General features: G+C 43.7%; 1 protein-coding gene across 1 annotated transcript; it reads left to right on the forward strand.

Moving 5' to 3' along the window:
- Window positions 1–15464: 15464 nt before the first annotated feature.
- LOC309556577 (uncharacterized protein) lies at window positions 15465–58950 on the forward strand (the record flags this gene model as incomplete). Its single annotated transcript, XM_082259020.1, has 3 exons — window positions 15465–15493; window positions 57809–57925; window positions 58071–58950. The coding sequence occupies 3 exons, from the start codon at window positions 15465–15467 to the stop codon at window positions 58948–58950; spliced, it is 1026 nt and encodes a 341-aa protein (XP_082115146.1).
- Window positions 58951–72089: the final 13139 nt, after the last annotated feature.

A 72089-nucleotide genomic window follows, 5' to 3' on the forward strand; every position in this document is an offset into this window, starting at 1 on the left:
AGACCCCCCAGACACAAAATCACACAAAAAAAGTTCTTAAAAATTGTCATTTTTGATAAAAAAGCCAATTATTGAAAAAATTAAAAGAAAAAAAAAAAGAGAGATTTTTTGATTTTTTTGGATTTCGTATCTGGGGGGTCTAAAAGGTGTACCTGTGAAGTTTCAGCTCTGTAGCATGTCCAGAACCATAAAAAAAAGATTGTTTGTATTAGAACACTTTCTTTCAGCACAGGAGTATGGCTTCGCTGCTGTAACACCTTGCCGGGTTTTTTTTTTGTGTTCTTTGCAGTCAGGAAAAACATCTGAACTTGTGTATAGTGGTACTGTGCACAAGTTCAGATGTTTTGCCTGCCTCCAAAACCCCCCAAAAAATGCCAGCAAAAACACACCTGGGCATTTTTTTTTTTTTGACGCTAGCGTTTTTTTGGCATTTTTTTGTGTTCTTTTGAGGCAGGCAAAACATCTGAACTTGTGTGTAGTGGTGTATATACACACATACATATATTTATATACACACCTAGACATATATAGGTGTGATAGTAGCAGAAATATATGCTTGCGCTAATGAAATCATTTACACTAATATATTTCTGCTACTATCACACCTATATATGTCTAGGTGTGTATAAACATATAAGTATGTGTGTATATATACCACTATAGACAAGTTCAGATGTTTTGCCTGCCTCAAAAGAACCCAAAAAATGCCAAAAAAAACGCTAGCGTCAAAAAAAAATGCCCAGGTGTGTTTTTGCTGGCATTTTTTGGGGGGTTTTGGAGGCAGGCAAAACATCTGAACTTGTGCACAGTACCACTATACACAAGTTCAGATGTTTTTCCTGACTGCAAAGAACCCAAAAAAATGCCAAAAAAAAACGCTAGCGTCAAAAAAAATGCCCAGGTGTGTTTTTGCTGGCATTTTTTGGGGGGTTTTGGAGGCAGGCAAAACATCTGAACTTGTGCACAGTACCACTATACACAAGTTCAGATGTTTTTCCTGACTGCAAAGAACCCCAAAAAATGCCTGCTATTAAACCGGCAAGGTGTTACAGCAGCGAAGCCATACTCCTGTGCTGAAAGTTTTCTAATACAAACAATCCTTTTTTTTTCTGGTTCTGGACATGCTACAGAGCTGAAACTTCACAGGTACACCTTTTAGACCCACCAGACACAAAATCACACAAAAAAAGTTCTTAAAAATTGTCATTTTTGATAAAAAAAAGCCAATTATTGAAAAAATTAAAAAAAAAAAAAAAAAATAGATTTTTTGATTTGGATTTCGTATCTGGGGGGTGTAAAAAGTGTACATGTGAAGTTTCAGCTCTGTAGCATGTCCAGAACCATAAAAAAAAAAGATCGTTTGTATTAGAACACTTTCTTTCAGCACAGGAGGTTGGCTTCGCTGCTGTAACACCTTGCCGGTTTAAAAGCAGGCATTTTTTTGGGTTCTTTGCAGTCAGGAAAAACATCTGAACTTGTGTATAGTGGTACTGTGCACAAGTTCAGATGTTTTGCCTGCCTCCAAAACCCCCCAAAAAATGCCAGCAAAAACACACCTGGGCATTTTTTTTTTGACGCTAGCATTTTTTTTTGGCATTTTTTTTGGGTTCTTTTGAGGCAGGCAAAACATCTAAACTTGTGTATAGTGGTATATATACACACATACATATATTTATATACACACCTAGACATATATAGGTGTGATAGTAGCAGAAATATATTCCTGTAAATTATTTCATTAGCGCAAGCATATATTTCTGCTACTATCACACCTATATATGGCTAGGGGTGTATATACAGACATATATGTGTATATATACCCCCTATACACATGTTCAGATGTCATGTCTGACATCAAACATGTCCTCAAAAAAGCACTGACGGTGGCAGCCCCTGTAGCATAAAAAATGCTTGGCTGGTGAGAAGCCATATGGGTGTGCCGAAGCTATTCAGAGAAATGATCATTTCTCTATAGCGGTCACCCTGCTATGGAAGGGTTTGGTCACCCTGCCATAGCAGTCACTGTCAGTTAACCCTACACTACATTACGGTCACCCTGACACTTCACACTTTCCCTACAGAAACTAAATTTTTGAAGCTAACTTAAGTGTAAAAGAGCACTCTAACTACACTAGATATCCCTTTCCTCACACTAAAAATAGCTAAATGACACTTTTAAAGTAAAATTAACAGAACTGCTTCCACTCTCTTCCATGTCCAGTATAACAATGCTAGGAATATGGCGGGGGCGATCTTATATACTGGGGGGCTTATTCACTAATGATTGGTCTAGGGACCCCCTAGTCACTCCAATCACATTCCTAGCATTCTCCTGCCCCCTCAATTGGATTTGCTAATGGTTCTGGTCCAATCACGGGCTTTTAAAGCCCATTTCCTGAAGCATTGCATTTTGGTCGGTTCTGGTTGCCGAATTCCGAACTTTTTGGGCAAAAAAGTTCTAAATTCGGCCGAACCTCGAACACCCAATGTTCGGGCCGAACCGATGGTCGACCCGAACCGTTCGATCATCCCTAGTGTCCACATACAGTCAGGTCCATAAATATTGGGACATCGACACAATTCTAATCTTTTGGGCTCTATACACCACCACAATGGATTTGAAATGAAACAAACAAGATGTGCTTTAACTGCAAACTTTCAGCTTTAATTTGAGGGTATTTACATCCAAATCAGGTGAACGGTGTAGGAATTACAACAGTTTGTATATGTGCCTCCCACTTTTTAAGGGACCAAAAGTAATGGGACAATTTGCTGCTCAGCTGTTCCATGGCCAGGTGTGTGTTATTCCCTCATTATCCCATTTACAAGGAGCAGATAAAAGGTCCAGAGTTAATTTAAAGTGTGCTATTTGCATTTGGAATCTGTTGCTGTCAACTCTCAATATGAGATCCAAAGAGCTGTCACTATCAGTGAAGCAAGCTATCATTAGGCTGAAAAACAAAACAAACCCATCAGAGAGATAGCAAAAACATTAGGTGTGGCCAAATCAACTGTTTGGAACATCCTTAAAAAGAAAGAACGCACCAGTGAGCTCAGCAACACCAAAAGACCCGGAAGACCACGGAAAACAACTGTGGTGGATGACCGAAGAATTTTTTCCCTTGTGAAGAAAACTCCCTTCACAACAGTTGGCCAGATCAAGAACACTCTCCAGGAGGTAGGTGTATGTGTGTCAAAGTCACCAATCAAGAGAAGACTTCACCAGAGTGAATACAGAGGGTTCACCACAAGATGTAAACCATTGGTGAGCCTCAAAAACAGGAAGGCCAGATTTGAGTTTGCCAAACAACATCTAAAAAAGCCTTCACAGTTCTGGAACAACATCCTATGGACAGATGAGACCAAGATCAACTTGTACCAGAGAATGGGAAGAGAAGAGTATGGCGAAGGAAAGGAACTGCTTATGATCCAAAGCATACCACCTCATCAGTGAAGCATGGTGGTGGTAGTGTCATGGCATGCGCATGTATGGCTGCCAATGGAACTGGTTCTCTTGTATGTATTGATGATGTGACTGCTGACAAAAGCAGCAGGATGAATTCTGAAGTGTTTCGGGCAATATTATCTGCTCATATTCAGCCAAATGCTTCAGAACTCATTGGACGGCGCTTCACAGTACAGGTGGACAATGACCCAAAGCATACTGCGAAAGCAACCAAAGAGTTTTTTAAGAGAAAGAAGTGGAATGTTATGCAATGGCCAAGTCAATCACCTGACCTGAATAATACTGAACATGCATTTCACTTGATAAAGACAAAACTGAAGGGAAAATGCCCCAAGAACAAGCAGGAACTGAAGACAGTTGCAGTAGAGGCCTGGCAGAGCATCACCAGGGATGAAACCCAGCGTCTGGTGATGTCTATGCGTTCCAGACTTCAGGCTGTAATTGACTGCAAAGGATTTGCAACCAAGTATTAACCACATCCATACCGGCGCATAGTAATATGACGCCGGCAGGATGGCTTTACCGTTCCGGGCGGCCGTCATATGACGTCCGCCCGCTCTAGCTGCTACTGCACGCCCCCGGGGGCGCGCATCCCAGCGATCAGGGATGAGGCTCGTCCCTCGGACATAGCCCATCCCTGATCAAGGTAAACAGCCAATAGAAATTGGCTGTTTACCATGTGATCGGCTGTGTCAATCACAGCCGATCACATGAGCGGCGCCAGCATGAGCCGCTTGTTCTCTCTGCAATGCGCACCCCCGGGGGCGCGCAGAGCAGCGATCGGGGACGAGGCTCGTCCCTCGGACAGAGTCGATCCCCGATCTAGGTAAAGAGCCAATGAAATTGGCTCTTTACCACGTGACCGGCTGTGTCCAATCACAGCCGGTCACAAATGTCAACAGAGAACACGGTAACTAGCTGTCACCGGGTTCTCCTCCTCACACACTGATCCTGTGTGAGGAAGAGAGTGTGGTAACAGCTAATTACCAACTACAGTGCACCCTAAACACACTGATTGCCCCCCCCCAATAAAGAGCACCTGTCACTAGCCCATCAAAGTACCCGAGTACCTGTCACCAGCCCATCAGGTACTCTGATGACAGGTACTCGGGTACTCTGATGGGCTGATGACAGGTATTCAGGTACTCTGATGACAGGTACTCGGGTACTCTGATGACGGGTACTCTGATGACAGGTACTCTGATGACAGGTACTCGGGTACTCTGATAACAGGTACTCGGGTACTCTGATGACGGGTACTCGGGTACTCTGATGACGGGTACTCGGGTACTCTGATGACGGGTACTCGGGTACTCTGATGACAGGTACTCGGGTACTCTGATGACGGGTACTCGGGTACTCTGATGACGGGTACTCGGGTACTCTGATGACGGGTACTCGGGTACTCTGATGACAGGTACTCGGGTACTCTGATGACGGATACTCGGGTACTCTGATGACGGATACTCGGGTACTCTGATGACAGGTACTCGGGTACTCTGATGACGGGTACTCTGATGACGGGTACTCGGGTACTCTGATGACAGGTACTCGGGTACTCTGATGACGGATACTCGGGTACTCTGATGACAGGTACTCGGGTACTTTGAGTACCTGTCAACGGAGTACCCGTCATCAGAGTACCTGAGTACCTGTCACCTACCCATCAGAGTACCCGAGTACCTGTCACCTACCCATCAGAGTACCCGAGTACCTTCCACCTGCTCATCAGAGTACCTGACGCCTGAAGTACCCGAGTACTTGCCGCCTGCTCATCAGTACCCATCACTACTCATCAGTACTCATCAGTACCTATCACGTATCAGTACTGATCATCAGTACTCATCAGTACAGTATCACCTATCAGTATCAGTACTACTCATCAGTACCTATCACCTGCCTGTCACCTGCCCATCAGAGTACCCGAGTACCTGTCACTTGCCTATCGGAGTACCCGAGTACCTGCCACCTGCTCATCAGTACCAGAGTACCTGTCACCTTCCTGTCACCTGCCCAACAAAGTACCCGAGTACCTGTCACCCTTCATACAGCCACCATGTCCAAGTCCAAAAAGGTTTATATACGTCCTCCGTTTAAACCTAAATACCGGTGTTATGGAAGCAGATAGCTGCCATAACCCTGGTATTTTTTTAAACGGTGGACGGTTGGCTTTCCGATAAGGGTGGTCCCATCGGCGGATTCGCCGTGGGATCACCCTTCCGGGATGGGGGAAGAGGTGCCCCCCCTCCCGCCGCGTCCGGTCCTTTTCCCCGATTACCGGACCCGCCGGCAGCGGGGAAAACGATCCGGTCCCGGATCCTCACAGACAGGATGTTGAGTGAGGGCAAGCTTGTCCTCACTTGACTCTATGGTCTTGGAGGACCGGAGCTACGGAAAATGTTGTTGCCTAGCAACCGGTTTAAAGGTCCTTTTTTTTTTTTCATTTTATATAATAATTTTTTTTTTTTTTTCTATCTTTTAGTGTACTTGTGAGATCTGAGGACTTTTTGACCCCAGATCTCACAAAAAAGAGGTCCTGTCGTGCCTTTTTCTATTACAAGTAATGTTTACATTTCTTGTAATAGAAATAAAAATGATCAATTTTTATTTTTTTTTGTTAAACGGTGTAAAAATAAAAAATAATAAATAAAATAAATAGTAAAAAAAAAAAAAAAAATTAAAGCGCCCTGTCCCCGTTAGCTCGCGCGCAGAACCGACGCATACGGAAACCCCGCCCACATATGTAAACGGTGTTCAAACCACACATGTGAGGTATCGCCGCGATCGTTAGAGCAAGGGGAATAATTTGAGCCCTAGACCTCCTCTGTAACTCAAAGATGGCAACCTGTAGAAATTTTTAAATTGTCGCCTATGGGGATTTTTAAGTACCAAAGTTTGTCGCCATTCCGTGAGCATGCGCAATTTTGAAACATGACATGTTGGGTATCTATTTACTCGGCGTAACATTATCTTTCACATTATGGAAAAAAATTGGGCTAACTTTACTGGTTTCTTATTTTTTAATTAAAAAAAGTAAATTTTTTCCAAAAAAATTGCGTTTGGAAGACCGCTGCGCAAATACGGTGTGATAAAAAATATTGAAATAATCTCCATTTTAATCTCTAGGGTCTCTGCTATAAAAATATATATAATGTTTGGGGGTTCTAAGCAGTTTTCTAGCAAAACAACTGATTTTAGCTTGTAAACACCAAATGTCAAAAATAGGCCTAGGCAAGTGGCTAGGATGCATGATGATGCTCCTTGGATGTTGGGCCCCTCTATATGGCTAGGCTGTGAAAAAGTCTCACACATGTGGTATTGCCATACTCAGGAGGAGTGGCAGAATGTATTTTGGGGTGTCATTTTTGCTGTGTACATGCTATGTGTTAGGAATATCCTATAAATTGACAACTTTGTGTAAAAAAAAAAAGTTTTTATTTTTTTCCCACATTTTCCAAAAACTTGTGGAAAAAAATGATATGTTCAAAGGACCCATAATGCCTCATAGAATATACGTTGGAGTGTTTGCTTTCCAAAATGGGGTCATTTTGTGGACTTTTCCATTGTATTGGTGCTCTAGGGCCTTGAAACGTGTGATAGGTAGTAAGAAAGTTTTATGTGTATTTATGCTCCTAAAATGCCTTATGGTGCTACTTGGACGTGGAGTCTCTTTTTGTGGCCAGGCTGTGTAACAGTCTCAGTGTATATGCTATGTGTTAGAAATAGCTTATAAATTGACAACGTTTTAGGAAAAAAAAGAAAGAAAAAAATTTTTCTTCATTTTCCCAAGAATTGTGGGAAAAAATTATAACTTCAAAAAACTCACCATGCCTCTTACTAAATACCTTGGACTGTCTACTTTACAAAAAGGGGTAATTTGGGGGGTATTTGTACTATCCTGACATTTCAGGGCCTCAAGAAAGGAGATAGGCCATCAGTACATGTGGTGTGATCAATTTTCAGTAATTGGTACCATAGCTTCTAGACTCAATAACTTTCACACAGACTAAATAATATACACTAATTTGGGTTAATTTTACCAGAGATATGTAGCAGTATAAATTTTGGCCTAAATGTATGAAGAAAAATTATTTTTTTGCAAAATTGTATAATAGAAACAAAAAAAAGTGTTTTTTTTTTTCAAAATTTTTGCTCTTTTTTTGCTTATATCACGAAGAAAAAAAAACCCAGTTGTGATCAAATACCACCAAAAGAAAGCTCTATTTGTGTGAAAAAAATGATAAAAATTTTGTTTGGTTACAGTGTAGCATGACTGAGCAATTGTCATTCAAAGTGTGAGAGTGCTGAAAGCTGAAAATTGGTCTGGGAAGGAAGGGGGTCTAACTGCTCTGTATGGAAGTGGTTAAAAAGTGAAAGTTTGATTTATGATTGTTAATCTGTCCCATTACTTTTGTTCCCTTAAAAAGTGGGAGGCACATATACAAACTGTTGTAATTCCTACACCTTTCACCTGATTTGGATGTAAATATCCTCAAATTAAAGCTGAAAGTCTGCAGTTAAAGCACATCTTGTTTGTTTCCTTTCAAATTCATTGTGGTGGTGTATAGAGCCAAAAAGATTAGAATTGTGTCGATGTCCCAATATTTTTGGACCTGACTTTACATTTGCCCATATGGTAGGTGTTATGGTATCCTTAACCTTTTGGCCATGTAGTGTATTGTATATAATGTACATGCTTTTTTTTTCTAAATTAGAGAATTCTTTTGTTTTCATTTGTTTTGAAATGTTCTTTGCTTCCAGATCATCATATCTCCCACACAATCTCTAAACTGCTGCCATGAATATGTATCTTACACTACAAAGAAGTGATTGTGTTTGATGCAGCAGCTGTCCTACATTACAGGGATTTAACACCTGTAGGTGTATATGTAACTTGCATTCTCTCTACAAATGCAAACAGCGCTGTCATTTGTTTCCTCATTTTCTCATTTGACTCTGCGTCAACATTTGGCATCCAATGGGTCCTGTAGTTTAGAACTTCCATAGCAACCCAGAATTATCATTGAAACAATGAAAACCATGGACTCATTGAAGCAGATAACTGAAAGGACCTGATCGCAGTGCCACTCACTTGTCAGTCCCAACTTGTAGCCCCTCTCCCTCCTTCCTCAATGCTTCTGATACTTTGCTGCAGGCAGTGCTGGCAGGAAATGAGCTCAGTAACTGACAGGTACAGAGGATGGGGAGATAAGCTCTACCCTTGTTTCCATTTACCTATGACATTTTAAGGGTATTTCAGAAAGATGATACTAAGCAGTGCCTCCAATACCAAATAATCCCTGCCTTAGAGGGTGACTGTACCCAGAGAGGAGGGGGAAGAGGGTTCATTCAGCTGTGTGTATGTAAACTACTATTGGAATTCTTAGGTCTACAGCCACAGCAATATTTCATATTTCTCAAGACAAAAATTAAAAAAAAAAAATGTTTTTACTTTTAACCACTTCAATACCGGGCACTTTCACCCCCTTCCTGCCCAGGCCAATTTTCAGCTTTTAGCGCTGTTGCATTTTGAATGACAATTGCGCGGTCATGCAACACTGTACCTAAACCAAATTTATGTCCTTTTTTTCCCACAAATAGAGCTTTCTTTTGGTGGTATTTGATACCCGCAAGGTTTTTTCTTTTTTGCTACACAAAAAACGAAAAGTTTGAAGAAAAAAAAAAAAAAGATTTTTTGTTTATGTTATAAAATTTTGTAAATAGATACGTTTTTTCCTGCACTGATGAGGCCGCACTGACAGGCACTGATGAGGAGGCACTGATGATGAGGCACTAATATGCAGCACTGATGGGCACTGATAGGCGGCACTCATATGCAGCACTGATAGGTAGCACTGATGGGTGGCACTGATAGGTGGCACTGATAGGCAGGACTGATAGGCGGCACTGATAGGCACTGATTGGCTGCATTGATGAGCACTGATTGGTGGCACTGATGGGCAATAATGGGCACTGGTGGGTGGCACTGATAGATAGCAATGACTGGCACTGGTGGGTGGCACTGATAGATGGCAATCATGGGCAGCTCTGATGAGGAGGGCACTGAGAGGGTCCCTGAGCCCTGATTGGCATCCCTGGTGGCCATGGGTGGGCCTCCCTGGTGGCCATGGGTGAGCAATCCCTGGAGGCTCTAGTGGCACCCCCCCCCCCCAAGGGTCTGCACTAGTAATCAATGCTCTGATTACCAGCACAGACCCCCTGCCGATCGGCTCTCCTCTACTCGTGCCTGTCAGGCACGAACTAAGGAAAGCCGATCAACGGCACCTCCTATTTACTATGTGACCAGCTGTGATTGGACACAGCTGGTCACATGGTAAAGAGCCTATGTCATTAGGCTCTTTACTGGGATCGGAGATGCGGTGAGTCAGAGTGACACACCGCACCACCGATCGCCGCTCTGCGCGCCCCCCGAATTATGGCCGAAAAGCCTTACATCCAACCTTGAAACAAGGCTAAGCAACTCAGCTATGCATGGAAACATAGGAACTGGGGTGCAGGTGGCAGCAGGCAGATGGCAGAAAAATAGCAGCAGGTGCTCTAGACTGATGTGAGTTTGAAATATTTGGCTGTAGCAGGAGGTAGTTTATTGGTGAAGGGTTGGAGAGCGGTACAAATAATGAGTGTCTGCAAGCAACAGTGAAGCATGGCTGGGGTTCCTTGGAAGTTTGAGGCTGCATCTCTGGAAATGGAGTTGGAGATTTGGTCAGAATTGAGAAATACAGGCAGATACTTATCCATCATGCCATAGCACCAGAAAGGTGTGTGGTTGGCCCCAAATTGATTCTGCAGCAGAACAAAGAACCCAGACATACAGCCAATGTCATTAAGATTTATGTTTGTTTTTTTTTAATCCAAAAAGTTTTTTATTGAAAAAATAGGAACATACAAGAAAATCAACCATAAGAAATAGTATAAAGGTCATACAGTACAGCATACAGGGAGCACATTTATGCAATCGGGTATTCATGAGGCCACCAAGGTGCTAAAGTAACTCAACAGAACCCGTATAGCCGCTGCATACTTAATCACCAGCTAATATGTACCTATATGAATAGGGTTCACCAGAGGGTCACCTGAACACCAACCAATATCCTTATAGCATCACCCTTAATAATAAACATGGATATATACAGGTCCTCACTTAGGAAACCAAGGTGGCAAAAAAAAAAAACCCCAGTTGTTAATAGAAGCAAGTATTGCGACAAAGAACAGAGAAAGAAAAAGAAAATCAGCAAGAAAAGAAGCAAAAAGAAGAGGGAAGAAAAAAAGGTAGGTGAAAGACCCCTAGGGACCCAAAGTGACTAACTTGGGAAACTATGCATGCATGATCCTATGCATAAGCAATTGAGCCGGTGCCAGGCCAGGGCAATCCAGCCAGTCCTGCCAGATTGCGTAAAACTTCTATGACGATACGCCAATTGCTCCCGCAATAGAATTGTATTAACCCGTGTCACCCATTGTGCAGAGGTAGGAACCGTAGGGCTCATCCAGTGGCTGGCGATCAATTTCCTAGCTAGATACAGCAGCCGCTGTATCATGGTATATGTGCCTGGCGTGAACGGTTCCGGGTCCAACACGCCCAAAAGGCATACCAGCGGGTCAACAGGTATAGTAGCATGAGCAACTTGCGAAACACATCGCATTACCTATGTCCAGTACCTAACTAACTTCGGGCATCGCCACATCATATGGATAAATTCACCTCTGTGGTGGTTGCACTTTGGACATAAAGGTGTATCCCTCCTGCCCCGTTTGTATCCCTTCTGCCCCGTTTATGCAATAGCAGTGGGGTACGATACGTCCTATGAAGAATAAAAAGCTGGGAAAGTGTATGCGAGGCCATTAAGGACATTGAGGGAAGCACTTCCAAGGCTTGGTCCCATTGATCCCCATCCAAGACGCCCAAATCCATCTCCCAGGCTGTTCTACACTTCAAGGAGGCCGGATCCTGTATACATGAGAAAAGCCATTGATATCTGAGGGAAATCAATCCCCTCTTTTCCTGGGCCCTAATCACAGAGTCCATAACCGACTGGTCTGCCCTTTGTAATGGGGACAAGCGATGCTGTGCTTGAAGCGCGTGGCGCAATTGAAGATAGCGAAAAAAGTGCTGGCGGGGAAGCTGAAAGTCCGCACTCAATCGTTCGTAGGATTTGAGGACATTGCCTTCAAACAATTGCGCAACAAAAAGTATACTCCTATCCCTCCATCCTAATGAAGTACATCCTGGGCTGCGGAACTGCCAGGCCTCCCCTGTCCTTAGGAAATTGAAGGGTAGCCATTTTAATTCTGGGCTGCTGTCTCCTCCAGACAAGTTCACGAAACTGAGACTCCACCAGCTTGAACCAACGCTGTGAAATCCACACAGGCGAGTTGTGAAAAATGTACAACAGTTGACGGGCCCATATCATTTTAATCAAGTTCACCCTGCCCAAAACGGAGAGGGGGATCTTGCACCAGCATTGACCCTTGGCTCGCTGTTTGTCCAGAAGAGGGAGCAGATTCATACGCAGATAATGTGAGAGGGTCAGGGGACACCATGACCCCCAAATATCTAAACATCTAAACGTGTCAGCTATACGGAGGCGCCCCAGTGCCGGCAGACATGGGTTGGAAATAGGATCCAAGGGCATTAAAATAGACTTGTCCCAATTGATGGAAAAACCCGAGAACGACCCGAAATCGTTAATTAGTAGCATTAGCGTACTGAGAGAATCCGCCGTATCTCCCAAAAATAACAGTGTATCGTCTGCATATAATGATACCTTTTCCTGCACTACCCCTCTACGGAATACCACCACCCCTGGGCTACCCCTGATAAGTGCTGCCAACGGCTCAATTGCCAGGGCCAACAGTAGGGGAGACAGGGGGCACCCCTGTCTGGTGCCACGGTATAAGGGGAACGGGGGAGACAGCTCCCCATTCACCCGAATCCAAGAGCGCGGTGCTGAGTATAAAGCCTTAATCCAGCCAATAAAGTCCTCACCCTATCCAAAGTACGACAGTACTTCCCAAAGATAGGGCCACTCAACACTATTAAATGCTTTGGCTGCGTCCAACGATAAAACCACCCTCTCACCGGGTTGTCAACAGGGATTTGCAAATTAAGGTATAGCCAGCTAATGTTAATGGCAGTAGATCGACCTGGGATAAACCCTGATTGATCCGGGTGGATAATGTTAGCAATGACTTTGGACAGCCAGTTCGTGAGGATTCGAGCAAGAAGCTTGATATCGGTAGTCAATAAAGAAATTGGTCGGTAAGAGTCAGGCTTGGGCAATACTATAACAATGGCTTTCCTCATGGAGTCCGGTAAAATACCAGTGTGCATAATATCTTGCGAAGTGGAGAGGAGTACTGGTAATATCACCTTACCATATTTTGTGTACACTTCTGCCGGTAGACCATCCGGCCCCTGGGCCTTATTAGTAGGTGCCTGCCCTAATGCTTCGGTAAGTTCATCCATCGTGAGGGGGCATTAAGGGACACTCTATCTTGAGCACTGAGCTGGGGCAAAGAGCAACCGTCCAGTAGGGTGGACATGGCAGATGTCTCCCTTCTAAATTTAGACTGATACAGTTCCGCATAAAAGTGTCTAAAAACCTCAACCACCTGCACCGTAGAAGTTACAACCTCCCCTAAGTGAGTAGTAATCGCAACCACAGATCCAGGATCCTGTTGTGATTTTGCTACCATAGCTAACATGTGACCCGTATTTTCACCCTCCTCAAAATATGTTTCTGTAAAAAATATATCTTTTTCTCAGACATTACCACAGATTTATACAGAGCTGGTGCTTCCAGCCATGCTTTTTGTGTAGTGGGAGAAGGAGCATCTATCAGGGCCGTTTCCCTACGCTGCAGCTCATCCCGCACAGTATATTCCCACTCTGCAGATCTGTGCTTAACACCAGTTATCCCCCGAATAATAAGACCCCATAAAAATGCCTTCAAAGTCTCCCACACCATAGAAACAGAGGCCGTGCCCCGATTAATACGAGCATAGTCCTCTAAGGCTTCCAAAATAGGGTCTGGGTCAGGAAATAGCATCAGCCAAAATGGATTCACCCGCCACCGAATCCCTCACCTAGAGTGGAGAATGGTCGGACACCGGGTGGGGCTCATACGCTGAATCCGACACTTGTAGTTGCATATGGTCATTCCCCAAAGCCAGATCTATACGTGACAAACCACCATGAGTGGCCGAAAAACAGGAGTAACACTTAACGCCCATGTGGCTGTCCCTCCAAACATCCCAGAGGCCCATCTCCAGCAAAAGCTTAGCAAATGCCATCGGGCGGGAAACAGGGGGAGGCTTCTGATATGCGGGGTTAAATTTATCCAGGGACTGGTCTAAATAATTGTTATAATCCCCCATGGCCAGCACGGGGGTGTTGTAGTGAGGCGCCATGAATTGCGCCAAAAGCCGGAGGACCTCATGTGAGAAGGGTGGAGGAACATACACAGAAGCCAGGATGCATAGAAAATCATTAATTTTACACAGTAGAAATACAAATCTCCCACAATCATCCAACCATTGCTGCAGGCACACAAGACACCAGCACACTCACGCCCCTAGAATAAGAGGAGTGGACAGAATGATGTTGCACCGGATAGGCTCGGGAACGGAACAGCCGCGTGGTAGAGTGCAGCAAATGAGTTTCCTGCAGACAAACCACAGTAGGTTTCAACCTCCTAAAATAATGGAAGATAGCCATTCGCTTAACGTTATCAGCTAGCCCCCGGACATTCCAGGTCAAAATCATGACATTAGATTGTGTGGACGCCATGGAACATCAAGACTCATGTACAGCAGTAAACCCCCATGTGGCCTCCCAACAGTCCACCCCCCAAAGAATTGGAAGTACCGCATTGCCAGGGCATATAGTAATGTATCCAGTAGAGGAGGTTGCGGCAGAAGAAGTCCATGTAGGGCATGCAGGCTGATCACTGTGATAAATAGCCAGTCCGGGGAGAGTCTCACCTGTAGAAAAGTAAAGAAGAAAGCAAGCAAAAGGTGCAGTTGCAACCGGGCCAACAGGGCCCAACTAAATAAGGCGTTCTGTCTCACAGAACAATATAGCCTCACAGGACTTCAGGGTATGGGTAGAATATGCATTTGGATCGCATTCAGAAATGTTGGGGGGAATCACAACAGTCACACCCAGCTGGGCGGCAAAAACAATTGTAGTACCCGCTAGGGGCAAAACTCCGGTAGATGAACAAACGCTCTAGGACGTTCCCTCCTCGCTCCTTCCAAAAGAGGGAAATCTCAGCAGTCAAAGGATGACAAAGTACCCAGTTTCGCAGGGTACAGCATAAAATATTGCACATTGAGCTTGCGCAACCGTTTCTTGATATCCAAAAATTTAGCACGTCTTTGTTGCACCTCTGCAGAAAAATCTGGGTACAGGGAAACTCTGGTATTATCAACCGAAAGGTCCGCTGTGGTTCTGGTCTTGTTCAGGATCACATCCTGGTCATGGTGCAGTCCCGGAGCTTTTGCATGTCCTGGCGGATCAGGGACAGCTCCACCTTCATGCCTTTAACCTCCCCTGCCAGCTCTGCAATATTAGCATTTCCCGTGGTGACCGCCAAAAAAAATTCCCGCAGTGTGGGCTCAGAGGGATGCGGGGCAGGACGCATGGAAGACAGGGCAGAGTCACTGGAGCAGGCCTGAGCCCCATCCATCAGCTCCGAGGGGCTCCCATCTCCCTCCATTTCCCCCAGGGTCATATCCTCTTCTTCCCCATCTGCTGGGGGCTGGTGAGGGGGTGGCTCTTTACCTGGAGGCCTGGAGAACAGGCGCTGCGCAGCTCCTTTCTGCTTTTCCTTAGTCGAGCGGGGCCGCGGCGCCGCCATCTTCCGGGAGCTCATACCTCGTCTGGACATCACCCTGGGCACCAATATCCCTTCAGCAGGTAATTATACGTGTGCAGGAGTGTGACCAGAGGCTCACAGGTGAGAATTAGAGCAGAATGGCTGAGATGATCAGGAGATTAGACAGGTATCCAACGGAACTACTGCAGGACACGTCCGCTCACATCACACGCCGGCCACGCCCCCCATTAAGATTTATCTTAGGTGTAAAAGAAGAATCTCTTGAGAGTGATGGTTTGGCCCCCACAGAGACCTGATCTTACCCTCATGGAGTCTGTGTGGGGTGAAGAGACAGAAGAATTTGAGGCAGCCATCATCCACAGAAGATCTGTGATTAGTTCTCCAAGATGTTTAGAACAACTTACCTGCCGAGTACTTTCAAAAACTGTGTGCAAGTGTACCTAGAATTGATGCTGCTTTGAAGGCAAAGGGTGGTCACATCAAACATTGATTTGATTTGAATTTGTCGTATGTTTATTTACTTTCCATTTTGTTAAAAAATAAACTATTAACACTTCTATTTCTGGCCCCAAAAATTGGCTCACAGGCGGTCACCTGATAGCAAAGAACTTGGTTTTCTGTGGCTGGAGGTACATTAGGCATTCACAGGATACAGAAGTAAGTGTCGGCCAGTACAGGCCCCAAAAATTAGCTCACAGGCGGTCACCTGTCAGCAAAGAACTTGTTTTTTTTGTGGCTGGAGGTACATTAGGCATTCACAGGATACAGAAGTAACTGTCGGCCAGTACAGGCCCCAAAAATTAGCTCACAGGCGGTCACCTGACAGCAAAGAACTTGGCTTTCTGTGGATGGAGGTACATTAGGCATTCACAGGATACAGAAGTAGGTGTCGGCCAGTACAGGCCCCAAAAATTAGCTCACAGGCATGCACCTGACAGCAAAGAACTTAGTTTTCTGTTGCTGGAGGTACATTAGGCATTCATAGGATACAGAAGTAAGTGTCGGCCAGTACAGGCCCCAAAAATTAGCTCACAGGCGGTCACCTGACGGCAAAGAACTTGGTTTTCTGTGGCTGGAGGTACACTAGAATTCAAATCTGTAAAGAAAAGCGCACGCAACCTCGGGCAATAACGCTTTAATAAAGGACAATAACACAGTACATTGGAATTGCACTCACACTTTTCCTTTAAGACAATCGCTTTACAGCATTCCAAAAGGAGCTACTCGCTCCTCCCGTCCCTCCAGATGGTGACTCTGCGGTCTCCTCATTCGCGGCTGCCGCCGCTGTATCCCCGCTCTCCTTCACTTCCTGTGTTGCCTGGTCACCGGATGCCGGTTCTAGTGCGCCTGCACACTATACCGACGTGATCTACGGCGCCTCAGGAGAGCCTCAGCCAAAGCCGGAGCCACAAGTTGTACGGAGCTGCGAGGTGGGGGATTCAAGACACGGGTGCACTGCCTCTGCTGTTGCTACGGACAACGCGTTTCGGAGGCGGAGCCTCCTTCCTCAGGTCCCACCTTGCTTCCTGCTAACGCCCCTCCCTATATACCCGGGATACCATCGGCCCTAATTATTTGATTGTATATTCTTAAAGGGGCCAGTAACCAATAATCCTTATCCACCTTGGCTGGGACGGGAGAAGCAAGGGGCTATCCACTTTTAAAAACATATATTAAAAATACAGTTTAAGATACAATTTAAAATACAATTTAAAACAGTACAATACCAGCGCAGATATTAACCAGAGCTATTATAGATACATGTTTGGATATCACATTCCCTACATAGCAATGGTTGTCTCCTGCTAAAAATACATAAATGTATCCTAAAAGTATATATGTATATAAGACTCTAAGCTACATCAGCATTTCCTAATATCAATAGTCGACAGATCATATTAATTCCACATTATCTCTCATCCATCTACCAGAATAATTTCATAAGTCAGAATAATACACATAATAAATATATAATTAAAAATACTAGTCTCATTAAAATTCAATAAGATAAGATTCAATTCCATATGGCACATATGCAAATATCGATTAGTATATGAGGATACTACTCCATATAGGCCAACCAAATATACTATACGGCAGTTGTTTATATTTCTCATATATATATATATATATATACACACACATGAGAAATACATATACATACCCATCGGTGGTGACACCCTGAGTATCCCCAAATATATATCTGTACATATTGTAAGGGATTAGCTCGGTGGCGGGTGTGGATGACCCCTTGGGGGTGCGTTTTCCCAGAGAGGTAGCCGACAAGTGCTTGCAAACAAACAGTGTGGTTTATTAAATGGTGTTTTCTTCACCAGGCTGTATGCAGCAAAACATCCAAAATAAAATAAAACAGAAAATAAATCCTTGCCTCTGTGGGCGGCTACCTTCTCACAACTGGAACCTGCCTAAGTGTCTGTCTCCAACCTACCGTCGGGCAGACTTCCTTGTCCTCCAGCGGACACTCAATAGTCCTTTTATAATAGCTTCACAGGGCAACACAGTCCTTTGTTTCTTTCACATCAACAGTTCGTCTTCTCACCTTTGAGACGTATTCACCCTTGGTTACCGTCCCGGGCACACATCACTCCGGGGGGGTCTTCTCCCAGGCCCACACATCCTGTCGGGAGGCACACGCTGACTGTCCTCCTGCTCCCAGCCCACATGGCTTCAGGACACAGCTTCTGGAGGCAGCAAACAATAGGAATTTCTCTGAACAAATTATAGAGCCTTAACTCCCTCATTCTGAACAGGTGAAGGCCTTTCAACTTCCTGCTGGCTAGCTCTGTAGCCAACACCCTAAATTAATTAATGGACTTTCTAAATCAGGTAGAAATGTATCTCCTTCCTGTGACTACATTCCCAGATTTAGCTGACTTCCTGTTACATACCCCCCCCTCTTGTTTCAACCCTAGGGTTGGGACACAGATTTCCAGGCACGCATGTGTCAAGCACTGCTGACTCACTGATAAGCCTCCTATTATCCTCAAGCTTCCGGATGAAACTGTTTTGTCATCTTCATTGACGGATTTCTCATAAATGCCACACAGTTTGTCTCTCATCTCATATACACATTCTTCAACTGCATTTTTGGCATCATTTCGCTCCTTCTCGTTTCTGTCATCTTCATTGACAGCTTTCTCATAAATGTCAGACAGCTTGTCCCTCATAACCGTCTGTCCAATCCACCATGGAGGACCGTGATCCATAGGCAACTCAATTGGGCTAGTCTTAAGGCCCGTACACACGTACCGATCGTCGGCATACAAACGTCGGTGGACGAAGGATCTGCCGATTGTACGCGTGTTAGTATGGTGCCTCCGACAGATGTCTGCGCACAATCCGCGGACAAAAGTCTTTCGTGCAAACATGAAAATATTTGTATGCCGACACCAGAACGGACGATTTTTCGCCTGTCAGTACACAATTCGGCCGACAGACCGCAGATTTGCAAGACTGGGCATGCTCAGAAAATAGAAAACACAGGGAAAGTTAACCATTACATGACATCACTTCTGCAGTCGGCGGACAAAATTCTTGTGCTGTCCTTGTGCTGTCTTTGCACTTTTCAGCAGACACCGACATCCCGGGGAGAAAAGAGGAACATTTGTAAGCCGACCATCGGTACGTGTGTACGGGGCTTTAATGTCTTCAACATTCTTAAGACGCCTCTCTCTGCAATCCATAAATGTTTTCCACAAAACTTTGAGAACCTTTGCTTCACTAAGCTTTGTTCCAAGTAGGGACTCTTGACATCCCTCTGTGACTTGAGTTGCCTCTCCATACAGCTGTACACAATCATTGACTTTTTGTTGTAAAAGGGAATGATCTTCCTTCTTGAGCTTTGCTTGCTCTAAGATGCTGTGCAGAGGATTTTCCAATTGAGACAACAGGCTGTCACACATTTCTTCAAAGTGACCCCTGTTCCTTTTCCCAGAGATATCAATATCATTCAAACATTTCATATTCATAGGCAGATCTGAAGCATTTGCACTCATCAACTTCTTAAACTTTTCGCCCTCCTGAGCGAGTCGCAGTAAAGGCCTACTACTTGATTTGATATTCAGTTTATATTTCTTGCCAAACTCTTCACAGAAGTAGCCAACCAGAACATCATCAACTTTCCTTCCACCAACATAGGGGTCAAAGGCAACAACACAGTTGAACCCAGCGATCTGGGTGGTATCCATTATAGACCTCCTCTCTGCATCAGTGAAGAAGCATGGAACTGCAACACATTCTTTTACAGGTTTCTTCAATGCACTTTCTCCTGAACTATTTGACCGCTCAAGGTCACCTAGTTCTTTTTCTCTATCTGAATTCCACATGGAATGCATCTCAAGATCACGATCAAACTTCTGCCACCCGTCTTTCACCAGTTCCATTTTGGAAACACTCCCTGAAAGGCACTTATTCATTTGCTTCACGTTTTCACCAACAGCCTTAGTTTTCTCCACTAGGTTTTCAGCCTGAACTGAGAAATCACCACATTTCTTACTCAGCTCCTTTGTTTGCTGAAGTTCTAATGATACATTTTCCAATGCTTGAAGTTTTTGAAGGAACGGTTTATTCCAAAGGGGTGATTCAAGCCACATGTCGTCACATTTCTGAGGCTCACTCAGGACAGACCCCAAAACACTGATCCTTTTAAAAACTGCATCAGGCACACTATCCCCTCTTTGGGACAGATCCTCTGTTGCCTGGAATTCCTCTTCCAGTTCCTGCAACGGAATCTTCATCTCTTCTACTTGCTGTTCTAAGGCTCGCTTAGACTTTTCTAGCTCCTGAACGCTTTTCACAACATCATCCTTGGAGCTGACCAATTCTTCCATTTCTGTACGCAGCTGTTTAACACTTTCTAGTTCAGCCTTACACTCTAGAGCTTCCTCCAAAGAGCGAGCCAAGAACAGGGCTTTGCTCTCGTTATCACGCACCTCCGTTTCTGCACGTGCGCGTTCTTCTGCATATTTTGCAGACACAGTCTTCTCTTCACCAAGCATCTGATCAAACTTCTTTTTCACATCTTCAACACACTGTAATGAACCAACGCTTTCTTCCATGCGTTTTTTCATATCCGCTATCTGAGCTTGCAATGTTGCGACTTGCTCTGATAGGTTTTTCTTTTCTTCCGCCTCCTCTTTTAATTGTTCCAGGAAGCCATTTTTCTCATCTTCCATTTGTTTGAGCTTTGTGCTAAAACTCAGCCTTTGACACCTCTCTTCCTGTAAGAGTTCCTGCGTGTCTTGCAGCTGCGATTCCAAGATAGAAAAATCTTCCGCAATTTCTCTAGATTTGCTGTCTGCTTGAGAAAGCTGATTTGTAACATTGTCCAACTCAACCTGCAGTCGGTTTGCCTTCTCTGACAGCTTAGCACACAATCGGTCACCTTCTGACACCTTGACTTGCGATTCCAGAAGCTGTGCCTCTACTTTTTCCCTCTTATGTTCACAATCTTCTTTTCCCTGCATAAGAGCCTTCACCTCATTGGCTAGTTTCTGGGAATGAGACTGTAATTCTGCCACACAGGCTTCTTTCTCCTTTAACTGCTGCTGGAAACGTTGGGCTTCACCTTTCCAACTTTCACAGTCTGCACGTAATTCATTTACCACATTGCTCAAAGTAGTGAGCTCATACACAGTACTCAGTAATTTAGCCTCTCTTTCACTTTTCTCGTTGTCGCTGAGAGACAATGTCGTTTTCAGAGCGACATTCTGTTCCTGCGACTCCTGCAGGTCTATTTTTGTAGCTCCCAAAGACTGAAGACTTTTTTCCAGCTGATTACGCAACTCCAACATATCAGCCATACTTTGCTTCTGCAAAGTCTGAATTTCACTTTCCTTTTCCATGAGGATGGTATCTTTCTCCATTATAGTCTCTCTGCGTTTTTGCAACTCGACCAAAAGAAGAGCAGTGGATTCTTCCCACTGTAACACATGAGACTTGAGTAGTTCATTCATTTCCTGCAAGTTTCTATGCTCCATTTTAAGCAATTCCAAGGCTTGTTCCTTTTCTTCCATTTTCCGTTGCAAGGCATCCAACTCAGCCCTGCACACATACTCGGTTTCCTCCAAACCGATGGCCTCCATTGGCTGCTGGCGTCTCTGTTTCCAGCCTGCCATGCTCTCTTGATGAGCCTTTTGTTGAGCTGCAAAGCTCTGCTGAAAATCCGCATTTGCCTGCTGTTGAGCTGCATTTGCTTGCTGTTGAGCTGCATTTGATATAATCAGATGTTTCAACATCTCCTCCATTTTGAGCTTACTTTTCATCTGAGCACACTGCGTCTCCATAGCGGTTTCATCAGTGTTGCTAGGGACAACAACCTTCCTCTTTAGTAGACTCTCTTTAGGCATGGATGGGGCTGGTTCAGACGGCAACATCCCCTCCATCCATAGAATCCGGTCTCTCATTTCATCTATCTTTGCATTCTTCAGGCGTTTTGAACGCCCCATCTTCAATAACTCCACAAACAAATTTTTCACAGTCCAGCAAAAAATTTTCAGACCACTGTCTCTTTAACACATGTAGTTTTTCTCTCTCTTGCAAGATCTCTTTTCCTGCACACACAGTTTGTGCAGTCACTTGCACCAGACACAACAAAGTTCATCAAATAATTTTGAGACCGCTGTCTCTTTAAAACACTTTTTTTTTTTTTTCTGTCAGGATCTTCTCTCCTGCACACATAGATTGTGCAATCTCATGCACCAGATAAAGTTCATCAAACATATGCACTTCCTTGCAGGGATCTCTGCTTATGCCCACTGCATACCTCCACCATATGTGAGGGATTAGCTCGGTGGCGGGTGTGGATGACCCCTTGGGGGTGCGTTTTCCCAGAGAGGTAGCCGACAAGTGCTTGCAAACAAACAGTGTGGTTTATTAAATGGTGTTTTCTTCACCAGGCTGTATGCAGCAAAACATCCAAAATAAAATAAAACAGAAAATAAATCCTTGCCTCTGTGGGCGGCTACCTTCTCACAACTGGAACCTGCCTAAGTGTCTGTCTCCAACCTACCGTCGGGCAGACTTCCTTGTCCTCCAGCGGACACTCAATAGTCCTTTTATAATAGCTTCACAGGGCAACACAGTCCTTTGTTTCTTTCACATCAACAGTTCGTCTTCTCACCTTTGAGACGTATTCACCCTTGGTTACCGTCCCGGGCACACATCACTCCGGGGGGGTCTTCTCCCAGGCCCACACATCCTGTCGGGAGGCACACGCTGACTGTCCTCCTGCTCCCAGCCCACATGGCTTCAGGACACAGCTTCTGGAGGCAGCAAACAATAAGAATTTCTCTGAACAAATTATAGAGCCTTAACTCCCTCATTCTGAACAGGTGAAGGCCTTTCAACTTCCTGCTGGCTAGCTCTGTAGCCAACACCCTAAATTAATTAATGGACTTTCTAAATCAGGTAGAAATGTATCTCCTTCCTGTGACTACATTCCCAGATTTAGCTGACTTCCTGTTACAATATACACCTACTCTCATACTCGGCTGCTCAGATATTGTTGTGTGGACACGAATGTGCGTATGCCTCCGTGCACACTTCACAGACACATGGCCGGGCAGGGACTATGTTCCCTACCCTTAGTAACCATGTGTATGTGCATGTGCTAGAACCCACTCTAGCACGGGGGTGTGGGCATGGTAGAGTGGGTTCTAGCGCAGAGTATTATATATTTATTATGTGTATTATTCTGACTTATGAAATTATTCTGGTAGATGGATGAGAGATAATGTGGAATTAATATGATCTGTCGACTATTGGTATTAGGAAATGCTGATGTAGCTTAGAGTCTTATATACATATATACTTTTAGGATACATTTATGTATTTTTAGCAGGAGACAACTATTGCTATGTAGGGAATGTGATATCCAAACATGTATCTATAATAGCTCTGGTTAATATCTGCGCTGGTATTGTACTGTTTTAAATTGTATTTTAAATTGTATCTTAAACTGTATTTTTAATATATGTTTTAAAAGTGGATAGCCCCTTGCTTCTCCCGTCCCAGCCAAGGTGGATAAGGATTATTGGTTACTGGCCCCTTTAAGAATATACAATCAAATAATTAGGGCCGATGGTATCCCGGGTATATAGGGAGGGGCGTTAGCAGGAAGCAAGGTGGGACCTGAGGAAGGAGGCTCCGCCTCCGAAACGCGTTGTCCGTAGCAACAGCAGAGGCAGTGCACCCGTGTCTTGAATCCCCCACCTCGCAGCTCCGTACAACTTGTGGCTCCGGCTTTGGCTGAGGCTCTCCTGAGGCGCCGTAGATCACGTCGGTATAGTGTGCAGGCGCACTAGAACCGGCATCCGGTGACCAGGCAACACAGGAAGTGAAGGAGAGCGGGGATACAGCGGCGGCAGCCGCGAATGAGGAGACCGCAGAGTCACCATCTGGAGGGACGGTAGGAGCGAGTAGCTCCTGTTGGAATGCTGTAAAGCGATTGTCTTAAAGGAAAAGTGTGAGTGCAATTCCAATGAACTGTGTTATTGTCCTTTATTAAAGCGTTATTGCCTGAGGTTGCGTGCACTTTTCTTTACAGATTTGAATTGTTTTGATCCCCCCCCCCCCCAGTGGAGTGAGAGAGGAGCAGCAGCAACCGGGACATTTCAGCTAAAGAACATACAAACAAAGGAGGTGAACACATGGACAGCGCCATGGGCTGGTGAAGTACTCCTCTTTGTACTTGTTGTATATCAGCATGTGCAGGATCTGTCCTTTTTGATTGGAGGTACACTAGGCATTCACAGGATACAGAAGTAAGTGTCGGCCAGTACAGGCCCCACAAATTAGCTCACAGGCGTTCATCTGACAGCAAAGAACTTGGTTTTCTGTGGCTGAAGGTACATTAGGCATTCACAGGATACAGAAGTAAGTGTCGGCCATTACAGGCCCTAAAAATTAGCCAACAGGCGTGCACCTGACAGCAAAGAACTTTGTATTCTGTGGTTGGAGGTACATTAGGCATTCACAGGATACAGAAGTAAGTGTCGGCCAGTACAGGCCCCAAAAATTAGACAACAGGCATTCACCTGACAGCAAAGAACTTGGTTTTCTGTGGCTGGAGGTTGCTGTGGGGAGCAGGGACAGACTGTGTAGTGACACAAGTTGCTAGCTAATAGGTCCACAAAAGTCTTTTGTCAGTGTAGGGAGAGGTTGCTGTGTGGAGCTGGCACAGACAGTAGCAATTAGGCATTAAACGGACATAAACTTGGTTTTCTGTGGCTGGAGGTACATTTGGCATTCACAGAATACAGAAGTGAGTGTCGGCAATTACAGGCCCCAAAAATTAGCAAACAGGCATTCACCTGACAGCAAAGAACTTGGTTTTCTGTGGCTGGAGGTTGCTGTGGGGAGCAGGGACAGACTGTGTAGTGACACAAGTCGCTAGCTAATAGGTCCACAAAAGTCTTTTGTCAGTGTAGGGAGAGGTTGCTGTGTGGAGCTGGGACAGACAGTAGCAATTAGGCATTCAACGGACATAAAAGGCCATTTATGCCACTGTATTTACCTAAGACAGGGACCATGAATTGTTATGGGTGGTGGCGGATAATTATGGGCTGTCATGAGGAATTTGAATCAAACATGGTCTACTGGTCACGATCCCCCCCTGCTGCGCTGAACGTCCTTTCGGACAGGACACTGGACGAGGGGCAAGCCAACAGTTCCATTGCAAATTCTGCAAGATCTGGCCAGAGGTCAAGCCTGCCCACCCAGTAGTCCAGGGGTTCATCACTTCTCAGAGCGTCCACTTCGGCCGTTAGCCCGATGTAGTCGGACACCTGTCGGTCTAGGCGTTCCCTGATGCTGGATCCGGAGGACAGCTGTGGATGGGTCGGCTGAAAGAATGATCTCATCAGAAGTGGAAATTAGCCCATTAGATTTAATATTAGGTATTGAGGTACCTCATCCCTAGTCGAATTCGGAAAGGTAGCAAGATGTGGGGCCAGGGTTGGGATTTTAAGGGTACCGTTATATAACTAATAAGAGAGATGTATCTACAAAAATATCTAAAAAGTATATAATTTTATTAATCACATAGAGTGAAAAGAATACAGATACAAATACAAAGACATTACTGTTACAAGATAACATGAAACATCATCATGGTAACAACATAATTGATAAAATATCGTCAGAGATAATTTCCTTGAAATTGTGGACAGGACTAGTCAGAGGTCACAGTCAGTCTGGAGGTGCCAGGACTGGTGTGTGTCCCTCTAGTCAGTCCGATTACCACTACCCGACATGTTTCGCGGTAATACCGCTTCTTCAGGGGTACAAGGGATGTAACTTGATAAAAAGCCACTAAAAAATGACAAAAATAGATACATGATTATCATACATATATGAGCGTATATACATATACATGTTCGTTTTGCTGTTTCGAATATCAGTGTGTGTCAAGTATGGAGCAATTGGCGATAAGCCCCTCCTACTTCTGACACTGGTACGTCATTTATTCGATCACATGGTAGACATTTTACTTACATGAGTATACAAGAAGAATGATCTACACTGGCATGTAGGCCAAGGCATATATATGATACTTCCAGTGGTGGAACTGATGGTTCATGGCAAACGGAGCATAGGCGTCGGTCATCAAAAATTGTCCCCCGGGCGGGCAAGGATGACCAAATGGCAAAAAAGCCTAGACAGTGGAAGATATAGAGAATGCTGGTATATAGAATATTGTATTCGTTCAAAGGTTGCAGAAATATATACTGCAGACTATATTGGTCACATTATTCAAATCATTGAATATAAGTAGAGATTGGTATTGAAAAATCTTCAGATATATGTTGAAGCGCCTCCAATCTTTGAGAAAAGGAGGGGAGGAAGGGAAATGCTCACCAAGAATGACATCAATAGAAGTATATGGAAATAATAACCTACCAAACTCTATGCCAGGGCTTGTGTGATGGTCAGACGATGGAGAAAGGGTGGAAAAAACATACGATCAGAGGAGCACAGAAATGATATCGCACATCAAGCGAGACATCAAATTTCAGTCTCCAGATCAGCTGGTACCGCTCTGTAATATGTTCAAAAAGAAAAAATAGCAAATAAACAAAAGGGGCTTGGGCAGGCTAGTTCTAAACATGCTCTGAATCCATACATAGTCACAGAATGCTATGTAGGTACAGCTTACTGCCCATACATAATCTCCAAGAGGGAGGGTACGTGGCTATATTCAGAATGTGCAGGGTAAGAGAATAGTAGATGATAAAAAGGCTGAAGCGTTATTGCCGTTTAGTGATCCATGTGTCGGAGCTCCATCGTCTGCACACTAGCTGGCTACCGTACCTGTCTTAAATGGATCATCAACTCCGCCGTCACACGCAGGCGACGCGCGTCTCGGTGACGTCACGGAGTCAGATGTACAACTGCGCACGCGCGTCGGTAGACGTGGCGTGCAGCTGTCAAAGACACACAGGGCCGCCCCTCCATTGGTTGCCACGCAACCTGGGACGCCAAGAAGCAACACTAAACGGGTGCAGATGGAATGGCGTATAGGAAGCGGATTCCTCCGTGTAGACAAAGGGACTATGTGCTAACTATACACACCAAGAACCTCTGTACATCTCTTGCCCGCCCGTGGGACATCACAGATAACCGATATAGCCAGCGCCGATTGGTCCACACCACCAATGGGAGATCAGATGCCTAAATTGGGATGCATACCAATGTGTACATTATTATATATATATATATATATATATATATATATATATATACAAGGTTGTTTACAAATATCAATGCAAGAATGTTAGTTTTCCATTTGTTAAAACATTGTGTAGCCACCCACAATGTAATAGCAGAAACACCTATATTAATTGTAGACTGCCACTAACCACCTGTCTATGGAAATAGCTCTCAACAGAAAAACCGGTTATGGCCGACAGAGTAAATACCCTGAGGGGTTGGTGTATAGGAAAAAGCCATGAAGGGAAGAAAAAAGGGGGGGGAAAAAAAGGAGGGAAAAACACAATAGAGGAGCAAGAATCTACCAAAGTAGAAAAACAGTAGTTTGGATCCAACAAAAAAGGGGGGGGCACAAAGTAGGTTCTATGTAGTAAAATTTATAAAAAGGCTTTGAAAGTATGCGTTTCGTTGAGACCCGGGGGGTCGAGAGATAAAGGAGGGAACATCATGATTCTATCTCATTCCCAATACCAGAACATGTGTTTGGAAATTCTAAATAACAAGCGTTGTTATAAACGAATTGATTCCACACACATCGATATCTATGTTCGCGAATATAGGGATCTCTGTCTACAGGCGTTTATATCTGGTATCATTGATAAAGATATATACGAGTATTTGCAAAACAAACACCCCAGAACCCCTACATTTTATACCCTCCCTAAGATCCACAAAAATCCTACACACCCCCCTGGTCGTCCGATCGTATCGGGGATAGGGTCCCTGACGGAGCAAGCTAGCAGATATGTTGATTCAATCTTAACTCCACACGTACGTTCCCTACCGTCATTTATCTTAGATACATCTGACTTACTGAAACATATAGATGACATGGAAGTACCACCAGAGGCTCTTTTGGTCTCTGTGGATATAGAAGCACTCTATTCCAGTATTCCTCATGAACAAGGAATAGCATCCACTGCACTATTTCTGAAAGAACTTGACCATTCATTATGGCCCCGTAATGATTTTGTCCTAGCTCTGCTAAGATTTATTCTCACAAGAAATTTTTTTACTTTCATGGAGGACACGTTTTTACAGCTACAAGGTGTAGCTATGGGCACATGCTGCGCCCCCTCCTATGCAAATCTTTATTTAGGTCATTGGGAACGATGGATCTTCTCCAGCGACGCATATGCTGAATATTTTCCACATGTGTCGTGCTGGTTCAGATACATCGACGATCTATTCCTAATATGGACTGGCCCGCAAACACTGCTTAAAACAATGTTAGAAGAATTTAACAACAATCACTTTAATTTGAAATTCACATATAATTTCAGTCCAGTGATGATTCCGTTTCTAGACATTGAAATCCGGCTATCCGATTCGGGTAGAATAACTACCAGTCTATATAGAAAACCGAATGTAGGCAATACCCTGTTACATGCTACAAGCGCGCATCCGAGTACATTGATAAGAAGTATCCCCTATGCACAGTACCTGCGAGTACGCAGGAACTGTACTGAAGATTTAGACTTCGAAATTGAAGCAGATAAATTGCAGAAACGCTTACTAATACGTGGATACTCAAAAACCACACTAAGAAAAGCATATAACAAGGTAAAAAGCCAATCGAGAACTGACCTATTATATAAACATAAAACGAAAAAAGAAGCGTCCACGGTGAGATTAATCACTACATTTTCTGATAACTCCATACAATTCAGAACTATTGTCAATAAACACTGGCATCTATTAACAGATCATCCCATATTATCCAAATATGTTAAAGATCGACCGGAACTAATATATAGACGGGCAACCTCAATAAGAGATCGTCTAACTTCTAGCCACTATAGGGAGATCAAACAAACAACTACATTCGGCCCTAAAGGCACATACAGATGTGGGAGTTGTGCTCGATGCCCTTGGGTTCAGGAGGGTCCCATCACCCTTCTCCCCAATGGGGATAGACACAGATTACGGACATATACTGACTGCACTACGCAAGGCGTCATTTACTTAATGACATGCAAATGCAAAGCCTTTTACGTAGGCAAAACCATCCGTGAATTTGGTCTCCGGATACGGGATCATATCTACTGTTCAGGTAATGGTAAAATTCTAACACCAGTGACCAGACATATAGGCCTGCACCATAAATTTAATAATACTGTGGTATCATTTCAAGTCCTTGAAGTCATACACCCCGACCCAAGAGGGGGTGATTGGGACAAACGGATCTTACAGGCGGAGACTCTCTGGATCGAGAGACTCAATGCTCTCGACCCCCCGGGTCTCAACGAAACGCATACTTTCAAAGCCTTTTTATAAATTTTACTACATAGAACCTACTTTGTGCCCCCCCCCCCCTTTTTTGTTGGATCCAAACTACTGTTTTTCTACTTTGGTAGATTCTTGCTCCTCTATTGTGTTTTTCCCTCCTTTCCCCCCCCCCCCTTTTTCTTCCTTTCATGGCTTTTTCCTATACACCAACCCCTCAGGGTATTTACTCTGTCGGCCATAACCGTTTTTTCTGTTGAGAGCTATTTCCATAGACAGGCGGTTAGTGGCAGTCTACAATTAATATAGGTGTTTCTGCTATTACATTGTGGGTGGCTACACAATGTTTTAACAAATGGAAAACTAACATTCTTGCATTGACATTTGTAAACAACCTTGTATATATATATATATATAATAATGTACACATTGGTATGCATCCCAATTTAGGCATCTGATCTCCCATTGGTGGTGTGGACCAATCGGCGCTGGCTATATCGGTTACCTGTGATGTCCCACGGGCGGGCAAGAGATGTACAGAGGTTCTTGGTGTGTATAGTTAGCACATAGTCCCTTTGTCTACACGGAGGAATCCGCTTCCTATACGCCATTCCATCTGCACCCGTTTAGTGTTGCTTCTTGGCGTCCCAGGTTGCGTGGCAACCAATGGAGGGGCGGCCCTGTGTGTCTTTGACAGCTGCACGCCGCGTCTACCGACGCGCGTGCGCAGTTGTACATCTGACTCCGTGACGTCACCGAGACGCGCGTCGCCTGCGTGTGACGGCGGAGTTGATGATCCATTTAAGACAGGTACGGTAGCCAGCTAGTGTGCAGACGATGGAGCTCCGACACATGGATCACTAAACGGTAATAACGCTTCAGCCTTTTTATCATCTACTATTCTCTTACCCTGCACATTCTGAATATAGCCACGTACCCTCCCTCTTGGAGATTATGTATGGGCAGTAAGCTGTACCTACATAGCATTCTGTGACTATGTATGGATTCAGAGCATGTTTAGAACTAGCCTGCCCAAGCCCCTTTTGTTTATTTGCTATTTTTTCTTTTTGAACATATTACAGAGCGGTACCAGCTGATCTGGAGACTGAAATTTGATGTCTCGCTTGATGTGCGATATCATTTCTGTGCTCCTCTGATCGTATGTTTTTTCCACCCTTTCTCCATCGTCTGACCATCACACAAGCCCTGGCATAGAGTTTGGTAGGTTATTATTTCCATATACTTCTATTGATGTCATTCTTGGTGAGCATTTCCCTTCCTCCCCTCCTTTTCTTAAAGATTGGAGGCGCTTCAACATATATCTGTAGATTTTTCAATACCAATCTCTACTTATATTCAATGATTTGAATAATGTGACCAATATAGTCTGCAGTATATATTTCTGCAACCTTTGAACGAATACAATATTCTATATACCAGCATTCTCTATATCTTCCACTGTCTAGGCTTTTTTGCCATTTGGTCATCCTTGCCCGCCCGGGGGACAATTTTTGATGACCGACGCCTATGCTCCGTTTGCCATGAACCATCAGTTCCACCACTGGAAGTATCATATATATGCCTTGGCCTACATGCCAGTGTAGATCATTCTTCTTGTATACTCATGTAAGTAAAATGTCTACCATGTGATCGAATAAATGACGTACCAGTGTCAGAAGTAGGAGGGGCTTATCGCCAATTGCTCCATACTTGACACACACTGATATTCGAAACAGCAAAACGAACATGTATATGTATATACGCTCATATATGTATGATAACCATGTATCTATTCTTGTCATTTTTTAGTGGCTTTTTATCAAGTTACATCCCTTGTACCCCTGAAGAAGCGGTATTACCGCGAAACATGTCGGGTAGTGGTAATCGGACTGACTAGAGGGACACACACCAGTCCTGGCACCTCCAGACTGACTGTGACCTCTGACTAGTCCTGTCCACAATTTCAAGGAAATTATCTCTGACGATATTTTATCAATTATGTTGTTACCATGATGATGTTTCATGTTATCTTGTAACAGTAATGTCTTTGTATTTGTATCTGTATTCTTTTCACTCTATGTGATTAATAAAATTATATACTTTTTAGATATTTTTGTAGATACATCTCTCTTATTAGTTATATAATGGTACCCTTAAAATCCCAACCCTGGCCCCACATCTTGCTACCTCATATCAGAAGTGACTAACACATCTTCAAACCTCCCTCTTCTTGCAAGCGCTGTTGGATTGCTACCCATAAATGTTTCTCTGTGAGTGGAAATTCAAGCAAGGCCTGAAAGTGCTGCATTCTGACAGCCCTCTGTGATGGTGGTAACATTTCCGCTATTTTTTGTTTGTACCGGGGGTCTAAGTACGTTGCCACCCAGTACAGGTCCTTGCCCTTTATGCTTTTTATACGGGGGTCCCTCTTAAAACACTGGAGCATGAAGGCCCCCATTTGCACTAAACTGGAAGCGGTGTAGTGGCCTGGCTCCTGCTCATCATCCAGGATAATGTCGTCCTCGTTCTCCTCCCCCCATCCACGGACAACACCAGGGATCCCAGAAAGGTTTAAAGCATGCTTTTCTTGCTCCTCCTCATCCGCCCCGGCACCATCCTCCTCTGACTCCTCTTCAGACTCCTGTTGTTGACTTGTCTCATATGGAGTAGCCCCCCCTGGGAATTCATCCAGCATTGCGACTTCCTTATCTTCCTGCTCCTGCTCCTCGATGGCTTGATCAATGACACGACGCAATGCATGCTCCAGAAAGAATGTGTTAGGTACAATGTCACTGATGGCGCCCTGGCTGCGACTGACCAGTTTGGTAATCTCATCAAATGGCCGCATCATGCATGAGCAGCCACTGGCGCGGTGAAAAAAACCCAAGCTCACCAGAACCTTTCCTGCCACAGAGTTCGTACAGGTAGTCGTTAACTGTACGTTTCTGCTGGAGCAGCCTATCAAGCATATACAAGGTTGAGTTCCATCGCGTTGGGCAGTCACAATAAAGACGTCTGACGGGCAGGTTGTGTCGCCGCTGAATGTCAGCAAACATGGCTGTGTAAGATCTTCTGAAATGGGCCAAGATTTTCCTGGCCTGCCGCAAGACGTCCTGGACCCCAGGGTATTTGACAACAAATCGTTGCACGACCAAGTTTAGGACGTGTGCCATGCATGGCCCGTGTGTAATTTTGCCCTGTTTCAGTGCACTCAGCAGATTGGCACCGTTATCGCACACCACTTTATCAACTGTCAAATTGAGTGGTGTTAGCCACTGATCTGCCTGTGAATGCAAAGCTGAAAGGAGTGCAGGACCAGTGTGGCTCTTGGCTTCCAGGCACAACAGACGCAGCACAGCATGGCAACGTCTCACCTGGCATGTCGAATAGGTTCTGGGGATCTTGGGCGGCGCAGCAGAAGAGACGGTAGCAGCGGAAAAGGAGGAGTCAGCCGAGGAGGACAGGGAGGATGGAGGAGGAGAAGAGGCAGGCCTACATGCAATCCGTGGAGGTAAAACCAAATCTACATGGGTGCCATGGGTTACATGCTTGACGTCGTCAGAAGGTTCACCCAGTGGACAGTAAAAGTTATATACTGTACCTTCCCTGCACGTGTATGCTAGACCACGTGTCTGTGGTCAGATGTATCTTGGCACTGACACTGTGTGCCAGAGATACATTCACTTGCCACTGAACATGGCCATATAGCTCTGGGATGCCCTTCTGTGAGAAATATTTCCTTCCTGGGACCTTCCATTGTGGGGTTCCAATGGCCACAAATTTTCGAAAGGCCTCCGAGTCCACCAGTTTATATGGCAGTAGTTGGCGGGCTATCAGTTCCGACAAGCCAGCGGTCAACTGTTGGGCAAGAGGGTTATCCATCATTTTTTTACGCTCCAACATTTGGCCCACGGAAGCCTGCTTTTTTCCAGAAAAACTTGAGTATGGCATGATGGAAGGAGAGAGGAGAAGGAGAAGAGGTTGGACAGTGAAAGCCTGGAGTGTGGCTTTGTGGGTTCTGACGGCATTGCTCCCACTGGGCTCGGTGATGGGAGTCCAGGTGCCTTCTTAAGGCGGTAGTCCCTAGTTGAGTGTTGGGATTACCGCGACTTATGCGTTCACTGCAAAGGCTGCAGATGGCAACACTATTGTCAGCAGCGGACAGGTTAGAAAAAGCCCACACTGCAGAGCCATGTGCCGGCATCCTGGGAGCGCCAGATGTGACCGTACATGAATGATGGCTCACTCCTAATACATTACCAGTCTGGTTTATCCCTCCTGTGCAATGTAAGTTTGGCCTGCTTCTCCTCCCTATCTGCTTGTCCATCTCTCCCTCTGAACTCCCCTCCTCTACCTCTCTTGTGGGCACCCACGTGACATCCATAAACACGTCATCATTGACGTCACCTTCCCCACCACTAACATTTGAGATCTCGGAGTAGGCAGTAACAGCGGGGACCAACCTCCTTGGGCTGATCTGGGTACTGTCGTCAGACTGCTGACTGGCGGCTGTAGCTACCTCCTCTTCCTGATCCGATGCCAACAATGGCTACGCATCGCAAATGTCTTGTGATGGATCGAAAATAATTCCTGTGACTCAAGCAGAGGGTATATGGTGGTGGTGGTGTCTTTGGGGGTGCACACAGCAGAGAGTGACGAGGGTGCAGATAGAGAGGATGAGGAGGGTGCAGAAGAGGAAGGCTGAGTGAGCCACTCAACCAAGTCTGGTGCGTCCTTTGACATAATCGAACACACCTTCTGCAACTTCCCACTTTGGCTCTGGCCTGGTGCTCCTGCCGTACCCCTACCACCCCTGCGGAAGGGCCTGCCTCTTCCTCTGCCTGTCATTTTTTAGATGACCCTGTGACAAAAGTCTCTAGAGAAGCACAGTTTATGTGGAAGAAGGTATATAACACCCCGCTTCAATCTGTTGTTTTGGGGGGCCACTGGTTTATCACACCAGTTATGAAATATATTTTCTAGTAACTTTTGTCACTGTGTCTAGCAGAGTTAACGCAGCGAAAGAGGCAAAATTTCTGCAGTACCCAAATACACTATTATGAAAGTATAACACCCCACTTCAATCTGTTGTTTTGGGGGGCCACTGGTCTATCACACCAGTTTTAAAAAAAAATTTCCCAGTAACTTTTGTCACTGTGTGTAGCAGAGTTAACGCAGCGAAAGAGGCAAAATTTCTGCAGTACCCAAATACACTATTATGAAAGTATAACACCCTGCTTCAATCTGCCGTTTTGGGGGGCCACTGGTTTATCACACCAGTAATGAAAAATATTTTCTAGTAACTGCATTTCTGCAGTACCCAAATACACTATAATATGCTTTCTATATTAGAAAGTATATTATAAGTGTATTGCACCCCTATATACTGCACACCAAACAATAGTACACCTATACCAGTCCTTAAAAGGACTTTTGTGGACCTATTACCGAGCGATCTGTGTCACTGACAGTCTGTCCCTGCTCCACAAAGCAAACCTCTCCCTACACTGACAAAAGGCAGAATGTAAAATGCCAGCCAGATCAGGTCTATTTATAAGGCAGGGGGTATGTCCATGTGCTGAAATGTCTCAATTGGCTGTCCTGTACCACCTGATGGATGTGTCATGGGTCAGAGTTCCCCACAATGTAAAAAAATATGGCCGCCGCGAACATCGCCATATGTTCGCATGATCGGCGGACAGCGAACGAGCAAAGTTTGCCGCGAGCCGACCGCCGGGTGTACTGCAAGGCCATCTCTCTCTCTCTCTATATACTGTATATATATATATATATTGTGACAGGAAGTCAGCTAAATCTGGGAATGTAGTCACAGGAAGGAGATACATTTCCACCTGATTTAGAAAGTCCATTAATTAATTTAGGGTGTTGGCTACAGAGCTAGCCAGCAGGAAGTTGAAAGGCCTTCACCTGTTCAGAATGAGGGAGTTAAGGCTCTATAATTTGTTCAGAGAAATTCCTATTGTTTGCTGCCTCCAGAAGCTGTGTCCTGAAGCCATGTGGGCTGGGAGCAGGAGGACAGTCAGCGTGTGCCTCCCGACAGGATGTGTGGGCCTGGGAGAAGACCCCCCGGAGTGATGTGTGCCCGGGACGGTAACCAAGGGTGAATACGTCTCAAAGGTGAGAAGACGAACTGTTGATGTGAAAGAAACAAAGGACTGTGTTGCCCTGTGAAGCTATTATAAAAGGACTATTGAGTGTCCGCTGGAGGACAAGGAAGTCTGCCCGACGGTAGGTTGGAGACAGACACTTAGGCAGGTTCCAGTTGTGAGAAGGTAGCCGCCCACAGAGGCAAGGATTTATTTTCTGTTTTATTTTATTTTGGATGTTTTGCTGCATACAGCCTGGTGAAGAAAACACCATTTAATAAACCACACTGTTTGTTTGCAAGCACTTGTCGGCTACCTCTCTGGGAAAACGCACCCCCCAAGGGGTCATCCACACCCGCCACCGAGCTAATCCCTTACATATGGTGGAGGATGCGGGCATAAGCAGAGATCCCTGCAAGGAAGTGCAAATGTTTGATGAACTTTATCTGGTGCATGAGATTGCACAATCTATGTGTGCAGGAGAGAAGATCCTGACAGAAAAAAAAAAAGTGTTTTAAAGAGACAGCGGTCTCAAAATTATTTGATGAACTTTGTTGTGTCTGGTGCAAGTGACTGCACAAACTGTGTGTGCAGGAAAAGAGATCTTGCAAGAGAGAGAAAAACTACATGTGTTAAAGAGACAGTGGTCTGAAAATTTTTTGCTGGACTGTGAAAAATTTGTTTGTGGAGTTATTGAAGATGGGGCGTTCAAAACGCCTGAAGAATGCAAAGATAGATGAAATGAGAGACCGGATTCTATGGATGGAGGGGATGTTACCGTCTGAACCAGCCCCATCCATGCCTAAAGAGAGTCTACTAAAGAGGAAGGTTGTTGTCCCTAGCAACACTGATGAAACTGCTATGGAGACGCAGTGTGCTCAGATGAAAAGTAAGCTCAAAATGGAGGAGATGTTGAAACAACTGATTATATCAAATACAGCTCAACAGCAGGCAAATGCAGCTCAACAGCAGGCAAATGCGGATTTTCAGCGGAGCTTTGCAGCTCAACAAAAGGCTCATCAAGAGAGCATGGCAGGCTGGAAACAGAGACGCCAGCAGCCAATGGAGGCCATCGGTTTGGAAGAAACTGAGTATGTGTGCAGGGCTGAGTTGGATGCCTTGCAACGGAAAATGGAAGAAAAGGAACAAGCCTTGGAATTGCTTAAAATGGAGCATAGAAACTTGCAGGAAATGAATGAACTACTCAAGTCTCATGTGTCACAGTGGGAAGAATCCACTGCTCTTCTTTTGGTCGAGTTGCAAAAACGCAGAGAGACTATAATGGAGAAAGATACCATCCTCATGGAAAAGGAAAGTGAAATTCAAACTTTGCAGAAGCAAAGTATGGCTGATATGTTGGAGTTGCGTAATCAGCTGGAAAAAAGTCTTCAGTCTTTGGGAGCTACAAAAATAGACCTGCAGGAGTCGCAGGAACAGAATGTCGCTCTGAAAACGACATTGTCTCTCAGCGACAACGAGAAAAGTGAAAGAGAGGCTAAATTACTGAGTACTGTGTATGAGCTCACTACTTTGAGCAATGTGGTAAATGAATGGCGTGCGGACTGTGAAAGTTGGAAAGGGGAAGCCCAACGTGTCCAGCAGCAGTTAAAGGAGAAAGAAGCCTGTGTGGCAGAATTACATTCTTATTCCCAGATGCTAGCCAATGAGGTGAAGGCTCTTATGCAGGGAAAAGGAGATTGTGAACATAAGAGGGAAAAAGTAGAGGCACAGCTTCTGGAATCGCAAGTCAAGGTGTCAGAAGGTGACCGATTGTGTGCTAAGCTGTCAGGGAAGGCAAACCGACTGCAGGTTGAGTTGGACAATGTTACAAATCAGCTTTCTCAAGCAGACAGCAAATCTAGAGAAATTGCGGAAGATTTTTCTATCTTGGAATCGCAGCTGCAAGACACGCAGGAACTCTTACAGGAAGAGAGGTGTCAAAGGCTGAGTTTTAGCACAAAGCTCAAACAAATGGAAGATGAGAAAAATGGCTTCCTGGAACAATTAAAAGAGGAGGCGGAAGCAAAGAAAAACCTATCAGAGCAAGTCGCAACATTGCAAGCTCAGATAGCGGATATGAAAAAACGCATGGAAGAAAGCGTTGGTTCATTACAGTGTGTTGAAGATGTGAAAAAGAAGTTTGATCAGATGCTTGGTGAAGAGAAGACTGTGTCTGCAAAATATGCAGAAGAACGCGCACGTGCAGAAACGGAGGTGCGTGATAACGAGAGCAAAGCCCTGTTCTTGGCTCGCTCTTTGGAGGAAGCTCTAGAGTGTAAGGCTGAACTAGAAAGTGTTAAACAGCTGCGTACAGAAATGGAAGAATTGGTCAGCTCCAAGGATGATGTTGTGAAAAGCGTTCAGGAGCTAGAAAAGTCTAAGCGAGCCTTAGAACAGCAAGTAGAAGAGATGAAGATTCCGTTGCAGGAACTGGAAGAGGAATTCCAGGCAACAGAGGATCTGTCCCAAAGAGGGGATAGTGTGCCTGATGCAGTTTTTAAAAGGATCAGTGTTTTGGGGTCTGTCCTAAGTGAGCCTCAGAAATGTGACGACATGTGGCTTGAATCACCCCTTTGGAATAAACCGTTCCTTCAAAAACTTCAAGCATTGGAAAATGTATCATTAGAACTTCAGCAAACAAAGGAGCTGAGTAAGAAATGTGGTGATTTCTCAGTTCAGGCTGAAAACCTAGTGGAGAAAACTAAGGCTGTTGGTGAAAACGTGAAGCAAATGAATAAGTGCCTTTCAGGGAGTGTTTCCAAAATGGAACTGGTGAAAGACGGGTGGCAGAAGTTTGATCGTGATCTTGAGATGCATTCCATGTGGAATTCAGATAGAGAAAAAGAACTAGGTGACCTTGAGCGGTCAAATAGTTCAGCAGAAAGTGCATTGAAGAAACCTGTAAAAGAATGTGTTGCAGTTCCATGCTTCTTCACTGATGCAGAGAGGAGGTCTATAATGGATACCACCCAGATCGCTGGGTTCAACTGTGTTGTTGCCTTTGACCCCTATGTTGGTGGAAGGAAAGTTGATGATGTTCTGGTTGGCTTCTTCTGTGAAGAGTTTGGCAAGAAATATAAACTGAATATCAAATCAAATAGTAGGCCTTTACTGCGACTCGCTCAGGAGGGCGAAAAGTTTAAGAAGTTGATGAGTGCAAATGCTTCAGATCTGCCTATGAATATGAAATGTTTGGTGAATGATATTGATATCTCTGGGAAAAGGAACAGGGGTCACTTTGAAGAAATGTTTGACAGCCTGTTGTCTCAATTGGAAAATCCTCTGCACAGCATCTTAGAGCAAGCAAAGCTCAAGAAGGAAGATCATTCCCTTTTACAACAAAAAGTCAATGATTGTGTACAGATGTATGGAGAGGCAACTCAAGTCACAGAGGGATGTCAAGAGTCCCTACTTGGAACAAAGCTTAGTGAAGCAAAGGTTCTCAAAGTTTTGTGGAAAACATTTATGGATTGCAGAGAGAGGCGTCTTAAGAATGTTGAAGACATTAAGACTAGCCCAATTGAGTTGCCTATGGATCACGGTCCTCCATGGTGGATTGGACAGACGGTTATGAGGGACAAGCTGTCTGACATTTATGAGAAAGCTGTCAATGAAGATGACAGAAACGAGAAGGAGCAAAATGATGCCAAAAATGCAGTTGAAGAATGTGTATATGAGATGAGAGACAAACTGTGTGGCATTTATGAGAAATCCGTCAATGAAGATGACAAAACAGTTTCATCCGGAAGCTTGAGGATAATAGGAGGCTTATCAGTGAGTCAGCAGTGCCTGACACATGCGTGCCTGGAAATATGTGTCCCAACCCTAGGGTTGAAACAAGAGGGGGGGGTATGTGACAGGAAGTCAGCTAAATCTGGGAATGTAGTCACAGGAAGGAGATACATTTCCACCTGATTTAGAAAGTCCATTAATTAATTTAGGGTGTTGGCTACAGAGCTAGCCAGCAGGAAGTTGAAAGGCCTTCACCTGTTCAGAATGAGGGAGTTAAGGCTCTATAATTTGTTCAGAGAAAGTCCTATTGTTTGCTGCCTCCAGAAGCTGTGTCCTGAAGCCATGTGGGCTGGGAGCAGGAGGACAGTCAGCGTGTGCCTCCCGACAGGATGTGTGGGCCTGGGAGAAGACCCCCCGGAGTGATGTGTGCCCGGGACGGTAACCAAGGGTGAATACGTCTCAAAGGTGAGAAGACGAACTGTTGATGTGAAAGAAACAAAGGACTGTGTTGCCCTGTGAAGCTATTATAAAAGGACTATTGAGTGTCCGCTGTAGGACAAGGAAGTCTGCCCGACGGTAGGTTGGAGACAGACACTTAGGCAGGTTCCAGTTGTGAGAAGGTAGCCGCCCACAGAGGCAAGGATTTATTTTCTGTTTTATTTTATTTTGGATGTTTTGCTGCATACAGCCTGGTGAAGAAAACACCATTTAATAAACCACACTGTTTGTTTGCAAGCACTTGTCGGCTACCTCTCTGGGAAAACGCACCCCCCAAGGGGTCATCCACACCCGCCACCGAGCTAATCCCTTACAATATATATATATATATATATATATATATATATATATATATATATATATATATATGAAAAGAAAAAGGAAGTAACCCATATCTCGACAAATAGTCCTCATCCCGGTTAGGTAATTTTACAGAGAGAAATTATTCCACATCAGTGATCCCAGAATACACTGGTGATAGGAATGAAAAGGATTGGGACTATAACGGGCTATTAGTCGAAAGTATGTAGGCAAGCCAGGGAAAGAACGAAAGAAAAGTAAAATTGACAATATTTATTGAGTGTGAATAAAAGTCGACATTGAAACAATGAAGAAAATGAAAACAATGAAAATAATGAAAAGAAAAAACTAATGATGCAATACAATACAGCATGTTATGTCAAAGTAGTAGTCGATCGAACGGGTGAGTGCCTTTGTTCAATGCATTTCGCCTTTCGCTTCATCAGGAACTCCGGCGTGATTGAATCACCCTTTTGTTGGATTAGGACTACATTAAGACCTTCAAAGTTTATGCATAAAAACAAAAAGAAAAAAAAAAAAACATATATATAAATACAGGTTCATATCTTGAAAACTGGAAAACAGTCTACAATATTCATTTTAACCCTAGTATATCAAAATATAGGGTCATGAGAATAGACACATATAGCTTACCACACTTAAAAGTACATTATGCTTAATACATGGAACAGTTGGACCAAAGATTGCGCTTCCCAATGGCTTGTCTTAAGGCTCCGAACCACATAGATCCAGGTGGGGCCCAACAGGGGTCCTCCATGGAGGTGGTTTTCTGGTATGAATTTGGACCAGTCTTGAATTGGTACCACCGTAGCGGACAAAAGGTGGAGTCCGGAGTTCTGTGGACAAACATAGTGTGTCTTGTATAGCATGTCTAATGTCATACAAATTGTCTTAAGGAGTCTATTATTAGAATGGATGGTCATAGCTATCTAGAGAGATAGAAAAAGGAACAATTACAAATGGTAGGTATTCTGCAAACCTACCAAAGCTGGGGTCGGTTCTGGGAAGGAACATAAGAGTAAGGATACTATATTAAAGAGTTCCATCCATAAACATATATTTGAGCCCATAAGTCCACAGGAGCAACAGCTGAAAGGCAGCGGCTCCAGCAGACTGCCCAGCTATTATATGCAGGGACAAGACAACAACAGACCAAAAAACTACAGAATTTAGACATTGGCTATCCCCATAGAGAAAGCCCCAGGGGAAAATTAGAGTAGTTGAGAGGAGAGCCTAGTATGTTATCGGCCAGTATCTTACCTTGCTACCTCGAAAGCCACGGGTCGGGAGAGCCGCCATGACTCATCCTCCCGCGCCCGTGGCTTAAGACTGGTCCCGCCGGAAGTGACGGGTGTCCGCAAACGTCACTTCCGGCGCGGGCGCCATACTATCGGATGTCCGGCGCTAGAGGTCAAATGATCCCCGTGGCCGGACACCCGCGCCGGCTGAATGAGCCGGAGAGGACAGGCATACAGCTGTCCCCTGCTTGGCGCCCGAATTCATACCTACAAACAAGCCTATGGACAAGCAGAGAGCGAATCCTGATCCATTACATAAATCGATACAGGGTTTAAATTACAACCTTTGATTTAAACAAAGTAAACAGACAAATAAAGAATACATACAACAAACCAAATACAGTCCATAATGGATTGTATGCAAGACTAGGAACTTAGCACGGTCAGGAAAATCCTGCAGGTGGTTCCTATAAAAACGTCAATAAGGTATATCAAAAATATGAATACATAGAGATTAGATGAAGGCAGGAAGCAGGAGAGAAAATGGGAAGGGCAGGGAAGGGAAAGAGGGTGGGAAAGGAAACAAGATAAGGGATTGGTAGATTTGTTCATCTGTCAAAGGGACTTGATCAAGACTGTCAGCCAATTATGACAGTAGGAGTGTCCCGTATTATACAAGTTCTCAGGAACAGACCCGTATGAAGGATGAGATTGAATAGAGGGTCTATACACAACAAAACACACATATACAAATAGCGTCCCCATACCTGTCCTCCTCCAACATATAAGCAAGTTTGGTAGGGAAACATCATCCCCGTTTGGAGGTTCAGTATAGCCTATATATCAAATAAAGTAATCGAAAACATGAAACAAAAAAGAAAACCAATGATAAACAGTGATCACTATACTATCCTTCAGAAAAAAGGCTTAAAAAAGTACAGTGATATGATGAATTATTGAATTGACAAGTTATGAATTATGATATGTAGGAACATAAAACCAACATTAACATGGGTTTATGTTGCCAATTGTTTTGTTTGATGATGAGAGTCGCTACCAAAACAAACTAGGAGGAAAGAAGAGGGTGGAGAAGTTCAAAAATCTATAAAAAAGGTTTGTACGAGACCGCAATATTAAGTCCTGGCCAATGGGTGGCCTGTAGATTGAAAATCCACCTCGCCTCTTTACGAAGGATTTTGTTATCCAGATCACCTCCCCGTGGGTTGGGGGGGATGACCTCGAGAACAGCGAACCTGACATAATCTGGGTCGAAGTCATGATGCACTCCGATGTGCTTGCAAATAGGTGTGTAGATAAGACCAACCTCAAGATAGTAGAGGTGGTCCTGTATACGTTTAGAAAGTTTACGTTTGGTCTTGCCTACGTAGAAAGCCCCACACTTACAGAGGGCGATGTAAACCACCCCCTGTGTTTGGCAATCCGCGTAGGCTCGACATATGTGAGTCCCTCCCCTGGGGAGAGGAAAAGACGGGCCCTCCAGGACCCATGGACAAAAGTCACAGGTGCCACATCTGAATGTACCTGCGGCGGATAGTCCCCCCGCATGTTGCTCAGTGTAATGGCTGTGAACCAGGGAATCACGGATTGACCTAGACCGGCGAAATGTTAGCTGAGGGTATGAGGATACATATTTGGAGATGGTGTGGTCTTCCTTAAGGAAGTGCCAATTTTTTGCAAGGAGGTTACGTACCAGTTGATGGTCTGTGTTGTATTTTGTCACTATTCTTGTGACCGCTTCCTTCTTGCCTTTTCTTTTACCAAAGATCAATTTATCTCTCTCCAATCCACAAACTCTGCTATAGGCCCGTTTAAGGACCCTGTTACTGTAACCCCGGGCAAGAAGTCTTTGACGGAGGGAATCAGCCTCCCTCTTAAAGTCCCCCTCCCTGGTGCAGATTCTACGTATTCTCAGATATTGGGAATAGGGGATGCTTTGCACCAATGGACGCGGGTGGCTGCTGTCAAAATGGAGTATTGTGTTCCCCGCTGTGTCCTTACGGTGAAGAGTGGTGTAAATCGATCCATCAGGATCTAATACCACCTCAGTATCCAGGAAGGCCAGTCTGTCCCTATGCCACTGCATAGTAAAGGTAAGATTGAAAGAATTGGCACCTATATGTAGCATGAAACTTTGCAACTCCTCCAGTGTCCCTGTCCACACCATGAGCACATCGTCAATATATCTCCTCCAAAGGAGTATATGGTTCAGGAGGGGGTCGCCAGACTCCCCCGCGAACAGGGTACGCTCCCATCCCCCCAGGTACAGGTTGGCATACGATGGGGCACAAGATGTCCCCATCGCTACCCCCTGTACCTGGAGGTATGTGTTGTCATTGAATGTAAAAAAATTAGAGTTAAGAATATGTTTCAAAAGTTTCAGGAGAAAATCAGCTTTAGGCCAAAATGAGCGTCCCTGTTCCCGGAGGAAGCCAGCGACCACCTCCAACCCCTTGTCATGGGGGATACTGGAGTATAGTGCCTCTATGTCAATAGCAACTAATATGGAGTGGCCAGGGACAGACAGTCCCTCCAGGGTTTTCAAAAGTTCAATGGTATCTTTTAAATAGGACGGTAATCTCACGACGTGTGGTCTCAACTGATCGTCCAGATATTTACTGGCTGTTTCCGATACGCAGCCCATACCGGAGACTATTGGACGCCCGGGGGGAGTAACAAGGTCCTTGTGGACCTTCGGCAAAGCGTAAAAGGTCGGAGTGATAGGCCATCTTGTTGAAAGGTAGCCTAAAAGGTCTTGGTCAATGATTCCCTGGTCAAAAGCATCACGAAGCAAAGAGTTAAATTCGTTAATTTTGTCTTGTATGCAATCCGAAGATATGGGTGCATACCAATCTGAATTAGACAATATTTTATTGCACATTGTGACGTATTGACCACGATCCATAACGACGACATTGCCCCCCTTGTCAGCGGGTTTAATGACAATGTCGTCGTTATGGATCAAGTGGTCAAGTGCGCACTTTTGAGACACACTGAGATTGTGTTTGGGTGCGGGAGTCATAGATAGAGACTCAATGTCTCTCACTGACTGACGCAGGAACGCCCACACAGCAGGACATGTTTGGAGTTTAGGAAAAGTTTTAGACTTTGCTTTGTATTTATGTGGACTGTCTTCTGGTAGTGGTTCCTCGTCAGATGAGGAGGATGACAGAGAGTCATTCTCCTCCCCTCTATAATTTTCATTCTCATTTAAGAGTTGCATTAGGATTTTTAAGGTTTTAAAATCCTGTATTTTATAATCCTTGTAAGTATCGTCACTGCGGGGGGACTATCCGCCGCAGGTACATTCAGATGTGGCACCTGTGACTTTTGTCCATGGGTCCTGGAGGGCCCGTCTTTTCCTCTCCCCAGGGGAGGGACTCACATATGTTGAGCCTACGCGGATTGCCAAACACAGGGGGTGGTTTACATCGCCCTCTGTAAGTGTGGGGCTTTCTACGTAGGCAAGACCAAACGTAAACTTTCTAAACGTATACAGGACCACCTCTACTATCTTGAGGTTGGTCTTATCTACACACCTATTTGCAAGCACATCGGAGTGCATCATGACTTCGACCCAGATTATGTCAGGTTCGCTGTTCTCGAGGTCATCCCCCCCAACCCACGGGGAGGTGATCTGGATAACAAAATCCTTCGTAAAGAGGCGAGGTGGATTTTCAATCTACAGGCCACCCATTGGCCAGGACTTAATATTGCGGTCTCGTACAAACCTTTTTTATAGATTTTTGAACTTCTCCACCCTCTTCTTTCCTCCTAGTTTGTTTTGGTAGCGACTCTCATCATCAAACAAAACAATTGGCAACATAAACCCATGTTAATGTTGGTTTTATGTTCCTACATATCATAATTCATAACTTGTCAATTCAATAATTCATCATATCACTGTACTTTTTTAAGCCTTTTTTCTGAAGGATAGTATAGTGATCACTGTTTATCATTGGTTTTCTTTTTTGTTTCATGTTTTCGATTACTTTATTTGATATATAGGCTATACTGAACCTCCAAACGGGGATGATGTTTCCCTACCAAACTTGCTCATATGTTGGAGGAGGACAGGTATGGGGACGCTATTTGTATATGTGTGTTTTGTTGTGTATAGACCCTCTATTCAATCTCATCCTTCATACGGGTCTGTTCCTGAGAACTTGTATAATACGGGACACTCCTACTGTCATAATTAGCTGACAGTCTTGATCAAGTCCCTCTGACAGATGAACAAATCTACCAATCCCTTATCTTGTTTCCTTTCCCACCCTCTTTCCCTTCCCTGCCCTTCCCATTTTCTCTCCTGCTTCCTGCCTTCATCTAATCTCTATGTATTCATATTTTTGATATATCTTATTGACGTTTTTATAGGAACCACCTGCAGGATTTTCCTGACCGTGCTAAGTTCCTAGTCTTGCATACAATCCATTATGGACTGTATTTGGTTTGTTGTATGTATTCTTTATTTGTCTGTTTACTTTGTTTAAATCAAAGGTTGTAATTTAAACCCTGTATCGATTTATGTAATGGATCAGGATTCGCTCTCTGCTTGTCCATAGGCTTGTTTGTAGGTATGAATTCGGGCGCCAAGCAGGGGACAGCTGTATGCCTGTCCTCTCCGGCTCATTCAGCCGGCGCGGGTGTCCGGCCACGGGGATCATTTGACCTCTAGCACTGGACATCCGATAGTATGGCGCCCGCGCCGGAAGTGACGTTTGCGGACACCCGTCACTTCCGGCGGGACCAGTCTTAAGCCACGGGCGCGGGAGGATGAGTCATGGCGGCTCTCCCGACCCGTGGCTTTCGAGGTAGCAAGGTAAGATACTGGCCGATAACATACTAGGCTCTCCTCTCAACTACTCTAATTTTCCCCTGGGGCTTTCTCTATGGGGATAGCCAATGTCTAAATTCTGTAGTTTTTTGGTCTGTTGTTGTCTTGTCCCTGCATATAATAGCTGGGCAGTCTGCTGGAGCCGCTGCCTTTCAGCTGTTGCTCCTGTGGACTTATGGGCTCAAATATATGTTTATGGATGGAACTCTTTAATATAGTATCCTTACTCTTATGTTCCTTCCCAGAACCGACCCCAGCTTTGGTAGGTTTGCAGAATACCTACCATTTGTAATTGTTCCTTTTTCTATCTCTCTAGATAGCTATGACCATCCATTCTAATAATAGACTCCTTAAGACAATTTGTATGACATTAGACATGCTATACAAGACACACTATGTTTGTCCACAGAACTCCGGACTCCACCTTTTGTCCGCTACGGTGGTACCAATTCAAGACTGGTCCAAATTCATACCAGAAAACCACCTCCATGGAGGACCCCTGTTGGGCCCCACCTGGATCTATGTGGTTCGGAGCCTTAAGACAAGCCATTGGGAAGCGCAATCTTTGGTCCAACTGTTCCATGTATTAAGCATAATGTACTTTTAAGTGTGGTAAGCTATATGTGTCTATTCTCATGACCCTATATTTTGATATACTAGGGTTAAAATGAATATTGTAGACTGTTTTCCAGTTTTCAAGATATGAACCTGTATTTATATATATGTTTTTTTTTTTTCTTTTTGTTTTTATGCATAAACTTTGAAGGTCTTAATGTAGTCCTAATCCAACAAAAGGGTGATTCAATCACGCCGGAGTTCCTGATGAAGCGAAAGGCGAAATGCATTGAACAAAGGCACTCACCCGTTCGATCGACTACTACTTTGACATAACATGCTGTATTGTATTGCATCATTAGTTTTTTCTTTTCATTATTTTCATTGTTTTCATTTTCTTCATTGTTTCAATGTCGACTTTTATTCACACTCAATAAATATTGTCAATTTTACTTTTCTTTCGTTCTTTCCCTGGCTTGCCTACATACTTTCGACTAATAGCCCGTTATAGTCCCAATCCTTTTCATTCCTATCACCAGTGTATTCTGGGATCACTGATGTGGAATAATTTCTCTCTGTAAAAATATATATATATATATATATATATATATATTTTTATATGTATATTTATATTTATATTTTTATATATATATATATATATATATATATATATATATATATATATATATGTGTGTAGTAATCATATATACACACTCCTGAAAAAACAATAAAAACAATAAAGTTCATAATAAAAAGTCCACATATTCACAACAAAAAAATGTAAGCATTTATTCATTTATTTATTTTTATTTATTTTTTTATTTTTTATTTGTTATTTTTATTTGTTTATTTTGTATGTGTCAGTCTCCTATCATACGGATGCTTAGATCTACTATTAGTTATCATTTACTATTTAAATGTATGCTTCTTACGTCTGTTTTAGTTAAAATCCAGGCTTCATTCAAAGTGAGGCTTGGTTTTTTTAGTGTAGAAAATGTTGGTTTGGACTTCCTGGTGTGTGGGCGGGCTTCTGCAAGATGAGCGGATGAGTGGATGAGTGCATGGGCAATCTTGTTTACGTCCATTTGCTGATTCGTTTTTCAGAAGGAGGTTTGGTTTTCTCCTTGCAGCAAAATTGAGGCTTAGAACGCACGCTAGTGCAATTTTGGCAGAGTGACGAGTGCCAACACCACGGGGGGGGACCGCTCTCTACAGGTGTTTCAAACCTTTTTGAAGATTAGGTATCTTTATATATATTGAATGATCAGAAGGGGCTTTTAGCCCTATGAGGATGTCATAAGGGTACTTTTCCCGCTGAGATCATTACACACTACAAGCGCTATTTCTCTGCAGATTTTTGTAAGTGTTCTGTAAATTTTTGAATAAATGTGTTTTAACCTCCTTAGCGGTAATCCCGAGCGTGACTCGGGGTTGGTTTTTCATATCAGGAGCGGTAACCCCGAGTCACGCTCGGGGTGGATTGCAGAGAGCGCAGCGGTGTTCTCTTACCTTATCCTGGCGATCCACCGATGATATCTCATTGCTGTGACCGCCAGCCGAGAGTCCCGCCGCTCCTCCGTCGGTCTCCGTCGCTCTGATCACTTCCTAGTTCTGTTCCCTGCAGCAGCAATGCTGCATGGGAGCATAACTAGGGAGGGAAATTCAAAAAAAAAAAAAAAAACGTTGCACAAAACACATTTTATATTATATATATATATATATATATATATATATATGCATATATATATATATGCATATATATATATATGCATATATATATATATATGCATATATATATATATATATATATATATATATATATATATATATATATATATATATATGTATATATATATATATATATGCATGCATATATATATATATATATATATATATATATATATGCACACACACATATATATATATATATGCATATATATATATATATATATATATGTATGTATATATATATATATATATGTATATATATATGCACACACACATATATCTATATATAATATATAATACATGAATTATAATCTAATCAATAATATAATTTTATTATATATATTATATATTAAATAATAAAATAATATTATTGATTTGATTATAATTCACGTGTTTGTGTTTCAAATTTATCACATCCGGGATGTCTACTAGACTCTTGTTTTGGTCAGGTTTAAGTCAGTAATTACTAAGAATTGTAGGCCTATAATACATAACGCCAAATTTCCATGAAAAGAATTGTACCGCTTTTGGTATGTAATTCCAGACATAATCATACCGCCAGGGAGGTTAAATGGTTTTTCACTATGTGCGATTACTTGGCTTGTTTTTACATACTGGCCTAAACCTGGAGACACGGTTCATCTAAGCCTAAGGCAAGGTCCATTCCAAGAAAAATTCTGTACCATTCTCACAGATCTTATCAAGAATTGAAGAAATTAGACTCATGGAAAATATTTTTCACACATTGAATAACACAAAGAAACTTTTTGATCTAAAATGGAATCCATGGTTCATTTACAAAAATTCACCAGATGCATAGACTACACACCTATATATTACCATATCGTACTTTAGTTTTATTCTCTTTTTCTAACAAAATACTCCTACCCATTACTTTCTAATGTTTACTTTTGTTTTTTTTTTTGTGTTTTTTTTATTTTTATTGGCACTTTACATTATACAACTATGACACATATATAAAACAACTTGACATGTTTGCCATAATCCAAGGATATAAAAAGTATGACCGTACCAAAGACTGTACAAATAATATTTTGTTTACTATCTGCAATGTTTTGCTTATATTTGAAAACCGTGTCAGTTTTTGTCATATAATACGATCTTTGTAATGCAGATTATTTTTTCAATAAAAGTTTGTAATAATAAGGCAAGGTCCATTCCCATCAGAACTGTGGTGATACATTGTGGATATCCAAATTGAAGATTCCTGAGCTAATGGGGCTTCGCTAACTATCCCTGCATGTATGACCCTTTTACTGTACGGTACCTGGGTCCACAGCCTTTGGTAAGCCCAATACCCTTATCCATGGTGATGGGTTTGTCACGTTGGTGACTACTGGTATCTGGATATCCCTATCTTCATTCAAGTTTTAAGCACTTTAACTCAAGCACTTTTCTGGAATGTGTATTTTATATGGACACTTTTTTTTTCTTGATGCGATTATGTTGACTTTTTATTATGAACTTGATTGTTTGAGTGTGTATATATGATCACTACATATATATATATATATATATATATATATATATATATATATATATATATATATATATATATACATTTTTTAGTGCTGCACTTTTATATATAATTCAAATACAACTTTATTCCCATAAAAATCAGAAGGACAATCCAAAAAGTAAGCAATGTGTTTTGGGGGTCCAAGAGCGCCCCCTTAATTAGGGCTAAAAAAAATACATAGGAACATCTCCATACCAATAATATTGATATCAGATTGATATTGTGCTGTCCTTATGTTATTTTTTTTCTCTAGCCCTGATGAAGGGGGGCTCTTGAACCCCTGAAACACGTTGAATACTTTTTGGATTGCCCTCTGTACTTTTATTGGAAAAAAAGTTGTATCTGGACCTCTTAGCCATTGTGTGACGTTTCTGTTTCCATTTTTATTACATTTCCACGGCTGATATGCACACTGCCAATAATAGGCAGACACAAACGCCGTGTGCCGCTGAAGGTTAGGGCTTGTGTCAGTGTCTTTTCCTGCATTTGATGTGCGTTTCAGTAGTATACTGTGCAGACCAAATAAGAGAAGTTCATTGTTAGGTTTTACATACACTAAAGTGGTAGTAAACCACCACTATAATAAAAATAAATGGGCCGCCCTGCAGGGTTAAGTCATAATGTACTAGTATGCACCGCATACTAGCACATTATGGTAGACTTACCTGTAAAGCGGATCCCTCCCCCGCAGCGCTATCTCGAATCCCTGGCCTTGCCATCTTTACCCTGTCTTCCTTCAGGGTTCACAAGCTCCGGCTGTATGAATGGCTGGGGCCGTGGTGACGGCATTCTGGCGGGAACCCTCAGCTCCAGCACGGAGCTCTGAAGGTATGGCACGGTATGCCGTATAATGAGGGCTGCATGCGCTCTGAAGGGGCGGCATACCGTGCCATACCTTCAGAGCGCATGCAGCCCTCATTATAGGCTTACCTGTAGGTACAAGTTCAAAAGTGGAGTTTACCTCCACTTTAAGGCAGAAGTTCCTAATTGCATACTTGTTGCAGGTCAGTGACTCAAAGCTTTGAAGCCATTAAGTCAGCATAACAGCCAGACAGTTAGCATTTCCAAAAGAGCATTTAACATTGACAGCTTTTATAAATTATCTGATGACAAGAATATTTTTTTTTATTAAACCGTTGATATCTACTGATACTTCTTCGACCCTCCTAGGGTGGACTCTTGACACTTTCTGGGATTGCTGCGATTTTCCCAGGGTCTACTTTCATTCCTCCTCCCTGTTGCTTCCAAGAAAAAGAATTTCGATTTTCCTGACGGTATCATTTTGCAGAGGAACTTTTATTTAGATTCTTGTTAGCAGAACGTCCATCAATCCCCAGATAACCCAAAACCTGATGAGCCTTGTACATAATTGCAACCAGCCAGGGTGATGTAAACAGGCGGCTCTGTTGTTTTAGCTGCAGGTTGTTGGTATGAGAAGACTCAGGGGAGGCTTTTTTTATTCCAGAGTTTCTATAAATGATATGACTATAATGAATAGGCAGCCAAGAGAAAACAGTTGTGTGTGTGGTTTTCATTTAGAGTTGGTTTCCTTCCAGAGTATTTCTTCCAAAGGATCAGGGAATGGGTCCACGTGGTGGCTCAGTCTGGTTCTGCTTCAAATATAAATAGAACGTAGCGTTTACTGTTGGAGTTAAGGACACACCTTGTGGAATGTGCAGACCAAGGATCCCCGGCCACAAAAATAATCGTGCCCCGTACAACTATTTAGTTTTATGCATACATTTTAAGTTCTTTCTAGCTTGTGTAGGGTCACCATTAAGGGCAAAGTATCCTGTGATTCCAGCAAGTAGTCATGTTGAGTAACTGCTAAAAACCTTTACAGAGAACATTCCACTCATTACTATTTTACATGCTTGATTTGCCATATTTTTATGATTATATTTCATTAACCAATTTGTAGCTACAACTAAGGACAAACAAACTGGTATGACTGAAGACTGGGTTGGCGGAGAACAAGTTCTCTCTGCCAGGTCAACCTCTTCTATCTTGTAAAGGGTCCAAGTCTACTTCTTGCATTCACGTCATGCAGTAGCCGGTGTAGCCAAAAGGCACCACATCCTTGTAAAGCCAAAATGAAGCCTTTGTGTACATGGACTTTTGGGTACCGATTAATCACCCTGAAATACTTAAACCATATACAATTATATTTAACAATTGTTAAAACATTGTTAAAAAGTATTCAGAACCATATGTGGTGATGAAAACATTAGTTTGGGGTAAATAAAAACAAATTCTTTACAGTGGATCTCCCTTTTTATACTGAGAACCCTGTATTTGAATTATAGCAATTACTGATCATGGAATATCAATTTATAACAGTGTTCATGCTATCCGTGTGTCTCTACGCGTTTCACAGGATGCACACCTAATAGATCTACAAGCAGGACTAATAGGTAATAAAATTGTTTCGGGAGTAGAAAAAAATGCTGTGTTAAGGACCGTAAGAATCATACGTATTTTTCCTTTTTTTGCTCATCGTTCCGCTGTGCGTGAACCTATTGCTTTGCCATGAATGGACAAAGAACCGGTTAATTTCAAGCATTTTTTCTCTAATGGCTGCTAGCAGTGGCGGCTGGTGCTCCATGGGCCGGGGGGGGGCAGATGGACCACACCAGCCCATGTGCCATACCCCCCCCCCGGATCACACCAGCTCCAGCCCACATACCATACCCCCCCCCCAGCTCACTCACCCTGGACTGACATGTGGAGGGCAGGCATCGGCAGCTTCCTTCCCAGTCTCCTCTGTGTGTCGGGCTTCCCCAGCATCTCCTCCCTCCTTCTCCTTGGCCAATATCATGGCTTCTCCTTTCGGCCAATCGGGAAACGGGTCTCAGGACCTGCTTCCTGATTGGCCAGGAGGAGAATCTGTGTGACAATACTGAACATTCATTTGCTATTGTCACACAACTGGGTGGGCTCAGGGAGCAGTGCTCTGCGCCTCGAGCCTACCCTTTTTTGAAGCCTATTAGAGCCTCTGGCTCTAATCATGTGCTTCAAAGAAAAAAGAAACCCATTGAAATCCATGCTTCTGGCGCCCTGCATGTAGATTAGGGGGCCAGATGCATGGATGGGGGGGCAGCGCCCCTGCGCCCCCCAATGGACGGGCTGCCACTGGCTGCTAGTGCATTTGGTAAATAGTCTGACTCATGTATATTTTTCTGGCTTATTGCTACATGTCCCTGTCCTCTTTATAAACTATGCTGCCAATCCACCGGGACTATGACTACTGTCTTTTGTACCCCAAAGCAGGGTAAGAGGGAATGCTGTCCTTATAATTGCCTAAAGTATTTAAGAACTAAAGGATACAATATAAAGTCTGGAGTATGGAAAGCTCTCACTTATTTTAATTCCACATTTCCTTTCCTGTGTGTGGTCTGGGAGCCGTAAGCCTTACATCCTGCAAGAATCCACTTCTGAGAATATCTGTCCATTGCAATATAAATAATACTGAACTGGGACTGTCTAAACCATATGAGTATATGGGTTTCATACAATATGTGAGCTGAAATATAGACATGAAGCAATATTCAGCTCATAGTCTGCAGCAAACTTTCTCTGCAAAACTTTTTTAACACGGAGGAACTCTTAAAACAAGTTTCAAGTCTTGGAGAACTTCTGCTACTAATTATTATACTGAATTACAGCCTATGGGAAAGAGTATGAACAGTAAGTTGTGGATATTAGATAAAATAAAAGAAAAAGGGAATCTGATGTACAATTTTTTGTAATTATAATGAAATAAAACAAATAAAAAGGATAATAACTATACTAAAAAATTCAGACCATGAAAATTATATTGCTCCCTTGCATTACTGGTGAGTGGAAAATTGCCCTTCTTACATCAGTGGTCCAGGTAGTGCAACTTCACATTGGTGGTTAAAGTGCCCATCTTGCAATGTTGATCAGTGTAGTGCCCCTCTACATTAGCGGTCAGTAGTGCCACCCTACAATGCTGGTCAGTGTACTGCCCCCTTACATTGGTGGTCAATGTAGTACCATTCTATATTGGTGGTCAGTGTAGTGCCCCCTTACATTAGTGGTCAGTGCAGTGCCACCTTACATTGGTGGTCAGTGTAGTGCCCACTTACATTGGTGGTCAGTGTAGTAACACTCTATATTGGTGGTCAGTGTAGTGCCACCTTACATTGGTGGTCAATGTAGTGCCATTCTATATTGGTGGTCAGTGTAGTGCCCCCTTACATTAGTGGTCAGTGCAGTGCCACCTTACATTGGTGGTCAGTGTAGTGCCCACTTACATTGGTGGTCAGTGTAGTAACACTCTATATTGGTGGTCAGTGTAGTGCCACCTTACATTGGTGGTTAGTGTAGGGCCCCCTTACATTGGTGGTCAATGTAGTACCATTCTATATTGGTGGTCAGTGTAGTGCCCCCTTACATTAGTGGTCAATGTAGTACCATTCTATATTGGTGGTCAGTGTAGTGCCCCCTTACATTGGTGGTCAATGTAGTACCATTCTATATTGGTGGTCAGTGTAGTGCCCCCTTACATTAGTGGTCAGTGCAGTGCCACCTTACATTGGTGGTCAGTGTAGTGCCCACTTACATTGGTGGTCAGTGTAGTAACACTCTATATTGGTGGTCAGTGTAGTGCCACCTTACATTGGTGGTTAGTGTAGGGCCCCCTTACATTGGTGGTCAATGTAGTACCATTCTATATTGGTGGTCAGTGTAGTGCCACCTTACATTGGTGGTCAGTGCAGTGCCCCCTTACATTGGTGGTCAGTGTAGTGCCCCCTTACATTGGTGGTTAGTGTAGGGCCCCCTTACATTGGTGGTCAATGTAGTACCATTCTATATTGGTGGTCAGTGTAGTACCACCTTACATTGGTGGTCAGTGTAGTGCCACCTTACATTGGTGGTCAAGGTAGTGCCCCCTTACATTGGTGGTCAGTGTAGTGCCCCCTTACATTGGTGGTCAGTGTAGTACCACCTTACATTGGTGGTCAGTGTAGTGCCCCTTTACATTGGTGGTCAGTGTAGTGCCACCCTATATTGGTGGTCAGTGTAATGCCACCTTACATTGGTAGCCGAATTATTGCCCCTTACATTTCTGGCCATTGTAGTGACCCCTTAAATTGGTGGTTTTGTGTATGGCCTCCTACATCGGTGGTCAGTTTAATGCATCCTTATATTGGTGGTTAGCGTGGTGTCCCCCTACAATCGGGGGTTCGGCACGCTCTGTGATTTGGGTAAAGGGCCTATTACAGTGGCCCTTTACCATGCGATCAGCTGTGTCCAATCACTGCTGATCACATGTAAACAATCTTGAGGAAAGGCGAGCTGGTAACTGGCAAGTGTTACAGGGCACTGATAATCAGTGCAGCCCTAACAGTGCCCATCAGTGCTGCCAATCACTGACCATTAAGGCCTCATGTACACTGCTACTTGTAAACTGACGTTTTGGAGCAGTTGGGCGTTTTTTTCAGAAGCCCCTGAACCCTCTATGTTATCTTATCTGTCCATGTACACTGGGTCGTTTACAGTCATTTAGAGGCAGTTGAGTTCAGTGTAGTTTTTTGGAAAGCAATTATTTGCGTTCATGATGTTCAGAACGTGTGTTTACTGGCATTTCAAATGCAAAACGCGACCGAACGCGATCACCCGCATTTAGCGCTTGCGTTTTTCCATTTTAAAGGGGAATGATTTTTTGACCTCTAAAAACGGATCTGAGCGCAAACGCCCTCTAAACACGGCTGCAAACACGACACAACGGACATTTAAACGTCCTTTACATAGCTGTAAACTTCCAGCGTTCAAAGGACTTTTTAAAACGTCCCGTGTACATGTAGCCTAATGCCACCTATCAGTGTCTCCTCATCAGTGCCGCCTATCAATGCCCAGTTTCACCTATCAGTGCAGCCTCATCAGTGTACATCAGTGCAGCCTATCAGTACCCATCAGTGCAGCCTCATCAGCGCACACCAGTGCAGCCTCATCAGCGCACATCAGTGCAGCCTCATCAGTGTACATCAGTGCAGCCTCATCAGTGTACATCAGTGCAGCCTATCAGTGGCCATCAGTGCAGCCTCATTAGTGCCAGTGAAGGAGGAAAATGACTTGATTGTCAAATTTTATAACAGAAACTAGGAAAAACGTTTGTTTTCATAATTGTTGAGTTTTTTACATTTGTTTAGCAAAATATAAAAAACCCAGTGGTGAATAAATACCACCAAAAGAAAGCTCTATTTGTGTTAAAAAAAAACACAATAAAAATGTCATATGGGTACAGCGTCGCACAACCGCGCAATTGTCCGTTAAAGTAACGCAGTGCCGTATCGCTCAAATATGGCCTGGTCATTAAGGGGGCAAATCCTTCCGGTCCAGAAGTGGTTAAGGAGGAAGTAAACACAAGGCATAATTTGTACCTATAGGTAAATCTATAATAAGGGGGTTATATCGCATCGCTGGAGAGCTTTGTTTTCAGGTAAGTTTCACATAATGTGCTAGTATGCCATGCATACTAGCACATTATGCCTTTACCTTGCAAGTTGGGAAAAAAAAAAAAAACAACCAGCGGTTTGCATCTGCTTTAACCGGTTGCCGACCGCCGCATGACTATATACTGCGATGGTCAGCCCCGGCCAGGCAGAGTGACGTATGGATACGTCACTTGCCTGTCACTGACTTGAGAGCCAATTGCGGGTGGGCGGTGAAGGGAGAAAGGCGGACGGCTTATGTAAACAAGCCGCCCGTCATTCTCCCTGGTGTAAAAATGGAGATCAGACGGTTCTGCTATGTAGGACCGTTGACCTTTGTTTTTACACCAATAGCAATGTCCCTATACAGTTAGAATCACGCCCCTAGGACACACTTAACCCCTCCCTGTACAATAAAGTTAACCCCTTTCCTGCCAGTGTCATTTTTGCAGTAACAGTGCATATGTATAGCACTGATTACTGTAGTAATGTCACTGGTAACCCCAAAAGTGTCAAAAATGTCAGTCAAGGGTCCGATCTGTCCGCCGCAATGTTGCAGTACCGTAAAAAAAATCGCAGATCGCCGCCATTACTCGTTAAAAAAAAAAACACCAAAAATGACAAAAATCTTTCCCTTTGTTAGTAAACGCGATAACTTTTGCGCAAACCAATCAAAATACGCTTTTTGCGATTTTTTTTTTTACCAAACATATGTAGCATAAAACAAATTGGCCGAAAATGTTAAAAAATTTAGATTTTTACATTTTTTTGGGGGGAATTTCATATAAAAAAATGTGAAAAATATTGTTATTTTTGCAAAATTTACGCTCTTTTTTTGTTTAGGGCTCTTTCACACGGGCGTTCCGTTTTTATCTTCAGTTCCGTCACTTTTTTTTTGTTATGAAACGGACACTGATGACAATTTTTACATCAGTTTGACATCCGCGGACGTCCGTTTTTCCATCCGCCGACGTCCGTTTTTTGTCCGCCGACGTCCGTTTTTTGTCCGCCGATGTCCGTTTTTTGTCCGCCGACGTCCGTTTTACATCCGCTGACATGCTTTTTTTTATCATTTTTCTATACATTTTCCATCCGTTTTCCATCAGTTTCATATCAGTTTTTCATCCTTTTTTTTTATGACTCATAATTTCCCATGTCACTTTGCTCTTAACCCAGCATGCATTGGGTTTCCCATGCTGCTTTGTGGTCCCAGTGTGCATACAGTGTGTCTGCCTGTGTGTTCCTGTGTCTCATTTCTTGTGATTTATATCAAAGCGAGCAATGGCCCCTTCCCGATTTTGGGATGATGTCACATGTCTTATGCTACTGTATTATGTGAGGGGAGTGGAGAGCCGGAGGAGGAAGACTGTTCAGCGAAAACGTCGCACCTATTGGGTTCATCCGATGATGCTAAAGAGGCCCTCTGAGGGATTTCTGTCCCTACACTATGCGGATTTAAGACGGTATCCGGTTAAATTTTTCAATTTCACCAGAATGAACGTAACGACATTTGATTTTGTCTTGGAGAAATTGTTACCACGTCTTCAGCGGATGGACACCAATATGAGACGCAGTGTGCCGCCAGCGGAGCGTCTGCTAGTGACTCTCAGGTAAGTCAGCTGCTGTTGTCATGCTTTATATGCTGTTGTCATGCTATATGTCATGCTATATGCTAGGGGCAAATGTCAGATAACATGAAATTACCAACTAAAATGTACTTTTCCGTTAATTCTTGTCTAATTTCCTTATGCCTAGGTTTCTTGCATCCGGGCAGACATTTACGTGTCTGAACCATTATTTTCTATTGGGGATCTCTACAATATCAATGATCGTTCATGACACCTGCAAGGCCATATGGGAGGAGCTAACACCGATTGCAATGCCTGTCCCTGATGAAAATGTGTGGTTGCAAATAGCTGAGGGATTCCTGATGAAGACCCAATTTCCCAACTGCCTTGGTGCCCTTGACGGGAAACATATGCGGATTAGAATGCCTCCTGGATCAGGCTCCAGTTATTTCAATTACAAAAAATTTTTTTCATTGGTGCTGATGGCTATCTGTGATAGCAACTATAAATTTATTATGGTGGACATTGGTGCATATGGTAGCTCTGCTGACTCCCGTGTCTTCAGGACATCCGCTATGGGTAGAAGGCTGTTAGATGGACGTCTGAACCTACCTGCTGACAAGCCACTGCCAGGAACAAATGGACCAGCTATACCTCACGTTTTAGTGGCTGATGAAGCATTTGCCCTCTCACGTCACCTTTTAAGACCATACGCCAAACATAATCTAACAAGCCAAAAAAGGATTTTTAACTACAGACTGAGTAGAGCAAGAAGGTTTGTTGAGTGCACATTTGGAATCTTAACAAACAAGTGGCGCATTTTCCATAGTGCCATTCAACTTAAAGTGGATAATGCCGAAGAAGTGATCAAAGCATGTTGTGTGTTGCACAATATCGTACGTGATAAAGAAGGCTTGAGCATGGATGATGAAGATGAAACACATTTGCCCTCTGTGCAATATGGAGGACTGCGCCCGAACCATTCAGCTCTTGCTCTACGAGATAAATTCGCAGATTATTTCATGACCCCTGAAGGAGAGGTTCCATGGCAGTATGCCCATATGTAATCTTTTTAAAGATTGTAACTGCACTTATTTTCCTTTTGTTCATTAATATAATAGTTTCCATTTGTTCAATAAAAGAATAAAAACAAATTCTTTGTCAGAAATTTTTTTTTATTTAAACAGCATCACACATAACAACCTCTGTGATTTTAATATGAAATAAAAGACAATTCAAAATCCAAAGTCAACCTTATAAGTCCTGATAATAGGGACTTGGAGCATTCCCAAAATGCGTTGATGAGGAAGATGCAGACGTTTGGGACATGTAGGAGTCCTGAGAGCTTGACGTTTGCTGGCTGCTGGTGGGCTTTGACTGGGTAAATGGTGGTGCATGGGATGGGGGTCCACATGGTGGGAGGGTATGGGTTGGCATCCTATTATATGGCAGGGTTGGGTTAGGGGGGTAGGATGGATTATAACCATAATGGCCAGGTGATGTACTTGGCATCATTGGATGCTGGACTGGCCTTTGATACAAATGATATTCTGGTATGGGTTCCCCAGCTATTGCAGCTTTTATACATGTGATGGTTACATGAGATATCTGCATTTGTACCTCCATTTTTTTATTATTAGGGGTCTGGACCAAATGATGATATAGGCTGCGGAGGAATGCAGCATCATAATTGTTTGAGTCTAGGAAGGGGTCCATGGATTCAGACCTACGCATGGCCCTCATATCCTCCATGAACTTCATCATGGCAGTGTCCATTGGTGTTGGTGCAGCACCTCTTCTTTGTGACCCTCTAGAAGCTCTGGGAACCTGTACAGTAGGGAAATTTGTTAGAACATTTGTCTTTACTAAATGTTTACAATAGGGGCCTAGGTTTGGTAAAATTTACTTACATGTTGTCTTGGCGTGCGGACTTGAGCATGTTGAGGAGACACCTGTGCAGAAGTTTGAGGCTGTGATTCGTGGTCACTTGTGTCAGCCTCTGCTTCGGTGACCTCTTCGCCCTCCTCTTCTGTTTCTGTAATGTTGGAGCTGGTGCTGTAATACAATACATTGATAAATTATTTGTCCTACTTTTCAAATTGATTAAATTTTACGTAGAATGACAGCTTTGTACTCACGGTCTTAAGTCCATAACATTACGCAGGAATGACAGCATTTCAAAAAAAGGACTTCTCCTCCTCTGGCTGACTCCTGCCCCACTTCTGCTCTCCTCAGCCTCATCGTTCAGTTCCCTCCTGTAGCGGTCCCTTTGTGACCTCCATCTCGTGATGATTTTTTTGCCTATGAAAAATGGATAATATGAACTTAATTACATGACAGATGTCACAATTAGGTGGACCACAAGTCTCAGCAAGCGAACAGTGAAAGATACGGTAATATAACTTTACATTTCACCTATCTGTCTCTTTTAGCATGCTGAGACTTGTAGTCCACCCATATGTCACAATTAGGTGGACCACAAGTCTCAGCAAGAGAACAGTGAAAGATACGGTAATATAACTTTACATTTCACCTATCTGTCTCTTTTAGCATGCTGAGACTTGTAGTCCACCCATATGTCACAATTAGGTGGACCACAAGTCTCAGCAAGCAAACAGTGAAAGATACGGTAATATAACTTTACATTTCACCTATCTGTCTCTTTTAGCATGCTGAGACTTGTAGTCCACCCATATGTCACAATTAGGTGGACCACAAGTCTCAGCAAGCAAACAGTGAAAGATACGGTAATATAACTTTACATTTCACCTATCTGTCTCTTTTAGCATGCTGAGACTTGTAGTCCACCCATATGTCACAATTAGGTGGACCACAAGTCTCAGCAAGCAAACAGTGAAAGATACGGTAATATAACTTTACATTTCACCTATCTGTCTCTTTTAGCATGCTGAGACTTGTAGTCCACCCATATGTCACAATTAGGTGGACCACAAGTCTCAGCATGACAACCCCACCCTCACAACCCCCCAAAAGATACACTTACCACGTATGCGACGTTGCCTATCACTCAAGGAGGTCCAGTTGGGGGTCACGTCCTTGAAAATTTCCTCCCACAGCCTGGATTTGGTGATCCGGTCACTATACTCTGTACAGTGTTTGTCCCAAATGCCAGGCCTGGCATGTACTAGCTGGATCAGACGTTCGTGGGACACATCACGGGCCATGACTGCTGCTTGTATTGGGTGTGGTACTTGGGGTGTGGTAACTGGTGATTGTTGTCACTTCCTAGACCACTAGACCACTACCTGGGTCAAAGTTTACATATTATACTGTATTTTATTGGAAAAAAAAAAAAAAAAAGGATATGATCGGAGCGGATGTCAGCGCTAACATCCGTTTTGTGTCCGTTCCGTTTTTTTTACGGAGGAAAAATAGGGTTCCCTTCAGTCCAAAAAAAAGGACATGAGCGGACCGGACGATAAACGGATGTTAGCGGATGTACATCCGCCGACATCCGCAATCCCATTGACTTGCATTATGTCCGTTTTTCATCCGCAATCGGAAGGGATGAAAAACGGACATACGGAACGCCCGTGTGAAAGAGCCCTTATAGCGCATGATCAAAAAATCGCACAGGTGATCAAATACCACCAAAAGAAAGCTCTGTTTGTGGGAAAAAAAGGACGTCAAATTCATTTAGGTACAGCGTCGCACGACCACGCAATTGTCCGTTAAAGTCACGCAGTAAAAAATCGCAAAAAAACCCCCTGGTCTTTTAGCAGCCAAATCCTCCGGGGCTTAAGTGGTTAAGGCTGAGCAACAGATGCAAAAGCATTTTATTAAACATGTTCCTCATATGTTATAAATCCATTTTGCATGCACCAAATGCCTCTGTGAAGCCAGATATTACATTGCAAAACTAGTGATGACATCATTGCTGTTACAGTTTCCTAGATAAAAGATTCAGTAGTTTGTTTAGAAAATATCCCTATCTATCTACATGGAAATAAAAATCAATGACATGAGACTGAAAGAGTTATGTTTTAGGTTCCTTTGATCTATAAATCAGGTTGAGATGCTAATTGTTTGTCAGTGCAATGTCATGTTCATAGTACAATTTGCCACTCAACTTTACAGCCAAAGATCGAAATATCTGATAAATTTGTTTAGCAAGTATGAGCAGCAAAAAAAACTAGCGTGTGTTGTCTTTCTGTTCACATCTTTGTTTCTTGCAGTCTTTCCTAAAACCACATCAAAGTCTATCTTATAAATTAGCAAAGGAAATATTCATTTCCCTTTCCTTCCCTTTTTGTTTTTCTTTCCTTTTTCCCTTTCCTCAAAGTCTATCATATACAGTAAATTAGCAAAGGAAATGATAATTTCCCTTCCTTTACCTTTTTTTCCGTTCCGTTACTTTTCCTTTTCTTTTTCTATTTCTTTTTCCTTCCCCTATTCTATTGTCCCTTTCTTTTTCCATTTCCTTTCCTTTTTTTTTTTCTTTTTCTTTTTTTCCTTTTTTTTTCTTTTCCTTTTTTCCTTCTCTTTTTTCCTTCTCTTTTTTCCTTCTCTTTTTTGTTTCCTTTTTCCTTCCCCTATTCTTTTTTTCCCTTTCTTTTTCCATTTCTTTTCCTTTTTTTCTTTTCTTTGTTCATTTTTTTTTCCTTTTTCTTTTTTTTTTCTTTTTTCCATTTTTTCCTTTCTTTTTTTCCTTTTTTTTTCCTCCTCATTTTCTTTTTTTCCTTCTTTTCCTTTTTCTTTTACTTTTTCCTTTCCCTATTCTTTTTTTCACATTCTTTTTCCATTTCCTTTCATTTTTTCTTTTTTCCTTTTTTTTTTTCCCTTTTTTTCCTTCTCTTTTTCCTTTCCTTTTTTCTTTTTGCTTTCCCTTTGCTTTTTTTCCCATTCTTTTTCCATGTCCTTACTTTTTTCCTTTTTCTTTTCCTCTCCTTCCCTTTTCTGAAGGTGGCTAAGCAATGGCTGTTAGGCATTCATTCTGCTTGCTTTTTTGGGGGTTTTTTTGCAGAACTTTTCATTGGGACGAATGCATCTCAACCGCGATCAAAGCAATTGGTTTATAATTGCAGCGCAGCACGGCTCTAATGACTGGTATGAGAGCAGTTTGGCATATTCAGGTGACATAACATAATAAATTAGCTATGATTGCAATGCAAAGCATCATGGCTATGGCATTTGAACAGACCCCTCTATTGAACAGTCCCCTTCAGTGCCGGGACAAGGTCATCTAGTGCCCAGGGCGAACATGCCAAATTGCTACCCCCCCCCAAAAAAAAAAATTAGCACTAATCTGCACGCTCATCCTAAGCATAAATCCCCCCTTCTCCCAGTACAAATTTGCCCCCCTGCTGAAATCCCCCCCCACCCAGCACAAATCTTTGGCCCCCCATCCCCCCAGCACAAATCCCCCCACCCCCCCCCCCAAAAATCCCCCCTAGCACTAGTCCTCTACCTCTCAAATTTCCCCCCAAGAACAAATCTTTTTTCCCCCACTACAAATCCCCCCTTCCAGCACAAATTACTCTCCCCCAATCCCCTTTCCTAGCACAACCCCCCCCCCCCCCAACAAATTTCCCTTCCTAGCACAAATAACCTCCAATCATCCCTACTAGCACAAATACCAACCCCCCCCCCCAAAAAAAAAATTATATCATATTACTTTTATAGCACAACCCCCCCCCCCCCAAATCCCCTCTCCAAGCACAAATCCTCTTCCCTCATCCCCCCTCCCAACACAAATCCCTCCAAATCACACCTCCCTAAATTTGCCCTCCTAGAACAATTCTTACCCCCTGCCAGGCTGCTATCACCACACATTCTTCTTCTCAACACAAATCCCCCCCCCCCAATCTCTGTGTGGTGCCTCCCCACCTCATATGATACCACAGTGCCCAGGGCAGTCCTCCCTCTTGCCCACCCCTTGTCCTGGTCCTGGTCCCCTTTATTTCTATATAAATATACCCAAAATGTATGTAAAGCTCAAACTTTTTAAAATCATTTTTGACACATTTGGAAGGGTTCAAAGCCGTATCAAGTTGTTTTTTCTGCCTGTGTCCCCCTGGGGAGCGTTTCCTTCACATATATAGACCAGTGAGTCTGACATCAATAGTAGGCAAATTAATGGAAACCCTATTAAAGGATAGAATTGTGGAACATCTTAAATCCCATGGATTGCAAGATGAAAAACAACATGGGTTTACTTCAGGGAGATCATGTCAAACAAATCTTATAGATTTTTTTGACTGGGTGACTAAAATAATAGACGGTGGAGGTGCAGTAGACATTGCATATCTAGATTTTAGTAAGGCTTTTGACACTGTCCCACATAGAAGACTTATCAATAAACTACAGTCATTGAACATGGACTCCCATATTGTTGAGTGGATTAGGCAGTGGCTGAGTGACAGACAACAGAGGGTTGTAGTCAATGGAGAACATTCAGAACAAGGTCATGTTACCAGTGGGGTACCTCAGGGATCTGTACTGGGACCAATTTTGTTTAATATCTTCATAAGTGATATTGCAAAAGGCCTCGATGGTAAGGTTTGTCTTTTTGCTGATGACACAAAGATATGTAACAGGGTTGATGTTCCTGGAGGGAAATGCCAAATGGAAAAGGATTTAGGAAAACTAGAAGAATGGTCAGAACTCTGGCAACTGAAATTTAATGTGGATAAGTGCAAGATAATGCACCTGGGGCGTAAAAACCCAAGGGCAGAATATAGAATATTTGACACAGTCCTGACCTCAGTATCTGAGGAAAGGGATTTAGGAGTAATTATTTCAGAAGACTTAAAGGTGGGAGGACAATGTAATAGAGCAGCACGAAATGCCAGCAGAATGCTTGGATGTATAGGGAGAGGTATAAGCAGTAGAAAGAGGGAAGTGCTTATGCCGCTGTACAGAACACTGGTGAGACCTCACTTGGAGTATTGTGCGCAGTACTGGAGGCCGTATCTCCAGAAGGATATAGATACTCTAGAGAGAGTTCAGAGAAGAGCTACTAAACTAGTACATGGACTGCAGGAAAAAACTTACCAGGAAAGGTTAAAGGACCTTAACATGTATAGCTTGGAAGAAAGAAGAGACAGAGGGGATATGATAGAAACTTTTAAATACATAAAGGGAATCAACTCGGTAAAGGAGGAGAGCATATTTAAAAGAAGAAAAACTACCACAAGAGGACACAGTTTTAAATTAGAGGGGCAAAGGTTTAAAAGTAATATGAGGAAGTATTACTTTACTGAGAGAGTAGTGGATGCATGGAATAACCTTCCTGCAGAAGTGGTAGCTGCAAATACAGTGAAGGAGTTTAAGCATGCATGGGATAGGCATAAGGCTATCCTTCATATAAGATAGGGCCAAGGACTATTCATAGGATTCAGATATATTGGGCAGACTAGATGGGCCAAATGGTTCTTATCTGCCGACACATTCTATGTTTCTATGTTTCTATACTGTGCTGGAGAGGCACGAAGAACTGAGAATAAATCTCTGTTATGAAATTATTTTATTACAAGGTTGTCATAAGAAAATGAGTCCAAACTAGATAATTTTCCTCACTTATTGTTCTGGTAATAACTCTAAAATGTAGGATTTAACATCACTTTCTGTCTCAGTGACAATGACCACCAGGACAAATCAAGTAGAGTGGAAATCTCCCTAGCAAGGACACAGGCATCAATAAAAATCTAAGAAATACAGACCAAAATGGGATGAAAGAGTACAAGATCATTTACAGTTTTCATTCCAAAAAGTCAGATAAAAAACAGCCAATGCATTTTGGGGGCAACATCAGTTCCCCTCCATCAACACAGTATAGAAACTTGGATGACTTAGAAAGAAAAAGGTGACTTCACAGATCTATATTAGAACCAATAATGAACTCTCCTTATGGAGGAACAACTTGACAGCAGCTGCTGAGCAGCAATGGAGCTCCATCCAGGTTTTTTTCCTGTGTGGTGCCCTGATGAAGAAGGATGGTGTTGCTCCTGAAACACATTGAATGCTTTTATATGACTTTTTTTTATCAACAGATAAATTATCTTGAATTATTTCATCCAGTTAAAGTCTATTTTACTGTATTTATATGGTTTCATCTACTGTTAGATGCCCATCAGTGCTTTAAGTGGCCCAAAAGAGGTGCCGGTACTCTATTATAGCCTATACATTTTTTTTATATCAGGGCCCCCACAGAGCCCCCCCCACATCAGGGTCCCCACAGAGCGCCCCCCCCACCCCACATCAGGGTCCCCACAGAGCACCCCCCTCCTCACATTAGGGTCCCCTCAGAGCCCCCCCCATCCCATCCCACATCAGGGTCCCCACAGAGCACCCGCCCTCCTCACATTAGGGTCCCCACAGAGCCCCCCCCATCCCATCCCACATCAGGGTCCCCACAGAGCACCCCCCCCCTTACATTAGGGTCCCCACAGAGCCCTCCCATCCCATCCCACATCAGGGTCCCCACAGAGCCCCCTCCATCCCACATTAGGGTCCCCACAGAGCACCCCCCCTCCTCACATTAGGGTCCCCACAGAGCCCCCCCATTCCATCCCACATCAGGGTCCCCACAGAGCACCCCCCTCCTCACATTAGGGTCCCCACAGAGCCCCCCATCCCATCCCACATCAGGGTCCCCACAGAACATTCCCCCCTCACATTAGGGTCCCCACAGAGCCCCCCATCCCATACTATCCCATCCCACATCAGGGTCCCCACAGAGCACCCCCCTCCTCACATTAGGGTCACCACAGAGCCCCCATCCAATCCCACATCAGGGTCCCCACAGAACATTCCCCCCTCACATTAGGGTCCCCACAGAGCCCCCCATCCCATACTATCCCATCCCACATCAGGGTCCCCACAGAGCACCCCCCTCCTCACATTAGGGTCCCCACAGAGCCCCCCCATCCCATCCCACATCAGGGTCCCCACAGAGCACCCCCCCTCACATTAGGGTCCCCACAGAGCCCCCCCCATCCCATACTATCCCATACCACATCAGGGTCCCCAGAACTACTCTTACTCACGTTTTTAGGCTGAGGCTGACACACGGGACTCACTGTGCTGTGCTGGCCTGGAGTAGCTAGAGGGAGGAGGTGGGTGGAGCCAACACTCCACTTGGCGCACAGCAGAGGAGGAAGGAGGCTCCGCAGTGTATGCTGGGGCCTCGCTCTCCTCCTCCTCAGATGACATCACTGGTTGCTAGACGCCGGGCAGCGATAGCAACCAGTGCACTGCAGTACAGGCCAGCAGCGTGGCAGCTCTGCCACTGCTGCTGGCCTGGGCTGGGACTCCGGAGCAGGGGGACTCACTGGTGGTGACTGGTCTGGCTCTGGAGTGGGAAATGAGCGTACCGGTACGCTAAGGCGCACGGAGAGGTGGCGGTATGCTCAAGAGCCATATTTGGAAGTAGCGGTACTGAGTACCGGTGCGTACCGGCCCACTTAAAGCACTGGTGCCCATCGAAGGGAGCCTCCTCCACACTATTAAGCTTGTTGTGCATTGTGGCAGAACTGTGTAGCTCTACCCCTGAAGGAGCCGCTGCAATTTAACAGGTTCTTTGCCAGAATTAGTATAGAGGCAGCCAGGCAAAAGCAACAGTTCGTTCATTCTGGCTCAGTAACCTAGGCTAGGCCCCAAGTCTAGGGAATGTCTTTTTAGGATTGGTATTGCTGAAGAACTTGGGTGGGGCGTAGGACACTATGGGATACTCCAAATTCACTGAATATATGCAGGAGGATACTTTGCTTGGCTAAGTCTCCCTGAACAGTCTCTATGCAGGAGCAAGTACAAATGACAGAAGAACAGAGTCCTTTTTTAGAAGCTAACCCAGTCAGGAATAACACTGGATCCTACACCCAAATGATACAGCACACAGTCATAAGAACCCTGGGCCCAGGTCAGTACTCACAATGTCATATGATCACCGGATGCCTCCTTCCAGTATCCACTGGACACTCCTTAGTGAGGAAGAGGTTGATGCCCATAATACCACAGGACAGCCAGACCCCTACTAACCTCCACCTGGCACTCTTCTGTGAGCTCTCCAGACCAGGTCTTTAGGTGATTGTTCCCTTAATTAGCTTCAAAGATGGATCTTTAGGAGTAGAGCCCCCAGCTAAGCCACACCTGGGACCTCAATGAATATTCACTGAAATCAGAAGACTGCTGTAGATGGCGGCAGCCAGCCCCACCCAGACGGGTGGATTCCCTCCAACAGGGAGAAGAACCCTGCTGTTCTAAATCTCAGAATATTTATATGCCTCTCCAGCCACCTGCTAGGCACACCTCCCCAGGAATTGGCTAAAGCACACTAAATATTTTCGCTGCCCATTTGCCTTGCTCAACCCTCCAGGTTTAAGAAGCCTCCAGAAAACAGGGGAGAGCAATCAAACCTCAGCCCGTGAGATCCAGAACAGCCAAAAGCAATCAACACACATTCAGCTGATTAAAGAAGAGCCAAAAATAACTTTAATTGCTTAACAACCTAGCTATCTAGAATGGTGCTACATGTGTAAATCTCAGAACTGAATTGACAGAAATACTTTGCCAGGTAAAACAGCTTTCTTCCATCCTATCTGTATATTTAGCTGCTTGTCTTGGGTTCAACTTTACATGACCATTAACATGGCTCTGTCTCTATCAATAAGTTACCATAAGGGGCTTGTTCTTTCTATATCTTGCCAGTGTCCCCCCCCCCCCCCTTTCACCTAACCTCCCTGCTCCTACACCCCAAAAATCCTATGCCAAGACTGACTTTCTGAAACTTGAAACTGTGGATAAAGTGGAGAGGAATTTTATTGTCTAGTCTTTTATTGAACCCCCCCCCCCCCCCCCGTCCCAGCCGTTAGGTAAATTCACCCTATTTGTCCTTTACCATTATCACCTAGAGTGAAAGTGAAAGAAAATCCCACATTTTGGGTTATCACCAGAACAAGAATAGAGAGGAAATCTTCAGAAAAGAAGGCGACAACCAGGGATTGGAGGGATTTTCTCTCACTTCTTGTTTTAGCTGTAGGATAGGAAGTGATGGGAAATCTCCCCAATGGGACCAAGATAGCAATAAAAAAAATAAAAATCAGACAGGGGGTGTTAACCTGGCTTGGACTGGAAAAAAAAATAGGCTAGGGCATTTTGGACTGGGGGCTTTGAGGGGGGTGGAGAGCACAGGGAAGCCCCAGTGAACATGGGTGGAGTTAAGAGCAGGGGGGTGGAGAGCAGTGGGGGGGTGGGAGAGAAAGGGGGGAAACTAGAGAACACGTGGTGGGGCAGAGAGCCCAAGGGGGAACAGAGAGCTCTGGGGGGGGGGGGGCAGATAGCATGGGGGAGTAGAGAGCACCGTGGAGAGGCAGGGAACACGGGAAGGGAAAGAGGAGAGCAGAGGGAGGCTGGAGAACATGGGGTGGGGGTGCTGGAGAGCACTGGGGAGCGGGGCTGGAGTTCACAGGGGAAAGCAAGAATACGGGGTGGGGTGGAATGCACAGGGGGAGCCGGAGGGCACTGGGGGGGGGGCAGAGAGCAAGGGGAGAGGTGGAGAGCACTGGGGGTAAGTGAAGAGCAGGGGGGAGGCGGAGAGTACGGGGGGGGGGAATGAAGAACTGGTGTACCCTATGGACAGTCTGAGCCTGGTTATAACCCTCCCTTACTCTATCCATAATGAAAAAGATGCCTTTAGTTGTACTTCCATATTTGTATATGATGTTGCCCACCCCATCTTGGCAGTGCTCTGGTGGATTGAAGGAGACTAGAGAGAGCATCCTATGTGCCCCATACATACCCCAGGATACCACTTTTTTTTTTTTTTTTGTCACCCAGACAGCAAGGAAGGTTTAGGTAGGAACACGAGCCTTATGGTGTCCCATACAGTCGCACTGCTACTCTAATAACTATGTTGACAGTACAGAATAAATTGGATGACTGGCTTTGTGTTTTGCTTGGCATTTTGCTACAAAAAGCACAGAAACCTATTCAAGTGAAAAGTAAATCAAAATGTAATAAAGTAGATTTATAAAAGATGTAAAGTATTATTCAATTATTATGAAGTGTTTTCCTTCCTAATGCCTTGAAAGTTACATGCTAGCAGAATGTTCCACTCTTTATAAGGAAAAGTCTGTCCTAAGCTCTCGTTTCTTGCCTAAACTGTGGTTAAGCCTGGCTGAAAAATCTGATTCTGTAATCAGATAAAAATCTGATTTTCTCTGTGTGACATGTGATCTCATCTCACCCTCAGGAAATGCCAGTTACTCTTCTTTTCCATGTGATTACCAAATATTTTAACTCATCGTGTTCCGCTTATTTAGATCATGTAAACCCTCACTGAATGACACCAGCTCATTGTAGTCTCTATCGGAAGGTTGTATGACTTGGTGACAACTAGGAATGAACCAAACTGTCCTGGGTTCATTCCTAGTTTGGATGGCAAACTCGAACCCCATTGAAATCTGTTAAATGAAAAATGTCAATTGTATGGACTAATAGGCAGGGAGTGTTAAAAAAATAGCAGGGCGATGGGTACAAAAAAATAAATAAATAAATAAATACATTCCATTTTACCAGAAACTGAGATATATATATATATATATATATATATATATATATATATATATATATATATTTATTATTTTTTTTTTTTAAATGCTTACAGTGAAACAATAAAAATGTCCAATTTCCATAACCACTTGACCTTCATGACCAGGCCATTTTTTGCGATTCGGCACTGCATTACTTTAACTAACAATTGCGCGGTCATGCAACACTGTACCTAAATAAAACTGTAATTTTTTTCCCCCACAAATAGATCTTTCTTTTGGTGGTATTTGATCCCCTCTGTGTTTTTTTATTTTTTGTGATATAAACAAAGTCCCAACAAATTTAGGGGAAAAAAAAATATATATATATTTTTTACTTTCTGCTATAAAACATATCCAATAAAAAAAACTGGAAAAATCACATTTCTTCATGAATTTAGGCCACTATGTATTCTGCTACATATTTTCGGTTAAAAAAATCCCAGTAAGCGTATATTGATTGGTTTTCGCAAACGTTATAGCATATACAAACTATGATATATATATACAGTAGTGGAATTTTTATTTATAATTTTATTTTATTTATTTTATTTTTTTTTTATACCAGTAAAGGCGGCGATCAGTGTCTCAATTCGATATTGATCTGACCATTTTTCACACTTTTAACAAAAAATTCACTACAACAAACATACAAGTGAACAGCGGCACTTAAGTGTATATTTAAATACACATGTGAGAAAAATGTAAAAATAAACACTACCTACTACAAGCAAACAAAAATAATTATGACATAGTGACAAAAGCTACAGTGTAATCACCCAATGTGATATATTTAAAAAAACACACATAAACAAAACAGGTGTGCAAAAAGTCCATGTAATAAGTGCAAAGAGTACAGTGCACAGAAACAATCCTCCAACATAGGTGAAATCTTCACACCACACCGTTTGTGCACCAGTCACCTCTCCCTATGAGATGTAAACTCACCGGAGTTATTTGCCTTGCGCTCTCATGTTCGGCAGTAGAGCGGTATACCCACATGCAGTGCTGTATTTTGGCCTAAGCCAACAAGGCCCAGGCCTAGGGCGGCACTTTGCAGGGGGGCAGCAAAAAAGCCCCCCCCCTCCACCTGAGACTCTATTGGCCACTGGTTGCTAGAGCCGCCTCTCTCACCCCCCCCTCTCTCTCAACCCCCTCTCTCTCTCTCACTCACCCCTCTCACCCACCCCCTCTCTCTCCCCCTCCCTCTCTCTCTCTCACCCCTCCTCTCTCTCGCCCTCACCTCTCTCTTTCTCTTTCACCCCCCTCTCATCCCCCTTCTCTCTCTCTCTCTCTCACCCCCCTTTCTCATCTCCTCTCTCTCTCTATATACCCCTCCCTCTCTCTCTTTCTCTCTCATCCCCCTCTCTCTCTCTCTCACCCCCCTCTCTTTCTCTCATCCTCCCTCTCTCTCTCTTTCCCCCCTCTCTCACGCTCTCTCTCATCCCCCTATCTCTCATCCCCCCTCTTTCTCATCCCCCACTCCCCCCCTCTCTCTCTCATCCCTCTCTCTCTCATCCTCTCTCTCTCATCCTCTCTCTCTCTCACCCCCCTCTCTCATCCCCCCTCTCTCTCTCCCTCCCTCCCTCCGTCACCCCCTCTCTCTCTCCCTCACCCATCCCCCTCTCTCTCTCTCCCACCCCCTCTCACCCCCCCTT

The sequence above is a fragment of the Pelophylax lessonae genome (genome assembly GCF_965119305.1).
Source record: "Pelophylax lessonae genome assembly, chromosome: 5".
NCBI lineage: Eukaryota > Metazoa > Chordata > Amphibia > Anura > Ranidae > Pelophylax > Pelophylax lessonae.